At 46.7% G+C, this 72,089-nt stretch overlaps 1 protein-coding gene across 1 annotated transcript; it reads left to right on the forward strand.

Moving 5' to 3' along the window:
- The first annotated feature begins 3,946 nt into the window (after window positions 1-3,946).
- Window positions 3,947-45,643, forward strand: LOC149355793 (uncharacterized). The gene is made up of 4 exons (XM_089576190.1): window positions 3,947-4,570; window positions 42,362-42,658; window positions 43,140-43,468; window positions 45,346-45,643. Exons 1-3 carry the CDS (start codon window positions 3,947-3,949, stop codon window positions 43,446-43,448), a joined length of 1,230 nt encoding a protein of 409 aa, XP_089432316.1. The 3' UTR covers window positions 43,449-43,468; window positions 45,346-45,643.
- Window positions 45,644-72,089: the final 26,446 nt, after the last annotated feature.

The following is a 72,089-nucleotide window of genomic DNA, read 5'->3' on the forward strand; positions in this document are numbered from 1 at the left end:
GCCGCCACAGTATCCCCTCAAACTTCTTAATCTCATCCGACCACCTAACTTTCTGCCGTCCCCTGCTGCATTTGCTTTCTCTTGGAATCCACTCCGTTACCCTTAAGGACCAGCGGTTATCTTGCCTTCGCATTACATGCCCTGCCCAAGCGCATTTCTTCTTCTTGATTTCAACTAAGATGTCATTAACCCGCGTTTGTTCCCTCACCCACTCCGCCCTCTTCCGATCTCTTAACGTTACACCTATCATTTTCCTTTCCATAGCTCGCTGCGTTGTTCTTAACTTAAGCTGAACCCTCTTTGTTAGCCTTCACGTTTCTGCCCCATAGGTGAGTACCGGTAGGATACAGCTGTTGTATACTTTTCTCTTCAGGGATATTGGTAAGCTACCAATCATGATCTGAGAGAATCTGCTATATGCGCTCCACCCCATTCTTATTCTTCTAGTTATTTCCCTCTCATGATCCGGATCTGCGGTCACTACCTGCCCTAAGTAGACATATTCTCTTACTACTTCCAGCACCTCGCTACCAATTGCGAACTGCTGTTCCCTTGCTAGGCTGTTGAACATTACTTTGGTTTTCTGCATGTTAATTCTTAGCCCCACCGTTCTGCTCTGCCTGTCTAACTGGTTGATCATGCTTTGGAGTTCTTGTCCTGAGTGGCTTAGCAAGGCAATGTCATCAGCGAATCGCAAATTACTCAGGTATTCTCCATTAACTCTTATCCCTAACTGTTCCCATTCCAGTCCCCGGAATACCTCCTGTAAGCAGGCATTGAAGAGCATTGGCGAGATCATGTCTCCCTGCCTGACACCTTTCCGTATTGGAATTTTATTGCTGACTTTATGGAGAACTATAGTAGCTGTGCAATCGTTATAAATATCTTCCAATATTTTCACATAACACTCTTCCACACCCTGATTCCGCAATGCCTGCATGACAGCTGAGGTTTCCACTGAGTCAAATGCTTTCTCGTAATCAATGAAGGCTATATATAGGGGTTGGTTATATTCCGCGCATTTTTCTATCACCTGATTGGTAGTGTGAATGTGGTCTATTGTCGAGTATCCTTTACGAAAGCCTGCCTGATCATTTGGTTGACTAAAGTCCAAGGTTTTCCTGACTCTATTAGCGATTACCTTAGTAAATACCTTGTAGGCAACGGACAATAAGCTGATTGGTCTGTAATTCTTCAAGTCCTTGACGTCTCCTTCCTTATGAATTAAGATAATGTTAGCGTTCTTCCAAGCTTCTGGTACTCTCGAGGTCACAAGGCACTGCGTATACAGGGTGGCTAGTTTTTGTAGCACAATCTCTCCTCCATACTTCAACAAATCTGCTGTTACCTGATCCTCACCAGCTGCTTTCCCTCTTTGCATTGCTCCTAAGGCTTTCTTTACTTCCTCCTTCGTTACTGGCAGGATGTCCCATTGCTGTGCTCGACTGCCTCCCTCAGTAACTTGATGATTACATTCGCTACTGTATAGATTTGTGTAGAATTCTTTGGCTAATTCAACTATCTTATCCATATTGCTGATGACATTGCCCTGTTTGTCTTTTAGCGCATACATCTGGTTTTTACCTATGCCCAGTTTTCTCCTCACTGATTTTAGGCTACCTCCGTTCCTTAGAGCATGCTCGATTTTCTCCACGTTAAACTTTCTTATGTCGGCTACCTTGCGCTTATTTATTAACTTCGATAGATCTGCTAGTTCTATCCTGTCTGTGGAGTTAGAAGTCCTCATGCTTTGGCGTTTCTTAATCAGATCTTTAGTCTCCTGAGATAGCTTGCTGGTATCCTGTCGAGCCATCCTACCACCTACTTCTGCGGCGCACTCTGTAACGATAGCTGTAAGATTATCATTCATTGTTTCAACACTGCTGTCGTCTTCTTCAGTTAAAGTGGAAAATCTGTTTTGCAGCGACAGTCTGAATTCCTCTACCTTCCCTCTTAATGCTAACTCGTTAATAGCCTTTCGCTTCACCAGTTTCCTCCGTTCCCTCTTCAAATCTAAGCTAACACGAGACCTTACCATTCTGTGGTCGCTACAACGGACCTTACCGAGGACCTCCACATCCTCTACGATGCCAGGGTGTGCACACAGTATGAAGTCTATTTCATGTTTAGTCTCACCATTGGGGCTCTTCCACGTCCACTTCCTGTTTGCTCGTTTGCGGAAGAAGGTATTCATAATCCGTAAACTATTTCTATCTGCGAACTCTACTAATAACTCTCCCCTACTGTTCCTAGAACCTATAGTCACCTACCGCCTTGTCTCGAGCCTGCCTAATTAGGTGTAACATGTTAATGTCAGTTCCTGTGAATATCATTGTCTTCGAATGTGGGGGCAGAATTGAACACAACAGCATGTTATAGCTTTTTCTTGTTCAAGGACGCATTACATTTAGTTCTAGTCTTGTGACTGCTGCTTATGCTATTACTCAGCAGCCTTATCAAACTCACTCGGAGTGCTGCATTTTAGTGCACATTTAACTGATTGTTGCTGCTCCGTGTTTGATTCTATTAGAAGTTACTATAACTGTATACTTTGAATGTTTTCTTGTGCAGTTCTCTTGCTGCTGCATTCTGCCATGGAGAAGGCTACCTGTTCGTGCACACGTCTCATCACTAGGACGCTACCTCTTCCACTGGTGACGCAGACAAGTAACGACAGGGTTAATTGGAGAGGCATGGGAGAGGCCTTTGCCCTGCAGTGGGCATAGTCAGGCTGATGATGATGAACAACAAGCAGGCTGCCTGATATTGAGGACAAGTGTCAGGATAGTGCACCAACAAAGTCTCTTAAGCATTTCTGTGCTGATGCATTTTTATTAAAATCAGCTCATAGCTTAATATCTACAGCCATGGGGACATTTAGCATATGTTTGGCATTTGTTTGACTTTTAATTCGCTAGTGTTTGCAGCCTTTAATGTTGGTCTTAAGACAGTGTAGGCATTGTTTCACTGTGTGGGATTTTTTAGCTGTTTTGGAGAGATGTGTGTGTATGCATGCAGTTTTTTTCCACGGGTTTGTTATGTGGCTCATGGAACTTTCATGTTACAGAAGAAATTATTTCGTTTCTGTGTTGTACAGGAAAGTGAGCAGTATTTATATGCACCAGGTGTTTCAGGGAAGAATAAGTAGTTTTCAAAAATATGGCTTTTGCTGCATAATTTTACCAGTGTTAGCAGACACCAGAAAGCCGGTGAGGTGTATTTAGTAAGCTGGTTAACTAATTTCTGATAATTAACTTTTTAACTAACACAGGTTTGCAACTGGTTGCAGTTAGAGACTTTTAGCCAGTTGTTCGTAGTAGCCATATCAGTTTCTAGAATGTACAAAACATGATTACTTTCGCCGCTGTGGCTCGACAAAATTTGGCTGCATCGTGCGAAAATACATGCGCTTTTGAAAATACACAGGGAAAGAAACCCCTCCAGTGCATGTAACTGCTACAAATCTCTAATGGCAACTAGACGCCTAACTCTGATAGTGAAGGAATCATATTCTTAGCAGTAAGAAACACACACAACACCAAGACACACACACACACACAGGACACCAGCTAGACTTCAACTATCTTTACTGGACACTTGTACGACAAATATATGTATCACTGAGCACACGCAGGTGCCTCGTCATCCGCAACAGGTCTAACTACGCCCTGCCCTCTCCTGCAAGGCATACGGTTGCGCCGATAAACAATCTCTTTTTCTGCCAACACCAGGGAGGGAGTGCTTACACATGTCACCCGCCTCTTGAATACGAAAGACTTCGATAATTTTTCTTTCTTTTTTCTCGGCTCCCAGGCCTTTCGTATTCAAGAGGCGGGTGACATGTGTGTAAGCACTCCCTCCCTGGCATTGGCAGAAAAAGGGATTGTTTATCGGCGCAACCGTATGCCTTGGAGGAGAGGGGAGGGCGTAGTTAGACCTGATGCCGATGACGAGGCACCTGCGTGTGCTGAACCCTGGCCAATCCCCCGTCGTGGGTATGTGCCATGCCACCAAGGCAACAGCAAAAACAACAACGAAAATATCTGTCCGGTATGCTGAGGTTCAAGCGACACTACAGGGAAATGTCCTGCGTGGGGTCCTCCGTGGGGTCCTGCGTGGGGCCGCCTTGCCGGCTGCTGTCTTGGCGTACTGGGGCCTCCGTGCTGGCGCGGTCGCCGCCGCGCCGTGGTCCTGCGTGGAGCCTCCGTGCCGGCTGCTGCCCTGCTGCACTGGGGCCTCCATTTTGCCGCGGTCGCGGCCGTGGTCCTGCGTTGGGCCGCCGTGTCGGCTGCTGCTCTGCTGCACTGGTGCCTCCGTACTGCCGCGGTCGCGGCCGTGGTCCTGCGTGGGGCCGTCGTGCAAGCTGCTGCCCTGCTGCACTGGGGCCTCCGTGCTGGCGCGGTCGCGGCCGTGGTGCTCCGGGGGTCCGCGGCGCCGGCTGGTTCTCTCGTCTCCTTGGCCACTGCCTGCGATCCCTTTGCCGCCGGTGGTTGACCGGGCCGTCTCGCACGGGTCCCCTTGCTGGCTCTGTCGGTGTAGATGGGGATGCTTTCATGGTTGCGTGGGAGCTGTAAGTGAGCGCCGTAATCATTACGGGCTGACGTCTGGCCTCCCGCAGTGTCCTATGGGAAACGCATTCACGCTCCCCACTGATTCTTCCCTTCGCTCGTACACCAATCATAACTTCCCATTTGGTCAAGTTGCGGTTCGTATGAGGAGGAGGGGTTGGCGAGGTCGTTACGTGGTCCCAGAATTTTCTGGGAAGCTTCATGTCCGTTCACTTCCTTGCGTCTTCGGTCGACCCTTGCGCCAGTGGGTGTAACCTTCCGGGCCACATCGTCCTTCGTCCGCGAATTCGCGTCCGGTTCGGCTCGGGGCAACTTTCGCCCAGTGCGTCCCCTTAGCAGCGCTTTCGCTTGCTGCGGGTATTGTAGGAGTGCGTTGGGGTCAGTGCCCTTTCCCCGCTATTCCGCGTGGTAGGAGTTTCCCCCGGCACTTCGGCCTCCCTTTGGAAGTACCTTTTTAGCTCCCCGACGTGGATGGGCCCGCTGAGTCGAGCTGTATTCGGATTCCTTAGCTTGTAATTCAGCTGCGAGAGCTGGTCAGCAACAATGAATGGGTCGATCCATTTGGGCGCGAGGCCTGCCGCAAATCCCGTGATCGCATCACTGAGCGCGTGGTTGCGCTTGGGAACCAAATCTCCCTCTTGGAATTCCAAGTCCGGATGCGCTCGACCATAGGCCACCTTTTGGCTCGTCCTGGCTCTCGCGCGATTCCGGCTAACCTCCTTCACTGCGTTTGCTAGGTGTTCTCGCACACACCGCGCGTAGTCGGCAACTGCTGTTTCGGCTGGAGCAGCATCCCACCTTTTGTCAAGAATAGTGTCCGTTGGCGTCTTCAACTGCTTTCCGAACATCAGCAAAGCCGGCGTTAAGCCCGTAGAGCGGTTTTTGCTCGTTCGCAGTGCTAAGGGGATGGTGTCGAGGTGCTCGTCCCAGTCGCTGCGCCTCCGGGCGTATGCCCCGAGCAATGGTTTCACATCGCGATTGCGACGCTCCGTTACATTGGACTGCGGATGATAGCACGCCGTTTCCTGCTGCCGTACTCCCATTGCTGCGCACGTGTCATGAAAAACCTTTGACGTGAAGTACGATGCACATTTCCTTAGCTCTGATTCTAGACCCAGTTTCCGGTCCAACAACGAGACTTACGATGCAGCTGGCCATGTGCCGGTGAAGCTATTGCTTCCGATTGCCTCTGCTACGTTTCGTGCGCTTGCCCTTTCTCTGGTTTTTGGCTGCACCACTCTTTCTTATGCCTGCCTTTCATCCTTCGGCGACAGCTCTCTTTCTGGCGTTTGTCTGTTAACCGGTGGTGATAGTCTCCTGAAATGACAGCTCCTTTCCTTCCGGTTGCAGCTTTCTTTCTTGTGCGTGCCTTTCATTTTTTGGTGACAATACTGTTTCGCTATTTGGTTCTTTGAAAGCATATGCTGCTACCGTAGCCTAGGTTGCTGTTCTCTGACAATATCACAATGATTGTCAGCCGATTCAGGTGCTCTATACCCAGATCAGGTCTGTCTATGACGTGTTTACTAGCCACCTCCAAACTGCGTTCTTCCTCGTCAGCCTTTATGAGTGCACATTCGTCCTCATCATTCGCGGATGGAATGAAGTCTACAGCCCCATGTCGTCTGGAAGGTTCTGTACTCCACTGTCGTCCAGTGCCTTAACTTCTTGAGGCGCTGACGAACCAGTGTTTTCTCCTGACAAGAGTGCTGGCACGTAGCTCTCGTCATACTCCTGACGCGTTTCAGCCCATTGCGGATGACGGTCGGCCCCGAACTCAGCCACGATGTTCCCGCTACTGCAGCTGCTTTCTGGAATGTGACAATGCTCAGAGCAGTGCGAAAGCACGGGACTCGTTTCGCATCGCTCACCGCCAACACCAACGTCCAACTCAGCGTCCACAACCTCTATATGCGTCCGCATCGGGTCGGGTTTCTGCATTCCTGCCGAACGTGACGCACAACATGGTGTGCCGTCCTCATTTCCTTCGCTTGCGTCCGCACAGGCGTTTTCATTAATGTCCACACGGACGTCCTCTCTGCCCTGTTCTGCAACTTCCCCTGCTTTTGACACGCTAGGAGATCCGCTTTCCGGTATCTCCGCGACGATCTCAATGGGCGAGACCTCTGTAAGTGGATCGTCCGATGCTGTGACTACCTTTTCGGAAGGTAGAGAGGTTTCCTCAGGTGACGAATGCGGGGTAACTTCTACTGTTACAGCAACAGTCACATCTCCCATGTACGGACTACCTTCCTCTGCGCCGCATTGGCAGTGTTGCTCGACAGCTGCGCACTCTACCTCTGTGTCCCAATCTTCCGACCCTTCAGCATTTTCGAGCCACTCTAAAACTTTGGCTTTAAATTGATAAGGGAGATCCAAAACGATTTGGATCAACTTTGCTCGCGCTGGTACCTTTGGCGAAGGTCCGCCGGTGACAAGTCATATCTCATCAGTAAAAAGCCTTTCAGCTCATCGTAGTCCGCCAAGCTGTCGTCCAACAGGCGCTTTAGAACATCATACGTTTCGCTGGAAAGAAGGGCTACCAACTTCTGTGCCCAACCATTCCGCTCAACACGCTTTCTCTCGCAGACGCGCTCGAACTCCGCCAAATACTTCGTCATATCCTCGATGATCACGAACGCCCGCGGCCTGTCTCTCGGCTGCCGACTGTTAGTCTCATTCAGAACGGATAATATTTAATTTCTCTCGAAACTCGTCCGATGCGCTCCAAGCTCCAGGTCCGTCAGTTTCCTAACGGAGCACGCCGTTTCTTCTCAAGCTGCTTCCATTTTTCTGCCCCTTCGCTCCAACAGCTTTCTTTGGCCTCGCGCTCAAAGCGTTCTTTGGCCTCCTCGTGCTCACAGCGTTCTTTTCTCTCAGCCCAGGCCTCATTGGCTAACTCAGCCGTTACCTTCTCTGCCCGCATGATCTAAAGAATCGCATGCTTTCGTTTTGCCGGGCCCAAATTAATGCCCAACTCTTCACAAATTTCGATGAGTTCCTTCACTTTGAAGTTCTCCATCGCGCACAATACCCTCTTGCAGTTTGTCCTTTTCTTTGGATTTCCTTCCCGATCACTACTACAGCGCTACTAGTATGACACGCACAAGTAATTGTTTCCAACAACGCCTTGTTTACTCCCTTTGCACCAGCTTTCGTTTCAAAGCACTGCTACTTTTACTCGAAACAGCTAAGCGCTCTCCAGTGCTACACACAGCCCTACTCTAGACAACAATCATGTGTGCTAGAGCAGTCTGGCGAATTCAGGGGAAAACATCAGGCACTCACCGCGCCGAGGTAGCTGACGCCGGTCGATCCCGCAGCTGCCATCCACTGTTGGGACTTTGGGGCATCCGAGCCTGGTCACCACTGCTGGGACTGGAGTAGCCCACCCTGCTGCCTCTGTTGCGCAGAGCTGAGCCAAGAAACGGTCGAGGGGACGGTGAGTCAAAGGACATTTATGTACAGTATGTAGAAGGGCTTTGCATGATAGGTACAAGGGCCGAGAGCACAACGGGCTAGCACAAAGAAGTACGGCGGCCCCGGGCAAGCCTAGCTCCGGCGTGATGGCTCGTCTGCTGCCCGTCTGCTGCTAGGGTTGTTGTTGTTGTTGTTAGAAGCTGTAGAGAATAGAAAGGAGGAAAGGGCACGGGCCTGTGACTGGTATGGATACCACCACCACTGCCAGCATGCTAACAGAAGAGAGGAGGAGTAAGAAAAGATATAAAGAAGTAGGGGAGAGAAATAGTGAAGGCGCGCAGAGAAGAGCCGCCACGCCCTCTGCAGCTCGGGCTCAGCGCAGCTCCGTTTTTATAGCCGCCGGTGACCGTTGCGGCAGCCAGCCGTCCAAGCCCTCCAATCAGGTCACGGCACTGGCCACTGTTCAAATTAGACGAATGGTAAAGAGGGCTCGGCCGTTTGCAGACTGGAAAGGGCGGCCGGCGAAGAGTCGTAGGAGTCTTGAGCCGGCAGTGAGGAGGAGGAGGAAGGGTCTGCGCAGGCGATCCAGGATGATTCTTGCTGCAAGCCGCGACATGCTAGATGAGAGTGTGGGCTTGCTTTGCGCTACGGCGGGCGCACGGTGCTCGTTTCCCGAGAGGCCAGCGGAGTGTGGGTTCGAGCAAAACACCGTGTACTCGGCGACGCCAAATGGCATCATGCCTTCGCCTACCTTGACGACATCGTCATCTGCTCCCGTACCTTCCAGGATCACCTCGGTCATCTCGCCAGACATCTTGAAGAAGCTCAGAGTGGCAGGCCGCACACTCAACAACGCCAAGGCGCAACTACTCAGTGACGAAGAAAGAATGCTTGGAAATCATCAGCGCGCTACAATAATTCGAGATGTACGTAGAAAGCATCCGGTTCACGATCGAAACCGGCCACATGGCCTTGACATGCCTAACCCGTCTTCGTCAGCCGAGCGGAAGGCTCGCGCGTTGGGTCCTGAGGCTACAGCGCTTTGAGTTCGAGGTACGCTACCGAAATGGGCCACATACGTGGTTGCTGACGCGTTATCACGCGCGCCGGTGAATGACCCCTCCCCAAACGGCGGAGAGGAGGAGCCGGCCAGCAACTTCCCCACGCGTCGGGAGAGCGGAGACGAACGAAAATCTCGCTTGATTGCACGCGCACCTCGTTGGTGGGAAGGTTCCCATCGAGAGAGCATTCAGCAGGGAAGAACTTATCAAGGCTCAGCAGGAAGACGTACTGACAGAGGCTGGTCGCCGGTCTTAGTGAAGAAACGGACTGCCCGGCGAATCTACTCAAAAGGCGCCTGTAAACGGAAGGGAACGCGGTAGGCAAGAGCTCTAGTGCAGCTTGCAGTACTGCGAGTGAGCTGGAGACTTTCCTGCTTGACGCCGACGTAGCTTTGCTGAAATACGCGCCAGGCAAAGAGGACTCCAACGAATGCTTCAAAGCCATCATCCCTCATCGCCTCCGGCAAGCTGCGATGCAGCATTACCACGACGCGGACGGCCATAAGAGTGCGCCAAAGACATGGAAGAAATTATGTCGGTTCGCCACCTGGCCCGGAATGAAGGTTGAATTACGTAAATGTGTACTTACCTTCCACGTCTGCCAAGAGAGAAAGCGGAGAGGGGGATCGTGAGCACAAAGCTATGGGAATCGTAGCGTGTGACAGGATCGGACCGCTTCCGCGCAGCAAAAATAGGGCACAGATTTGTGCTAGCTGTCACTTCTTACTTCAGCGGAATGGCTGAACTCTATCCGCTGCGAAGAGCCACTACGAATGAGATCCTAGCGAAAATCTCAAGATTATTCTGCCGTTTTGGATTCCCCGACCGGTTGATCCAGAGTAGAAAAATACCTCGCTCCGTCCAGGTTTGAGACAATATCGTCAATGCTTGGGAAGGGGTACGCATCCTTCTGTGCGACTGAATTCAACCGCCTGTAGTCCACGCACAAGCGCGAGATACCGCACTTTTTGGGGACGAGTAAGACTGAAAATTCCCAAGGACTCTTTGAGCGGCGAACAATGCCCGCATCGAGCAGTTCCGGCAGTGTTGCGTCAATCGCCTGCCGTTTGGCGGGGCTGACCGATCTGGGATTGGATTTCCAAGGCTGTATGTCCCCTGTTTTAATGGGATGCTTCACCCGTTTTGTGCAGCCGGGGCGGCATATAAATGTCTCCTCGAAGTCGCTTAACAAGGAGAAAATGAGGCTGCGCTCACGCTCCGTCAAGTCACCCGCGTTTGCGAGGAGACCGTGTAATTTCGCGTCCTTGTCCGCACAAAACACGCGAGGACGGGGACAGGCCGCAGCTACTGACTCTGGGGGGGAGCTACTGACTCTGAACGGGCTTTCCCGGTAGCCGCCGTTACCGATATCAACCACGATTCCCGATTTCGCCAAGAAATCTCGTCTGAGAATAATGGGGACCGTGAGTCCACGCAGGAGATTGAAGCGGTGTCGTTGTCTACGCTGATTCCAGCGCACGACAAGGCGCGTCTCACCGCCGGAGCATGCCTCTCCGCGCGCGAGTTGGAGGGGCATCTTGTGCTTTCGCAGCCGAATGCCTTTCAGTCCCAGATGAGAGACGACATCCCCTCCGATGAGCGACGTGCTCTCGCCAGTGTCCAGTAGTGCACTGAACGTAAATACTGCGATTGCAAGCTCTATGAACGGAACACTCACACTGCTCGGCGTTCCGACACTGAACATCGAAGGGGCCGCGACTGTGGCTGCATCGCCCAGTTCTACATCGGCCGCCGGCGCCGCTACCGGCGGCTACTCTCATTTCCCTGCCCGTTAGGACACACATATGCAATTTGACCCGCCTGCCCACAGTTGAAGCAGCGCACAGAGTTCCGTCCATTGGGGAGCGATGGGCGTGGCTGCTGTCGTTGACGGCCATCCGTGAGCGCGTTCCGAACCGGTATTTCCACCCGGTGACGCTGTCCGTCTGGAGGTATAACCCCTTCGCGATCGTTTGACCGAGTTTGGGAATCTCTCTCGGACGGGTGGCGCGAGATTGACCAGATCCCCGGCCGTGTTACCTTTGTGGCCCTCAACCCGTATGAGTACGGATCCAAGCAGCGATTCGGGATTTCTAAGAACGCGCCTTCGCCCAAGAACCGAGCCGGTGCGCGAGCCGATTCGCTTTTTGGGCACGTGCTGCCGATCCAGGCGCAGCAGGGCCCCAAAGATTCCGATGGAGGTGGTGGGGGCCGGTACCCGCGGGCTGCCGATATTTTGGCTTGTACGCGACGCGCTTCCACAGCTAGCTCGTCCAAGTCTCTGCGGCGACTTCCACGCAGAAAGAGAGCAAAGGCGGCGTGGCTCTGTCGGCTCACCCTTTCCATTCGCTCTGCATTCGAACCCGGGAATGGGCGTACTCGTATAGCTCTTGCATCGCCCTAACGTACTCGACCAAGGATTCGTCAGGGGCTTGTGTGCGCAGTTCCAACTCCCTCCGCATCCGCAACTGGTAGTCGTAAGGCAGGAACTCCTCCCTGAACATCCTGCGGAAACCGGCCATCGTGCTCGCGGTGTGGCCGACCAACCGGTGCCACCAATCGGCCTTATCGAGGAGCGCGACGGGGATCACTCTCCGTAGCATATCCCGCTCACTCGTGCCGGTTGTCTGACCATACTGGTCGAGAGCCAGCTGAAAGTGGTTGGCGCTCTTTTGATCGCTCTAGACATTGTATTTGTGCTCGGAGTTCCGATTCGCGGGCTGGGCTGTGCGGATTGCAGCGCTTGCTGTAACGCGCTGGCCAGAACGTCGGCGAGATTTCTCGCGTTTGCGGGTGTCTCGCTGTCGGGAGCCGTGATAACCGGTGACCTCGTCGGTTCTGGCGCGTTCACAGTTAAGCCGTTTGGCAGTGGTGAGACAAAGGGCGTTGTGCCCGCCTGTGCCCAGGTGGCACGCGCGATGGTGAATGGACGCCAACGCTGGCGTCTGGCGGAGTTCTCCGGCGTCCACGGTGGTGCATACGTCGCGCCTGGGGAAATGTGTCGTCCTGTCCGTTGAGCTGCGCCGGCTGCTGGTGTGCCAGGGGCAGGGTCTTCCCTAAACCTCTGGCCGAGCACTGCGAGCCACATCAGATCAATCAGCGTACATTGCGGATCCGCCAACTCGAACGTGTCTCCGCGTGAGAACCATGTTGAGGCGCCAGTTGTGGGGGTGCCTACTAGGCCGTTGAGCTTCCTTTGAGGTCTAGGCCACGAAATCCAGACTACCGGCATCACACGCCCCGCGCGGCCGTTCTCACGGCGGCGCAGTGGAAATGCGAATAAGGGCACAACACATAACAGGGCGATTTGCCCGGACCCGGAAGTTTCTTTAGTTCTCACAAATCGCTGGATGCTGGATTCTTGATCTTCGACCCTTGCCGTCTGGCTTGGTCGTGCGGCTGTCTAGGCAAGATGACGACAAAAAGAAGGGAAAAATGGAAGGTATTCACCTGACGCCCTCTCGCTGTTGCGACTCGCTGTTCTCTCTCTCCGGCCGCATCTGGTCCGCGCCTATCTCGGCGCATTTGCCTGTTGTCACTTTCCGCCAATCAGCAACCGCTTCGGCGGTGCCTGGTGGTGCGCTCTTGCGACCAGTTTGGGGAACAGGGCAGCGCAGCGCTCTCGAGCGGACCATCTGTTTGCTCACCCGTGAGGAGGGGGGAAAGCGTCCGTTTCCCCCGTCTCCACGGTGTGCCTAGCTGCCCAGGGAAGAATACGGCATTTCGAAATTCCCACATAATTGACAAGGAACTCTCGTTTCTGCTACACATAAGTATCATCAAAAAGAATGCCTCCCAGTCCTTGAATATACTCAAAGTACTGTCACGAAAACGGTAAGGATCTGATAGAACATGTCTTTTACAAATTTACCGGTCTGTAGTACGCTCTACCCTAGAATATGGATGCGTTGTCTATGGCTCTGCGAGGCCACCACATCTTAAGCGACTGGACCCAGTACATAACCTTGGTTTACGTCTCCGAACTGGTGCCTACAGAACTTCCCCCATAAATAATCTCTATGTCGAAACCAATGAACCCTCCCTTGCAGACAGAAGAACTATGCTCACATGCGCATATGTCCTGAAAATCCGTTCCCTGCCGAAAAAGCTCTGTTATTCCATAGTTACAAAGTGTACCTCCAGAACACTGTTCAACAACAAACCCCAGCCAATCAGACCTATACTTCTCCGCTTCGATGATAGTTGCCAAAGTTTAGGAATACTGGATACACTGCCTGAAATGGCTTCAGCGCACGACCCACTGCCGCCGTGGTAGAGCCTCCCCGCTGTAGGTGACTTTACATTAACTCATTCTCTGAAAAAACGAGCACCACGCGAACACATACTACTGGACTACTTGAGATTGCAAGAAAAATATGCGTACCACATAAAATTTTACACTGACGGCTCAAAAACAGCCCATTTTGTCGGCAGCGTGGTAATAGAAGGAGAGTTTAAAAGATAGTGACTGCCAAACTGTACGTCCATTTTTACCGCCGAATGTTATGCTGTTCCTGTAGCTGTTTGTAGAATAATAAGTAACAGTATTGAGAACAGCATCATCTACCCGGATTCACTCAGCGTGCTCACAGCTTTACATCCCAGAAATGCAGCCCTACCATCGATAGGAAGCATGATACACAACATAGAAAAAATCACAACACGGGGGCATACACTAAAATTCTGCTGGGTGCCGAGTTATATTGGAATAGTTGGAAACGAAAGAGTCGACTTGGGTGCTGCAGAAGCTCACAGTTACAAAATCAAAAAAGTCAGTACACCCAATAGAAATTGCATGAAATCAATATATTGTAAATTGCAGGCCAAATGGCAGACAACTTGGGATAATGAAATAAACAAGAATTTGAATTTTGTAAAACCTGTCCTCGGGGAATGGAAGATCCGCACCAGGAACGTTTTATGGAAGTATTTTTATGTCGTCTCCGCATAGGACACACACGCCTGACATAACTTCCTAATGGCGAAACAAGACAAACCTCTTTGTGAAACAATAGCCGCTGTGGCTCAGTGGTTATGGTGCTCGGCTGCTGACCCGAAAGACGCGGGTTCGATCCCGGCCGCGGCGGTTAAATTTCTTTGGAGGAGAAGTTCTAGAGGCCCGTGTACTGTGCAATGTCAGTGCACGTTAAAGAACCCCAGGTGGTCGATATTTCCGGAGCCCTCCACTACGGAGTCTCTCATAGCCTTAGTCGCTTTGGGACGTTAAACCCCATAAACCAACCAACCAACCATCTTTGTGAAATATGTGGAGACGAACTCGCACTAAACCATTATTTAATGCAACGCTCAAAACTCATTTTATAATGAACACACTCCTCTTCATCCAATGCTACTCTTGGGTGATTATGCAAATGTTGAGATAAATTTTCTTTTCAGCATTTTTATGAGAAGCTGGTTTTCTCCGTAAACTATAAATTTTAGCCAATTGCCTCAATTGTTTTTGAAACACCTCAACCACTTTCTCACTCCTGAGAAGACGGCTGGGGTCCCTATTCCATCGATTGGGAACCTTGAGATCCTTGGCCAAGGATGGCTGCTGAGGTTGCCTGACCATTTTCAAAGCTTTTACCATAAGTAACCTCTAACATTTTGTCTTATCCCCAGTAGCACAAACGGGGCTCGGAATTGCGGGCCCTCGTGGGCCCCACATGGGCAGCCCATGTGGGCCCGATGTGGGGTATGTGCGGGATTTGCAACTCGGCATCGCGCGGGACCCACAGGGGCAGCCCAGTGGGCTTGCTACATAGGACCAGCAGGGGACCCCTATAGTCTGCATGCATAAAAACGATACAGGGGGCTTTCCTCGGTCCCTTGTGGGACCCATAGGGGCAGTAATGGGCTTCTTAGAGGGGACCTCCAGAGGGGCTTGGGCGGAAGTGCAGCGGGGACCCGCACGGGCTAGCCCAAGTCCGGCCCACATGGGCAAGCCCAAGTCCGGCCCACATGGGCTAGCCCAAGTCCGGCCCACGTGGGCTAGCCCAAGTTCGGCCCACAGGCAAACACACATAGACCAAGAAAGAAACAGGACACACACCAGCGCTGAATTCAGCGCTGGTGTGTGTGTCCTCTCTCTTTCTTGGACTTGGTGTGTTCGCGCTGTTGAACCATCATTATGAATATACACTATTTAGCCCAATCTGGACCTCATCCGCAGGCAAAACAGTCTACTTTTGCTTCTCAACCGGTTTTCCTTGGGTGATGGCTCCCTCTCCCAATTTCTTCTCCTTGTTAGAGACACCTCGGTGCGCGCTATCTTTTTCCCATTGAACATGAAACGCGAGCTGTGATGCATTCCGGGAAAGGTCTAGTATTGGACAGTCGCAGCTATTAAGCGACAGCGTAAGGAGCTCGTTCAGGTGAAATCCCGGCTCCGCCCGTCGGAAAAAACCCCAAATGCCTGTAAATAGAAAAAGAAAATAGCCCCACTGCGCCAGGTGGGCAAGTAACGCGTATGCCACGAAGGTTTTTGTTTCTTCTTTATTCCCGTAGGCCACGAAGGGTAATTGCTTCAGGCGTGTTTGAGCGACACCCATTGAACTCGTGGTCGGGTGTATGGCTTAGTAACCTGTGTTTGGGATGTGTTCTGGTCTGACAGTAGTGAAAAAAATATTGGTGTCGTGTATGGTGGCTTAACGTCCCAAAGCGACTCAGGCTATGAGGGACGATGTAGTGAAGGGCTTCGGAAATTTCGACCACCTGGGGTTCTTTAACATGCAAAGACATCGCACCGTACACGGGCCTCTAGAATTTCGCCTTCATCGAAATTCGGCCGCCGCGGCCGGGATCGAACCCGCGTCTTTCGGGTCAGCAGCCGAGAGCCGTAGCCATTGAGCCACCGCGGAGCCAGACAAATATTAATATGCAAATTACCCGTCAGAAATTGGACGGAATGAAAAGGGGTGTTATGGTGCTTCAGTGTACTGGAACAAATGGTGTGTATGTGTAAAAGTGGCGTAGTATGCCGTGCTCTGTAAGCTAGATAAGGATTGATCATAGGTAATCAATAATTGGGATTCTAATCGACGATCGTTATCGGTAAAGTGATTGTGGATTGGTAATCGCTAAGAAATAAGAAAAGAAAAAAAGACGAAAAGAAGCTACCGAGAATCTCACGCAGCGGAAGGTGTACGTCAAATTACTTAAAAAGAGATAATGCGTGCAAAAGAAGACAGGATGAAAGAGAAGGCACGGACAAGCCAGGCGTCTCATGACGCCTGGCACTGACGATTGGCACTGCTCAGTATCGTGAATGCCCCTCACGCCTTTCGTATTTGAATTAATATTGTGTTTGAAATGTGTGTCGTAACATTGTTGGTGTGTAAACAGGTTGCTCGGACGATTCCAATGCTTGCTTGGTCATTCTTCTTTATTTACGGCACATTCCGCAGCATCGATGCGATGCGTGATGTTTGTTCAGGGCCTTGAGCCGCTCCCCCTCGGGACGCTCGTCGATGATTGCGCTCGCACGTATGCACCATATGCCTGTGTAAAGAAAGAATACACACCAGAAAACTAATTTTAGTCTTGTTACCATGAAGGACAAGAAATTTCGGTATGTAACAGAGAAAATTTTTCGGTATTTTGTCTCTCTACGCTGTGCAATCTAGAACTGGCTGGTTCAAAAAAAGACACTGAACAACTAGAAAGTTTCTGTTTACGATGAGCATATCACTGAGACGGCGGCAGTACTCAGACAACAGAGCGATTTCAAATGCGTACTTACGTCCTAGCAGCACGACGTCGCCGTCATAAAATCCGCCTTCTCCGCCGTGGCCTCCACCGCTCATATGTCAGTAAATGTCACTGTTCACCAGTCACGTCTTTCGGAGCGAAGTTATTCAACACTGAGACAAGGACGACAGGGTTCCACCATACTTGCACTAGACGTACGCATAGAAGGCGATGCCATCTTCGATCGTGGATTGATCAAGCAACACGAGGAAAGGCACAAAAAACTGTATAACACAAATTCAACGAGGACTAGCAAGTGCCAGCGTGTTTTCGCAGCTACCTTCATCCCTTGACACTCAACCCAACCACAGGAGAAAAAAAAACCTGTTCCAAACAAACGCAGGAAAGGGGGGGGGGGTGCACTTCGGCGGAGCCCCCTCTCCACTTTATTGTGCGTCGCGGGGAGTGTGGTCGGGAGGGCGGCTTAAAATGTTCGGTAGTGGGCTGTAGAGTGAGTGCCTCCGCGCCATTTTGGGGAAGGGGGCTGGGAGGGACAGGACAGACACAAAGGAGCCCGCGGGGAAGCAACAAAGGCAGACAGAAAAACCAGGGTTGAGCAGGTTTTTTTTTTGAGAGTGGACTCCGGAAAAGCAGGGAAGGCGGTGGGGAGAGGAAAGAAAAAAAATTGAAAAAAAAGTGCGCAAAGACAGGTTACTCATGTGACGTTTCTACAGGAGTTTGTTTTTATTTTGTTCTCTCTAGCACTGTACCTTTTCGCTAGCTAACCTTTCTTGTTCGTCGATAGAAATGTTCTCGGCGATTTGTGATTGGTATCTCTTCCTGATAGGGTGAAGGGTGCGGCAGCTCGCGGTGGCGCTTGGCCAAGTTGCGTTATTAATGTGCGATCACTAGACGAAGTAGACGCGCAAAGAATGTTTGCACAAAAACCAAGAATTTTGTGTCTTGATCAATGCGTCGCTACAGACTACTGCTAGCGGACATTAAGAAAGCTGCTGCAATTAACGCGACAGTAACAAACATTTTGCAGCCTCTGGCGCAGTCGCCGTAGGCTCGCTATGTTCATCAACTAGTCATGAATTCCATGCGCCACATGTTGCATGGAGACGACGAAAGCGCTTGAAGTGCTGGCGTAATTGAAGTGCGTTGAAACAAGCAAGAAACCTTATCCTGGCAGCTTTCTGCGCGGCGACCGCAGCACACCAGAAAAAAATACAATGCGATAAACGCAAAATAAGCACCAACAAATCTCAGAAGCTGGTTCTTTTGTTATTACGACGTTCAAAGAGCAGCTCTTCGTCAGAGTGAAACGTGCAAGGTCTTGCTATTTGGTCACGCTTAACCCTTTTACCTCTGATGTAGGATATGCAGGCAGACTAAATGCAAGAATGTCAACTCTTCCCGTGTACAACTAGTGTACGTGTGGCTGTCGATATGTTTTGCTCGGCAGCTCGCTAATGGCGCATGATGTTTCTGCACTGTGAAGCCCAGAGTAGTCTGCGCAGGATTTACGAAGGCTGCTGGCGGATATAATACTAGCCGTTTGCCCGCACACACTGTATGTCTTGCTACTGCGCAGCTCACGTTTAGGCCTTTTCTACCAGATATGTACGATACAGGCGGGGAAGATGTTGGAATCGCAATTGTGCCCATGCCTAGCCCATATATTTTCCATGCAGGACCAATTTAGGCTACAGGCGGGAATACTGGTGTTAGCCCACCTACAGCCCAATTGGTTCCGTTATGGCGCTGCACGGGCAGCCCCTGTTGGTTGTGCCCGCACTTCACCGTCATGTAGCCCCATCTTTTATGCACACGAACTGCACGCAGCCCATGCTTACCCCTTTCATACCCGATTTAGAATACAGGCGGTGAAGACGTCGGAATGGCAAATGTGCCCATGCCCAGCCCACGCGGGACCTTCGCCGGTGTTGCTAAGACAGCCAAACTTCATGCCTGAAACGCTTCGCCACTGTGAAGCCCATAGTTTAGCCCCTGTATTTCCTACGCGGGACCCATGTCGGCTGAAGGCGGGAATACTAGCTCTTTGCCCACACAAAAACACTGCGGCTCCCTCATGGTGGTGTACGGGCAGCCCCTTTTGGGTTGCCCGAGCTTCGCCATAATCGAGCCCGCATTCTAGCCCGCATGTATCTGCGGTGGGACCAAGGTGGGCTGCCCAGTCTGTTTAAGCCAATGCCTAACCGAGGAGGGTCCCAGTCGGGCACGAAGTGGGCAGCCCCAGTGTTTTGTGCCAGCACTGCACCCATGGGGGACCCCTGTGGGTTTACTGCGCGCAGCCACCAGCCCTCATTGCCCATGTCGGACCCGCATGGGCCCGCCACCTTGTGCTACTGGGGATATTTTTACAAGGATGCACGAATTAACTTTTCAGGCGCTTTGCACCACCCTTGATTTACACTTTTGTATAACATCCTATATATAACAGTTTTCTATACACTGAACTTGGCGAATGATACCGCATATGCGCCATAAAACCCAACACACACAAACATGTTTCTTACATACCCAAAAATTCTAGACAAGCGCATTTTTTCAACGAGCAGTTTTTTAGGGATGCCATTTTTTCGCATATCGTGAGATAGCACATGATAATTAATATCCACCGATCTCTTCTCGTGACGCTTGTTGTTTTCTGCATGCTAATTATTCTCAAAACCACAATCCATTGGTTTTATTTGCAGTGTTAACCAATCAATGAGAGGGCAGGTCAAGCTTTAACGGCAAGATTTTGCGACGCTTTGGAAGATAAGACCATTGTCATCGGTTCCTTCTTAATGGCACTTTGCGGTATTCCGCAGTTGCCTCAAAATTAAAAGCAATGTCCAGGAATTCCGGACTTGTCCACCTGCTTCTTCTGCTCATCCAGCATGTTTGCAGCGTCTAATGCACCGAGAAGTGTTCACATCGACAAAAAGATAATAGATGCATACCTAAGGTGCAGCTATGACAATTTTTTAACAAGCCTTTCCGAGCTTTAGTTGGTGACACGCTATCCACCTAGCTCTGGCGTCCGCATATGAGGAGGTGTAAATAAGTCTGCACTATGTTTATTATTAATTTACGGAAAAAAGGGTTCGGTCATAATACTGCTTCCATTAAAGTTGAAAAAGAGTACAAAATTATCAGCGTGGCCAAGCCAGTGCGTATAGAGTAAAAATCGTGAGAAATTGCAGCTTCTATTACAGCGCTCGATCGTATCATTCGCTAACATTCTCGTCATTTTCACGCAATAAAAAAAAACGTGATTCTGAAAAGTGAAATATTATTAAGGGAGCCCTTTTACGCCGATTTGCTTTCGATAACAGACACTTTTTTATGTGTGCCTTTAAAAAATTCATTCTTTGTTTGTCCTCAGGAGAGGAGACCAGGGCCGAAAGCATTGTTAATGGCGGCCTAAATACCTTCAGAGGAGAGTAGATTTTAACTCTCTCAATCACCACATTGTGCTGTCCTGAGCGCCTGAACCAAATAATACACTACGACACGCAACCCAGAACTAAAAAGTGGCGAGCCCATTCGGGCGACTTTTTCAAGCTCGCATCCGCCTTTGTTTCAAGCTCTTGCGTGTGCCGGTTAAGAAATGGTTATTAATTTAATTGTTTCACACGCCACGCGGACAGTCGTCACTCCCCGGTAGGTCAAGAAGCGGCGCCTCATGGGGAAATTCCCGCGCTCGTCTTGGCAGCATGCGGTTGGGTCGTGTGGGTAGGGCCTGCGGAGGAGCGCCGATCTTTGAGCGTGGAAAAAAATGACGAGGAGAGCGGAAAAAGCGCGAAGACGCTGAAATTCAAACTTTAGCTACACAATACTCTGTTTCTGAAAAGCGCGTTAAAGCAATTCTAGCTGGAGTATATTCGTGAAGCGGCGTCCTTTTGCATCACTGGAATACCGTACCTTTATTGAGAGGCGTCTCTCATAGCCTTAGTCGCTTTGGGACGTTAAAACCCCATAAACCATAAACCAAATTTTCTAGACTCCTTTACAGTCAATGGAACGGGATGATGAAAAAGAAAACGCACTTAAGTAATGTGTCTAGAAGAACTAAATCTGTACACAATTTAAACCTGAAAAATATCTCCCGGGAAAGACCGCACAGTTATCCGCTATAAAAAAGGACAAATTCGGATGAAAATCACTTGCGTCGTTGACCTTTCCGTTTCCTCTCGCACACTGCCGTCGAAGAGGAAGAAGAAGCGAAAGCGTCTCGAGTTTCGTATTCACGCGCCGGAGAGAAACACTGCTTCTCTGAGCGTTCGAGTCAGACGTCGGGGCATTTTCTGTGGTGGTTTCTGCTGGTTACTGGTGCTTCCAGTGTTCTACTCACCGTTGCTGCCCACAAGAAGTGCCACTTCGCTGAGCTCACGAAAGGTTCTCTTCGAAAAGGTGAGCTTCTGTGCAAGCGTTCACTCACGCAGGCAGTCTCACGTAATAACGAATCTCCAACTGTGCACTGCAGCTTTTCTACAGTAGCTCGCACCTACGCTCGCGGGGCGCGCATAACTTACCCACCTATCTGCACGTGTCGAGGGTGTGACCGGCATTAATCATTAACCATCTGCAGTGCCGCGAACGTCGCAGTGCGGCTTAACCGCTTGGGTCTAGTGCGTCATACCCTCTTCACTGCCGGGAAACTGCGTAGTATCTATTTCCACTCGAGTGCGAAACGCGGAGCGCGTACTTATTTCCAAACGCACGCTGTTGGGAGGTGCGGGCTTTGGACTCGGTGAAAGTTAGGAAATGGGTCCTTATTCAGGAAATCTGACCCAAAATAAACAGGGCCCCAGGCCCTTGGAAGGTAGTACAGACTGGCTCCCCGAGCAGCTGCTCTCTTCCGTTGCTGTAGTAATACTCCCCTGCGTTCACTGCCGCCTCTTCGAACGCCGTGCCCATGTGACCAAGCGGCGCGTTCTAGGACGGAAGCGTCCCTGGGCGCTGACGATCGCGCTCTCGAACGCTGTATCCACGCCACCAAGCCGCGCGTTCTCGGAAGGAAACGTGTTTGGGCATTGACGGCCGCGTTTTCCAACGCCGAACAGGAGCCTCGCGTCCGCGACAAGGCCGCACACTGCGGCGCCGAGTATAGGTCGGAACACTCGGGGCAAAAACAGTTTCCGGAGCTCGCGGGCCCGCAGGCCAGCAGTGTCTTGCAACGCAGCAACGCGTTCCTGCAACGAGCCGCACATGAATTCGTACCGTGTTTCACAGGCAGTAAGCGATGCTGTAGTGTTCACGCCGCCGCAGTCTACCCGCAGGCGATTTTTAGAGCGAAGCTCTTCGGGGCCCGTTTCTGCGTTGCGCGCCGTCGCCGTCGCCGTTGCAATCGCCGTTCTAAGAAGCAGTGGGCACCTTAGTCGTGCTTTAAGCTGCGAAACCAATGGAATGGGAGCTTGGAAAAAAAGGAAAGGCGAATAACTGCCCTCTTGGAACAGTGGGCACCTCAATCGCGCTTTATGCTTCGTGGTGGTAGTGAGAAATGTGCGCTGCATGCGTTTTTATTGACAACGTCGTGCCATTGTAAGGAAAGGAAGCGCGCATAACTGGCTCCCTGGGTCAGTGGACACCTGAATCGCGCTTACAGGTACGTGGGGTGATGAGATAGAGATGCGGGCTGCAGCCATTGACAACCTACGCCTGAATCGCGCCTATAGGTACTATCGCGCTCAATATGAGTTGCAACGCGAGGTCATCGACCGGAGCTGGTTCCGTAGTGTGCGCTCTCCAAACTGTCGCTCGGAATTCTGGGAGAAACTGCCGTTCCAGGAAACGACAGCACCCCCTCTAAAGAAAAAGCTTGCAGTAATTGAAATTCATTCTTTTGGCTTTGACATTCTACCGCATCGCAACAGCTCGCGAGAAGTTCCCTATAAGTTTTCTGTTAGTGTCTCAATTAATTAAAGAGAAATTATTTGATATTGATTTCAAATAAGCTGCAACTGATTTAATTACGTTATCACGCTTTATTGTAGTGAAACCTTTTTCAATCCGGTCTTGATGCATATCAAACGAAATGATTTTTGTAGCCCCCTCCTGCCATGACTGTCATGAGTTTGCATGAGGTATTTACTCATGTTTTTCGTCACGTGACCATGCTGTTTGTATAGCGAATTATTTTTTACACCTGGGAATGACTGATATTAAACAAAATGGTTTCTGTAGGGATGCTGGACTATCGCCATAGCGAGGTGTCGCACCATGGCCTAGTCATTAGTGGCAATGGCAACCTGACCACGTTCGAGAACAGTGCATTATTGTTCTAGCCAGGCATGTTGCATATCGAACGGAACCGGTCTTAAAACTTATTGAACTATCGGGCGCACGAGCTCGCACGATGAAATCATGAGAAATTCGGGTGACGTGACTTCGTGACCCGACTAGAACCTGAAGTGTATGAGACACACTTCAAATAAATACTTTTCAAACTTCAAACATTTCAAACGTTCGAGTGCAGTCAACTCTTTTTCTACCAAGGCATGATGCCTATCAAACGAAATATTTTTCCAAGCCCTGCTCGGCTGTCACAATAAGAAAGCCACATGGCCGTCACTAGTGACTAAAGTCACGAGACCACGTTTGAGCCCTGGAAATTATTTTTCTCCCCAGTCCTGTTGCATATCAAATGGATCAGGTCTTGAAGCTCTCTTCGGCCATCAGTATGACGAGCTCCCATGATAAATCACTAGTGATTCCGGTCACGTGACTACGTTCGAGTGTAGCGAACTCTTTTTGTACCCAGCGATGATACACTTCAAACGAAATGTTTTTCCAAGCCCTGCTCGGCTGGCCGTATAGCAAGGCCACACGACGAATTCACTACTGACTATAGCCACGTGAATGCATTCCAGCACGAGGAATTATTTTTCTGCCCAGGCATGTTGCATATCAAACGACTCAGGTCTTAAAGGTCTTTTCGGCTGTTAGCATGACTAGCTTGCATGATCGAATCACTAGTGATTCGGGTCACGTGATCACGTTAATGTGTAGTGAATTCTTTTTGTGTCTGGCCATGATGCATATAAAACAAAATGTTTTTCCAAGCCCTGCTCGGCTGTCAGTATAAGAAGGCCACTCGACCATGTTACTAGTGACTATAGCCATGTGACCATTTTAGAGCTCGGAACATTATTTTTCTGCCCAGGCATGTTGCATGTTAAACGACTCGGGTCTTAACGCTCTCTCCGGGTATCGGGACGACGAGCTTGAATGAAGAAGTCACTAGTGATTCCGGTCACGTGACTACGTTCGAGCGTAGCCAATTCTTTTTTTACCCATGCATGATGCACATCAAACGATATGTATTTCAAATCCCCGCTCGGCTGGCCGTATAACAAGGCCACATGACGAATTCACTACTGACTATAGCCACGTGAATGCGTTCCAGCACGAGGAATTATTTTTCTGTCCAGGCATGTTGCATATCAAACGACTCAGGTCTTAAAGGTCTTTTTGGCTGTCAGCATGACGAGCTCCCATGATGAAATCACTCGTGATTCGGGTCACGTGACTGCACTCGAGCGTAGTGAAATCTATTTGTAACTGAGCACGACGCATTTCAAATGAAATGGTTTTCTAAGCCCCGCATGGCTTTCACTATAATGAGGCTACATGACCACATCCCTAGCTTCTCTTGTCACTTTACAAGGGTCGAGCAGAGTCGAATGTTTTTGTACCCAGGCGCCCGCATATCGCAATAAATGGTGTTCGAAGCATTTCTCGGCTGTCACTGTATTGAGCTCACACGGCCTACTTACTAGTGATTAGTGCCTCTTTAGTAGCGCCATCGCGGTGACTCAGTAGTAACGGCGCTCGGCTACTGACCCGGAAAGCGCGGGTTTGAACCCGGCCGTGGCGGCCGAATTTTGATGAAGGCGAAATTCTAGGCCCATGTACAGTGCGATGTCTCAGTGCACGTTAAAGAACTCCAGGTGGTCAACATTTCCGCAGCCCTTCACTACAGCGTCCCTCATAGCCTGAGCTGGTTTTGGGACGTTACACCACTTAGACCAAACCAAACCAAGCATTTATTGGCCAACGATATAACCGAAACATTTGCGCCACCTGATTGGTTTCACGGACTTATGAGGCTTAAAGTCCCAAATAGATTCAAGCTATGGGGGATGCCCTACTGGAGGTCTCCAGATAAATTTTGACCAGCTGTGGTTCTTTATCGTTAATTGGCATCCCACAGTACACGGGCCTTTTGCTCTTCGCCTGCATCGAAATAGAGCCGCCAAGGCCCGGGCCCGAACTCACGTCTTTCTAGTTAGCAGCCGAGTAACATTACCCCTGTGCCACCACGGCGGTATTTGCGACAACTGACTACCAGCAATAGTCAAATCATGCATTTCTGAAATATCTTGTGGACGAATGAATTATTTAATTCCGCAGTAAAGGACGAGGAGTATGTTCATCGATGCATTCATGCTCAAAAGTAAAGCTTTTCTCAAGTTGCGCGACATTGAGCTGTCCGATCGTCGTTTACTGAACTGTCGCATCTTAACTCCAACGTAGTAGTCAAGGACATGCGCTGTCTTATCTACCTTGTGTTCAGTGCATGGAAATGTTATGCGATGCTTATCAAACATTTCGCTGATGGTGAGGTTCCAAGCGTGGCAGTGGCTTATCGCTCAAACCTCGAAAGTATTTCTAATAGAACACTAGGTGAGAAGGACATCCAGATACTCGAGCTAAACAAAAGATAAATATAAGCACAGAATCACAGATTCCACGAGGCAGTTTCAAATAAATATATCTATATATTAGATCGTAACGAAGGCATTCGACGTCGTGATGGCTGGAGCATGAAAAACGAACGTAATTGCAGTGCATCGCATTATTTGTAGGCTCGTGATAGCATGGCATATGCACTGCGCATGTCAGGTGCCTTTTTCTTCTATGCGGCGACCTGTATACAAGTTAATCAATTTTAAAGATAACATGCAGAGTTTTGAGAGCATACTAGAGTTGAAATAAAAAGATTAACACTTTAAACTGAGACCAAAAAGAGAGACAGTTCAATTTAAGAGGTAGCTCGGACCGTTTGGAAAAATTTATAGAACTTTATCCGATGAAAGAGCAAATAGAACGACGTGTGCGGGATAACACGACATCAACCCGCACTGCAGACATCGTCTTGCTGACTTAACTTCTGCAGAAAAGCTTTCGCACACATCCTTCGCAACTAGGACAGTAGCGACACTAACACTCTACCCAGTAACTTTAGATAGGGAATGTCTGCAGAGCTCGGTGACGCGTAGGCTGCGAAAACGAGCGAGTCCTGTCAGGTAATCATACCATCTCCTGCATACCACACACTTGAGAAACCAACTTTAGGATGAAGTGGATACGCGTGGTTGATTTAACAGAGTGGACAGTGCTGTACAGTCTTAGAAAAAAAGGTGTCAGAAAGGGGCAAAAAGGGCATAGCATGGACTTTTACACCCCTTTGAGGGCCCTAGGAATAACTTTGCACCCGTTAAAAGCACGCTCGTGATCACTTACCCTCTTTCAGAAAACTTACACCCTACTTACGCTCTCTACCGGTGTTGAAAACTGCATATCCATTCCGGCCCCTAAAACGGCGAGAAGAATATAGTTTGCTCGTGTGTCACGACGGGGCGCTCGCGGATGATTTCGCATGGAGTGCCTTGATGCACGCCGTCTTCACAGCGGTGCGGCGAAGAACCTATATAATGGTCGATTTCTATTGTGTTGCAAACACATCAAGAAAAAAGGCTAAACGCAGCAGTCTATGCTGAAAAGGGAATGAAAGTCCTTAGAGCTCTTTTTCTTACAGAAAATTTCTAGTAGGACGAAAATATTCGATGCTTTCATTTGACATGACGTGACAATAAGCTACAACGCTCCCGTTGTATGCCCATTTAAAGTGTGTCCATTATCAAGGAATGTAATATTTCCTCCTCGCGCTCAGCTGCACGTGAGAGCAAGATCGGCGTGCCTAGTTTATTGTGATCATTACACTTCCACCTTAAGCTCGCGTTTGTCTGGAGGACATTCGTGGTTTATTATATTGCGTCAGTCGATGTTGCGAGTGCTTAAATAACCTAAATGCAATTTCCCATTGACAACCTTGCCGTTAGTAGGATGGGGGCAGGGGTGAGACTAAGGTAATCTTTTAGTAAGGAACAGAACACAAACTACTGATTTGTGGGAAGACACGTTGAGTCCTCTGGCACTTTCTCCTGCTCCATGGCACAGCAAATGTTTTGTTTATTTCTCCAATAAATTTGAAAACGACTTTTGAATACTATGCACCAAGTGAAAAACAAAGGGCAGAAATACTGCCTGTCATAAATATTTATTGTGTAATCGGTAAATGAATGCTCAAGCTTTGTTACATCTCATATTTCTCGTGGCACACTAGCAAACTAAGTCCTGTAGAAATGGCTGTGCAGGAAAGGGGAAAATGAAGGCGCCTTTGGCCACGTGTCATTGCAGCAATTATTCCAAGTATTTTTTTGTCGCGAGCCCACTACTCCGCCTTTATAAACGACCAAAGGGGACAAGAACGCTTCGCTCGGAAGCAAGAGAAGCTCGCGCAGGGGCGCGCATTCGTTACTCAGCTGGTTTCCCCGTCTGCTGAATATGCAATGACTCAAGTCAGAGCCTTCTGCGCGGGTGTGGCTCGCTGTCCAGCGCAATAGTTCCCTTGAACTCAATCTTGTGGTCACGAGCACCACAATGTGCTCCAACGCCGTTCGTTCCCTGCTCTTTTGTTTTACATCCACTTTGTGCTGCTTAATTCTTTCAGCGAAGTTCTTGGTTTCGCCATGACTATGGTCTCGCCGATGTACGACGCTGACCGCGCCCGCGCAGATGGCTCTTGCTTGAGCCATGAGTCAGACGCGGGGCAATGTCAACCGCTCCCTAGGAACTCTTCGCCCAACTTATATCCGCGGTTTACGTTCAGTAACCCGTCGGTTGAATAACAGAAGGCTTAAAAATGCAAGCTGCAACTCGCTCGCAGTCGCCCCTGATGAAAGAACTGAGTTGGTTACGAAATTTCCGTGTTTTGTTTTTTCATTTTTGTGCATCGCATTCTCTACAACTTAAATACGAGCCGACAGTCTCGACTACGAGTTTTTTTCAAAATCACATCGTCCATGCCCATTCCCTAAACCACTATGGAGGAGGCTGCTTGCTTCTTTGGTTTTGATCTTTTTTTTTACTCATGGGGTGTCCTGGGGCCTTGAAATTCTGCATCCTGCCCACCCTCGCCTCCTACTCTTCCTCCTCTCTCGAAGCCCCTGTGTATTCCCGTAGGGGCTTTCTGGTGGACGCATAGCATTGCGTTGGACGCAAAGCACTTGCACAAACCATCACAAACCATCAAACCACAGCGGCCTGTCAGTCAGTCAGTCAGGCGGGGCCCGGTGGCGACCGACGCTGCCGGCAGCAGGCGTCCGCCACTATTCCAAAAGAATGTGTCGGAAATGCAAAAAGAAAGGATGAAATGAAGCAGGAAACGAAAAAAAGGCCCCAGCAATGAAGGTTATCTACCCTGAGCTGACGGCGTTACTTTCCGCTTCTCCGGCCAAAAACTGCGACATCGTAGTGACCTGAAATATCAGACTTAGGGCGCGCTCTCCCCAAAACGAAGGAGACGAAGGATTAGCGGCGCCCCTCCAGAGGCTAATGCCCCGATGGACACCCAAATGTGAAGACCGAGCTTCCAATTCTCTGTCTACAATTCTACTGGAATTTTTTTGTATCCCGAATAAAGAACGAACTAATATTCCAAAGCACGCTGTCGCCAGAGAACAGCACGGGAGCGAAAGAAACGCTGACGCGCAGCTTACCAGAGCCTTTTCGTTTCGCAGCCCTGATAACCGCTTCCATGGACACATCTGAGGTTCACGAGCGCAGCGCTTACGCGCCCAGCGCCGCGAAGCGACAAGCGTCGGAAAACATATGCAATTCGGTGGCCTGTCGCCTCCCGTCGCTGGTACTGCGCACAGCTCGGCACGGCGAAGCAAACGGCGCGAAGGACCGTAGTGGATGCCGAGAGAACTGTGTTCACTGATTGGTTACACCGAACGCAAACCAGTGGCCACTTCCGGCGCGGTGCGAGCGAGGCGCGAATATCTTACATGGACAGATATTTGCCAAGCGCCAGCGCTGACCAGAGGTATTAAGAACCACAGTACTTGATGTGGTTGCGAAGTAGAATGGGCAATGCTCCATTTCAAAAAAGAAATCAAGCAGCAGAATCAAAAGAGACACGGCGCTACAAGCACTTTTCGTTCTTATGGTCTCCTTTTCACGCGCTTCTCCTCTTCAGGCGGAATAACGAATCAAGCAGCACCTTAGATTTCTCAGCGTGCAACCTAATTCTCGCACATAACTTCTCCGGTGAGCAGCTGACGCAAAGAGCGCAAGGCGGCGTGGTAAAAGTTTCATAGTTGGCAAGCGAGCGTGTCAGAACACCTTCCCTCTGCAAACGATCGCGTGGTACTCGCATTTTGCACCTCACTCCGAACAAGACGTGATGATCAACACAAATGCATTCGCTGCCCTCATGCATCCCCCCAACACATCGCAGAGGTCATTTTCCAGTGCTGTACTTACATCTGTAAGCAATCACAGCAAGATTTTTCTTCTATCGGGCATCGCGCGCCGGCCGCTCCGGTGTGGTTGGGTGCAGTACGTCAGAGCAGTTTTTCAGCACTGCATGCGCGTAAGAACGTCTTGCGCAGCACAGGAGCCATCTGTCACCTTCCGAGTTTAGTCACACTACCAGAACAATAACGAGGCCGCACATTCAACACAAACAAGCCGAAGAAAGGCACCCACAGCTACTGAATCGTCGGGCCTCGTCAACAAAGAGCCGTTTCAGCGTACTAAAAAAGGTAGTGTAGCGCGCGGCCAATAGTATGCATGACACGCTCAATCCGCCACCAGCGAACGGAAGGGTGGCGCTAAAGTCGGCTAACGTCACAGTGGGCAGTTGAAAGCCGTGCTGTGCGGACGCATATTTAAGTGCTCTTAGGATCACGCGTGGAGACTGGGACCGAACCGACTGACGACTGCTACAGCGACTGTATAAAATAGATAAGTACGTTCTTTTAATATTTTCAAAGCAGGGTGTGTTTAGTTTTTAGGCTGTTAGGGAAAGTCTATGATAATAAATAGAATTTAGGTCAATGACCTATAATCGGCCTCGTCTTTCCTGGCCGGCAGCTATAGTTTTTCAGTGTTTATTGTGCGTTAACTTTTTTTAGAAACGTAATTATTCGTTTTCTAAGTGACCGATCGGCATTTGTGGTAGGCAGAATTTTATTTTATTCGTGCACGTGTTTTCAACTGTTTTTTTTTATTTTGTTCCTGTAGATATCCTAGCATTTTGTGGTAGCAAGAATGGAGTGCTGCTAATATTGCTCAGCTACTGAAGGTTAAATGCAAGGATTGTGAGGCGTCGGTGAATTTAAACGAAACGCGGTTCGAATCGGTGGAGGAGGCCGAAGGCGCAGATTTTATGTGGAAATGCTGCGTATTAGGTGCACGCCTGGACAGGGCTGAAGAGGCGAACAGCAAACTAGTGCTACGTATGGGTGCTCTAGAGAGAGAGTTACAGGTAGAGAGGGCATAGATGCGCAAACTTCTAGAACAGGTTGGTCAGTTGGAGTCAAAACTGGCTTACACCACCATTGGAAGCCATATTGGCGGCCATTCCAGCGCCAGCCACGTTGATGGGGCTTGCACTGGCATGAAGAGCGATAAGCAAGTAAATCAGACAGGTTCAGAGAGGAACAGCTACGCACAGGTGGCAGCCAGGAAGTCTAGATGCGATAGAGGGAAGGGGAACAAGATAAGCTCAAGGAATGAGGTCGCAGTCACAGATAAGAGGCAGGAAAATCCGGAAGTTAGGATTGAGGAGGAGAGTACCCTAGTGCTTATGGCTAATGGCTCAAACATGGGGAGCTGCAAAAGAGGGAGCGTGCAAAGGGTGATAGGCGGGTGGGAGTCGGGGTATTCCCAGAAGGACAATGGACGAGGAACTTAGAGAGGCAAAAAGTGAGCTTTTCGAGAACGTTGCAAGGCGTAACTTGCTAGTGGTAGCGGCGGGGCTAAATGATGTCCTGAATGGCGACGCCCCAAAAGGAGTGAATAGATTAGCTAAGGGAGTTGACGGTATAAGGGCGATAGCACGGCAAGCGCAGATCGTGGTGTGCACACTGCCCGAGGTGCAAGGAATGAATGGAGAGGTTGCTAACGACGTTGTGAATCGTAATCGAGAGAAAAGGACCTTAAGCCTCGAGAAAGGCTTTGAGGTGGTAGACATAAAGAGGGGAGTGCAGAGAGCAGGTTTCGGCCGAGGCTTTAGACGAAATGGCATCCATTTCAGTGGAAGGGTAGGAGCAGAGATAGGCTGGCGCCTGGCAGCCCGAGTGGTAGCTTTTTTAGGGTGTCCACGGTGGCTCAGAGGGTAGAGGTAGGGAAACGCGAAGTAGTAAATGTAACAATGGCTGCTGAGCCCAACAAAATAGCTACTAGGAGGCCCACAAAAGAAAACTACGAAAAAGAAATTAAACGCCAGGATCGCTTACATAAACATCCAAGGAGGTAGAAAGAGAGCGAAAGGGCTAGAAACAGAGCAGCACTTAATGGATGAAGAAGTAGGTGTGTACGCGCTATGCGAGACACATCTGAGGGATCCAGAAGATTCAACTTTAATTGATGGCTATGAATGGGAAGCGTGCAACCGAACAACAACAGAGAAAGTAGGATAAGTAGGTATGGTGATACATCACGGAACAAATTGGCAAAGAATAAAATCAACTTGCAAAAACATGTCTGGGTATCGGGTACAAATGCTGGCAAAAGGCCATGGCTAGATGTAGTTTATTTAGGGACCGGGGACAAATGCAGGCAAGAAAACAAGGATCTAGTTTAGTGCCTCAGTGACGGTATAAAGCAGTTTCGAGACGGTGCCTATATTCTTCTCCTTGGAGACATGAATGGTGACATGGAGGATCTGGATGGATACACAGATTGTAACCGGAAGTTAACGCTATACTTCTGTGAGCGGCACAACGTAGTTGTTGTCAATATAGAAATTAAATGTGAGGGACAAACCACGTGGGAATCCAGTAACAGGCAGACAACCACTGTCTACTTTCTAATGTCGCCGGGTATCTATAGCAAGCTCGCAATATTGGAAATAGACGAAGAGAGGAATTATAGCCTAGGAATTGATCCTAAACGTATTAGTCTACAGTTGTGAGCCCTGGTCAGAAGAGAAATGCCGCGAAGTCAAAAAGACAACGCAAAATTAAACGACGAACAAATCGAGCTAATTGCAGCCGACATGGAGGAAGCAATCGAGAAACACCCCATGGAAAAGTGGGATTATAATCCGTTAAAGCTACTCATCAGTGCAAAAATGAAACAAGCGAAGAGAGAGAGAGAACAACTTTTATTTAGAAAGCCTGCAGAGTCGGTTAGGCTCCCTCCAAGCAGGGAGGACAAGCTTTTACCGCGACGCGGCCACTACGTCAGTCTCGTGCGTTGTGCTCCTTGATGTCTTGTTACGTCCCTCGCTACTTCCGCGGGTTCGAGAGGGCCGCCGCCCCCTTCCTGGGGGTGCCGCCCCCCTCTCCTCGGTTTCGCTCGGTCGCTGCCTCTCGAGAGCTGCCGAGACCTGCTGGACGGCCTTGAGTTGTGTCTTATGATCACAGCTCCTCGTTGCAGCCTCTAGCTGCGGCGGGATCGTCGTCTTCTCGCTGGCTTCGCGCGGATTTACGCTACAGTCCCAAAGGATGTGAGCCGCGGTGGCTCTCTCCTTCGCGCACAGTCTGGTATATGTCACTCGCGTACACACTCGGACACACGTGCTTAGCTAGCACCGGGGTGAGCAGGGACCCCGTCTGTAACTGTCTATATAACACTGTCTCCTTCCGGGTAAGCCCCGGGTGAGGTGGCGGCATAGTCTGTCTGTTCAGTCTGTACCATTTCACTATTTCGTTGAAGGTGGTCATCTTGTCCTTGGCACTGCGTCGCGACCAGGACTCCGAGTCGGCCGTACTTTCAGCCGCGCGGTTGGTTAGTCCTCGCGCGGCCGAGTTGGCCGTCTCGTTGTGGTTCACGTTTCCGCGTACCGACAAGTCACTGCCCATGTGGGCCGGAAACCACTTGATCACCAGAGGACTGTTGCGTCCGATGTCTTCGGCCTTGCGCAGTATGCGCGCGGCCTCACTACATACCCTACCCTTGGCGTAGTTCTTCACTGCCGTTCTAGAGTCACACAACACTGTAGTACATCCGGGGTCGGAAACGGCCAAGGCGATGGCCACCTCCTCCGCCCGGTGCGCTTCTCGAGTCCGGACGCTCACCGCGGTCTTCGTTGCACCCGTCGATGCCCCGACAACCACCGCCGCGTATGCGTCGGTGCTCCCTTGATACTCTGCCGCGTCCACGTAGGCGGCGCCTTCTTCTCTGGCGTGGAGGTCCACGAGAGCCCTGGCCCTCGCCAACCTCCGCTCCCTGTTGTGCTCGGGGTTCACGTTCTTCGGGATCGGGAAGACCCTGAGCTTTCTGTTGATGCTATCTGGTATAGGTACGTCTTTCTGCTGCTTGCCTTCCCTCGGTTCGAGGCCAAGGTCCCGCAGTATCTGTCTTCCGGTTCTCGTTTCGGAGAGACGCTCGAGTTGCGCCGTTCTCTGTGCTTCGGCTATTTCGTCCAGCGTGTTGTGGACTCCCAGTGCCATGAATTTTTCGGTGCTCGTACTCCCGAGGAGACCGAGTGCCGCCTTATACGCCTTGCGTATGGTGGCGTCTATCTTGTTACGTTCACTCGGCCTCCAGTTGTGGAAACAAGCGAAAGGAGTAAACTGCTGGAGAGGAAAGTGGAAGCCACGAATATGGAAACTAAGCCACGTGGAATATGGAAACTGAGGCCATCGAACAACGACGGGCGGCTTCAAGGGAACATAGAGAAGCAAAGAGGGCGCAGTTATCTGGAGAGGAAATATGCCAAAAATGGGAATTTATCGACAAAGGAAAAGCAAGTTCAGGTCCTCGTCCAGGCTAAAATAAAGCAGTCTTCTGATCAATGGCTGGCTGAAGTTCGCGATGCCAATAAAGGTTGGCCAAGAAAATTCTGGAACCATATAAGCTGGTTGGGAAAAGAAATCAAAGAAAGCAGGAACAGATTAAAGATGTTGAGGGAAATTGTTTGCAGGGCAACGATGCAGTGAACTACATTACGTCAGTTATTACAGCGTCATTTAGCAGCGCAATATGGTAATCTCCCCAAACGAGGGAGCAAAACAGGATAGCACAATAGAGAACAGCTTACAACTGACTAGTCTTAACTGGAAAAAGGCGGAAGCAAATATTCCTAAAACCACATCCGCAGGGATAGACGAAATTCCAATTAACCTGATCAATTAACCTGACTTGAGTTGACTGGTCAGATGTTTTCAACATCTCGGATGTAAATTCTGCTTATGATTGTTTAATTCAAAAGTTCACTGACATTTATATATCTTGTTTTCTTTTTGTTACTATAAATTTATCCAGAAAAATAAGAAAGCCATGGATTAATGGCGATCTTATGGCAAGAATAAAAATAAAGAGCGACATGTTCCACAGGTTCATTCAGGCCAAAGATATCATCCTCCTGAGAGAATTCAAGAAGTATCAGAATAAGCTAAATAAAAATATTAAGAAAGCTAAAGCACACTACCTACAAAAGTCTTTTAGTGCAGGTAAAAATAATAGTAAATCAACATGGACGAAACTAAATGAAGTTCTGTGCCGCTCACAAAGAACAAGCCCAGTGGAAGAACTTTTGATAAATGGAAAAATAGTTATTGGGGCTTCCCTAGCAGACGCATTTAATGATCACTTCGCTAGCCTGCCTACCCCTCAGCTATCTTGACATACAAATCTTTCTAATAACCCTCCTTGCCCACACAGCTTATTTCTTACACCTACTTCAGACGAAGAAATTTCTTCTACATTCTTGAATCTCAAGAATTAACGCAGCTGTGGCACTCAAGGTATGCAAATTGAGCCATTAAAATACGTTATTGATTGTATAGCACCTGTACTAACGCACATTTTCAATTTGAGTTTACTACAGGTACCTTCCCGAAACAGCTTCAAGTAGCGAAAGTGAAACCTATTTATAAAAAACGAGATCACAATGACCTCGGCAATTACCGTCCCATATCAATTCTGCCAGAGATCTCTAAAGGATTAGAAAAACTTCTTCAGGTTCGCCTTGTTTCCTTTTTAGATACATTAAACGCATTGTCGAGCGCACAGTACGAGTTGCGGAAACATCGGTCTACCCAATTAGCTCTACTTGATCAAAAGGAGTATATTTTACATAATATAGAAGCAAAAAAAACTTGTGTTAAGTGTGTTCATTGATTTCACCAAAGCTTTTGATTACCTGAACAGAACCTTACTCCTCGAAAAGTTGGAATCTTATGGCATTTGCGGAAATGCATGGGAATTAATTAAGTCATACCTCTCTCATCGTTATCAATTTGTTGAGGTCAATGGTCACCCTTCACATTTAATACAAACGCACACTGGAGTTCCTCAAGGGAGTATTCTTGGCCCCCTTTTGTTTAATTTATACTTAAATGATATCGCCAGTCTTGATGATCGAGCTAAGTTCGTAATTTACGCCGATGATACTAGCATATTGTTTGCTTCTGATGACAGCACTGAATTGTTTATGATAGCCAACTCTGTACTCGCTAAGGTAGCTGCTTGGGCACAGGAAAATGGCTTGGTAATCTGTATTATTAAAACAAAAATGATTGTTTTCCGTCCTAAGACACGACATATTCCACCTAATTTAAAGCATAGTTTAAATAATACGGAGATAGAAATAGTGAGTGAATTTAAAACGTTGGGAGTGATCTTCACGGAACATATATCCTGGGACAGACACATCGACTACATCTCAAGTAAGCTCGCCTCGATTAACGGCATTTTGTACAGACATAGAGATTTCCTCCCTAAAAATATTTTGTTACTCCTATACAATTCCTTGTTTGTCTCTCATTTACAATATTGTAGTCTGGTCTGGGGTACTACTACCCTAACTAACATAAACAAGTTGAGTATATTACAGCGAAGGGTTATTAGAATTATTACACGCTCTCAATACGACTGTGATATATAGTCTGTAATGCAAAACCTTGGCATAATACGTTTTGAAAACGTGTACAATTATCACCTGTGCCTTGAGCTTATCAGAGAAAAGAAAGCAAAATGAAATAGTTAAATAAGGTTCGCCTAATTAGCCAGGAAAGCTTCATCACGCTACCACACATGCAATCTCGAGTTTTGGAAAGTGCATTCCTTCCCGACTAATTATGGATTTCAGAAACTATAATATCGAATTCCTATTATACTAAACACATACCTAAAGGATAACATTGATATTTCTGACCTTAAGCCACATGAACTGAAATCTGTATTCTTGTAATGCGCCATTCTTTTTTCTCGTTTTTGCTACCTTTGTGTGTTATGAATATTTTTTACTCATACTTAAGCTTTGCCTAATTCAGTTGTCATGAATGCATACATTTGTGAATGATTTCTTTATTATGAACTGTCAACCAATGTCGCCTTTATGTTGCTGTATTACATTTGTGCGCTCCTTTTTACCATTACATTTTTCTTTACAGTGTACTTAGTGTTCAATGCTTCCTTGTTTGATATTAGTATCTAATCTTCCTCTTACTTAGAAACTTGTAGTCACTTTTTTTTTCTTCGCATAAAAGAACTGCGTTCAGTGTACATAACCTTCTTATCAATTTGTCAAAAAGTGTATGCTTTTCGTGTGTGCAAGTGGTACATTTTTTTTATTGTACGAGCAGTACCTTTTATACTTTATCATATATATCTGTTTTCGTTTCTCTTATTTTTTTTCTGTTTTGATTCTTTGATGTAAGATGCGTCGGGTTGTCGCCGTGTACTGCTGTAGCTTTGTAGGGGACGAGGACTTAGATGATACCCTGTTCGTGTTTACCTGATGCATACAAATAGCTAAGGCGGAAAACAGACCTCTATATTTAGCCTTTCTGTACATAATCGGGGCATATGACAACGTGAACAGGGAACCCTGTGGAACATATTAAAATATACTGGGTGTTTTTTTTTAGAAGGTCCAAAATTCTCACAAAAAGGTAAATTGTTTTAGATTTATTTTAGCACAGGGGCTATAATGGAGGCTACGGCGGGTGCCAGGCAAGAGGAAAACTGCTTTAATTAGTTCGCTGATTAACTAAATATGTTAATAAACTTCTAATTTTTATTTTAGGGGGTATGTTGTATTCGCATAATTGGCGATCGTCGTCCAAACAGTCCAACCGAGAAAAAAAAATTTGATTAAAAATTTTCCACGCACGTTACGAGGCGCGAAAAAGTCACCCTGGTAGGCATCTTCTCACCATAATTCAGCGGCGGTGAGCGCCTCTGACGTAGTTCGTTCCGCCCTGCGCTTTGCGTCACACGGCTGACGTCACCTGAATCCCGGACGGGCGGAATGCGCTATCGCTGCTTGTTTCGCTTCACTCCGCGGCCACACGGAATGCCGCGTTGGAACAAAAACGCACTGACACAAAGCTCAGGGCGTAGCGAACTACGTCACAGGCGCTCACAGAGGGTGTGTTAGCGTGTGAAGCTGCCTACCAGGGTGACTTTTTCTTGCTTCGTAACGCGAGCAAAACATTTTTTCATGAAATATTTTTTCTTCGCTGGACTGTTTGGAAGACGATCTCCAATTCTGCTAATACAACATATCCCCTAAAATAAAAATTATAAAAGTTTATTAACGTATTCAGTTAATCAGTGTACTAATTAAAGTAGTTTGCCTCTTACCCGGCGTCCGCCGTAGTCCTCAGTATAGCCCCAGGGTTGAAATAAATATAAAGGAATTTACCTTTCTTTCAAAATTTTGTAGCTTCTAAAAAACACCCGATATAGGTAACAGCCATGAGGTAATAGATTTTCTACAGCAAATCTACCGAGATAATAAAGTTCAAATAACATGGCAAGGAATAAAATGTGCCACAACTGTGGCAGTACACAAAGGATAAAGGCAAGATTGTCCTACATCACTGCTGCTGCTCTTGCTTTATGTGATAAATATGGAAAGAAGGCTACAAGGAAGCGATCTAGGTTATAATCTGTCGTACAGATTAGGCGGAAATGCAGTTGAGCAGCGGCTCCGGATGAAAAGCATGCGGACCATGTTGTACTGTTCGCAGATAACGAGGAAGATTTGAAAACCTTGGTTAATTGTTGTGGAGACGAAGGAAATGCTCTTGGTTTCAAGTTCAGCGCAAGTAAGTCAATTGTGATGATTTTGAACGATACAACTGATGAGGTGCTTACGATATAAGGCCCCGTCATACCCAGAGTGGCCGAATACAATACCTCGGGATATGCCTAAACCAAGGGCAGATATACAGAGAAAAGCATGAACAGTTTCTTAGGGCAAACGGGCGAAGAGACGCCGGGTATAATGAAGCATAGGGCACTATGGAGGTACAAAAAATGTGAAGTACTGAGACGTATTTGGAAAGGAATAAAGGTGCCAGGGCTTACTTTCGGGAATGCACTTCTGTGCTTAAGTGCAAAACCACAAACGAGGCAGTACAAGGGCATATGACCTGAGCATCGTTCCAAGCACGGGAAGCTAGGAGTAAAATACTACATGGATATAGCCTGAAGAAATTGGACGGTAACAAGTGGGCAGCTAAGTTATTTAAATACTTATGTAGAAAGGGCGCTGACTCAGAGTGGTGGAAAAGAACTAAGAAACTAACCAGTAAGTATGCCGGAGACGCGGTCGGAGAAACAAAGAGCATTAAACGACAGTTTAAAAACGCGGAAGTTAAAAATTGGAGTAATTCAATGGAAAAGAAGCGTAGTGTAGAACTACACCAATACCGGAAGAGGCAGATCAGGAAAGAAACGAATTTTTCCATGGTAACTCAAGAGGCAGTGCCCTACACTTTGAAGCTAGGTCAGAGTGTCTTAGGACGCGCAGCTACAGAAAAAAAATTCAACGAATAATTTGACACATGTACTGTGTGTGGTAGATCTGGTGAAACAATTGAACACCTCATACTCAAATGTGATGGAATCCATCCCGATGTCGATACAGGCACAGTCACCCTTTCTGAGGCCCTAGGGTTTAAAGATAACAATTTTCATGTAAAAAAATGTGCAGTGGAAGTTAGCAAAAAGCGATTGGAGGATTGGTGGCTGAAAACCGGAGAGGTGACATAATGTTAGAAGTGTAGGAAACAGTAGTGAAAGAAGATGGCGAATCTTAATGTGAATTAACAACACAGTTGACCAAAAATAAAAGAAAAAAAGCTGAGCATGGTGGCAATTGCCACCACCCCGTTTCAAAGGGGGCGCTATCCATCCATCCATCCATCCATCCATCCATCCATCCATCCATCCATCCATCCATCCATCCATCCATCCATCCATCCATCCATCCATCCATCCATCCATCCATCCATCCATCCATCCATCCATCCATCCATCCATCCATCCATCCGTCCGTCCGTCCGTCCGTCCGTCCGTCCGTCCGTCCGTCCGTCCGTCCGTCCGTCCGTCCGTCCGTCCGTCCGTCCGTCCGTCCGTCCGTCCGTCCGTCCGTCCGTCCGTCCGTCCGTCCGTCCGTCCGTCCGTCCGTCCGTCCGTCCGTCCGTCCGTCCGTCCGTCCGTCCGTCCGTCCGTCCGTCCGTCCGTCCGTCCGTCCGTCCGTCCGTCCGTCCGTCCGTCCGTCCGTCCGTCCGTCCGTCCGTCCGTCCGTCCGTCCGTCCGTCCGTCCGTCCGTCCGTCCGTCCGTCCGTCCGTCCGTCCGTCCGTCCGTCCGTCCGTCCGTCCGTCCGTCCGTCCGTCCGTCCGTCCGTCCGTCCGTCCGTCCGTCCGTCCGTCCGTCCGTCCGTCCGTCCGTCCGTCCGTCCGTCCGTCCGTCCGTCCGTCCGTCCGTCCGTCCGTCCGTCCGTCCGTCCGTCCGTCCGTCCGTCCGTCCGTCCGTCTGTCCATCCGTCCAACGACGACATATTTTGTTTCAATAACGAAGTCCGCAAATCGATAACTACTTAGGTGAAAAAATGCGACTACCCACAACCATCTGTTTCCGGCGGCGCTGCAAACGAAAGCTTGGAAAAGCGGACAGCTGCTGGCGACGCATATGGGGTCATGCGAAAAGCCGCAGCCGCTGCACGGCTGCACTGTCTACCTAGTTCTAAGGCTATAACCTAGTTCCCCGTAACTACGTCGCCGAATAAGGCATGATGGTGATGTTGGCGAACGCTACTGCTTTTGGTTTTTATTTTCGCATATTGTGTGGCTTAGTGTACTCTACACAGCTTGGCTCATGCCATTTAGTGTACGTGCGTATACCTCGGGAACGCGAGCGGTCGCAGGCCCCTCTAGCCTGACATGCTGCAGCATCGCCTCTGTTTTGTGTGTGTTTATATCACGCCATGGGACACCTTGCACGCTCTTTGCTGGAGCGAGCACCGCTGGCAGTCTCGCTACCATAGTCTTCTGTGTGCTACCTTGATTGATTTTTGCTTCTACATTTCGCGGTCGTCGGCTCTGCCTCACGTCCGCTGATACCGGTTAGAACAGGCGAAGAATGAACACATGCTTTGGCACGTCTACTCGGTTCGACTACGTTAAAACCCAACACTTTTTTCCCGGGTTCCTAAGTCATTGCAATACGGGAAGATAGAAAATACAGCTACCATCACGTTTTCCCTCGCCACAGCTTCGTACCGTGTTTGCGTTGATGGAGATACAAGTGAAGATGCAGAAGAGGAACGGGGCCGGTGCTTTAGCGGTGCTCAAAGCGGGGGCTGCTCTCATCCTAGCTTTTTCTATACTGGAAGCTCCTCTGTCGCTCAGTGCTAGTGAAACGCGTTACAAGTACAGCATGAGGGCTTAAAGTGCTCCAATTGCCGTGCACTTTCCTCATGCAAAGCCATTGTTAGCAACGTTGAGTACAGCGGGCTGCTGTTACCTGTTTTGTCTTATATAATCAGCCTCACAACATGAACTTCACCCAGCCGTAGGTTATTAGAAAACACTTTAAATAAGTTCGATTTTATTACGCGCATCCCTGCTTCACTTCTGAGCTTCATTTCCGATGTATATTCGTTATATGCTGGCAGCCCCCTCAATTAAAAAAAAATAAAGTTAATATTGCCTTGCCCGAAATTTCGCGTGTACATTCGCTCAGGAACGAAGCAACTTGAGTTATCGAAGCTGTAAGCCTGCACCATGTAACCCCATGTATATTTCCCCTCTCTTTTTTGTTCTCTGCCACTATAGCCTCCAACCTATATGTACGCCCCCCTTATGCAATGCCTCCGAGCCTTTAAGGGACAAATAAATGAAATGAAATGAAATGCAGTTTCTTCATTTGTTTCTCTCGATGTGTCAAACTGCGCCCAGATTTTCTGGTAACTTTCTGCTGACAGGAGTATATACAAAGAAGGAACAGTCCACCAGTCTTGTATTAACAAAGAAGCATAGAATGTAAAAGTTACTACAAGATTATTAGAGTAAATAGAATGTTAATAAAAATTCGAAACAAATTTGTTAGCCATTTTTTTAAGGGTCAGATAAGCGAGCACTTCAGTGTGATTGATTTGTGCTCCAGCAGTGATCGAACCTAGTGCAGTTAACAGCAGGTACTAAGGAGATGTGTGCTGGCCACGAGTCAAGGCTATTGGCGTTACATTCTGTGCTTATATAACGTACCAGTGATAATCCAAGTTTTGACTTTCATCGTGAGACCAGTCATTTGTCAATCAAGCTTGAGTGAGTATGGATGCAGTCAAGGAGGTAAGGGACCGGGCCGTGGTGCGTCTGCTGCAATGTGCTTGCCTCGAACGACTACTATGCAAGGCTGTATTATTGTTTTTTGGATACCACCAAGTTTTGTCCATATGACATTACCTCCACCTCCCGAAGTGTCATTATGCTGATGAACGTGTTTTTGAATGACAAGCATGAGGAAGAACGTTAAACGGAAAGCTTAAATGCACGTAGGCGGTATTTTAGCCTTTGGAAATACCGTTGTGTAAAGCTTACCACAGGCAGGAAGGAAGGCAGACAGAACTTTTCTAAGCTGTTTACGCCAACAGTGAACGAAAAAAAAACTTTGAGGTGGCAAGAGTGATATGAGCGCTTTGCAGCCATGGATAATTGGCAAGGCCATAACGCGTTTGCCGCTCTTTGCTCGTACATTGCGCACAGCTTTCTACATAGAAACAGAGTCGCGATTTTCTGCCTCGCCTGAATGCAATACGATAGATAACTGAGCCCGTGAAACAAACCTGAAAACGATAAGTGTGCGCTCCTACAGCGATAAAGGAAGAAAAGTTCTTCTAAAACGATAAGACTTCGCGGCAGTATCCTATCAGGCTTGCGCGTTCGCTACTTAAAGGTTCGGGGGAAATACTTTAAATTTGTGGCTTTTCGCAGGGCGACTCCTTCCTGCAAGTGAAGTGTTATTGAACACAGAGCCATCGAACATAGTCGCACAATATTTTGCAGATGGCGTCGACGCGTTTCTCCTGCGAGCCCTGCTGCATGCTTTTCAACGGCCCCGTGCCCTACCACGACCACCTGAAGAGCGTCAAACACCTAAAGAATATGGAAAGCCAGATGCACTACGAAAGACGGGCCGAAGGCGGAAGACCCGCCGCTGAGGCCGCCACCCTGGATACCCACGCATCCGCGGCGTCTGCTGCCGCTGTTACTACTCTGGCGCAGAACACTGGGCTGCCGTTCCAGTGCAATGTCTGCAACGTGTCCATGACGTGTAAAGAGGCCCTGATTGCCCATACAAGCGTGAGTTGAATTCCGGGAACAAATTGCTGTCAGTTAACCTTTGCTCAGACGGAAATATTCTTCGAAACTTATTTGCAGTTGGACACCACCACCACGGACCTGAAAGCGCGTTTCAGGTGTCCTTCTGGAGCAGGGAGCCAGTTATGCACGTTTTGTAGCGCAACAGAACTTTTTGTACCGCAACAGACCTTTTTGTAGCGCAACAGAACAGCAGAATTTTGTGCATTTACCAGAGAAAAGTACTACAGATCTGCAGACTACAGAAAACTACTATACAGTACAATAGACAAATGCTATGAAAGAACAGAAAAATTGGTCGTGATGACAAAAGTACTTTTGATTGTGGTGTGTAATGCAAAGCTGTTACTATGGAACTACAGGACACACCCTGCACATTCCCCCTCTGGCAGCCTCAACTATTGACTGAATCTTTTCTTGCCAAATTGAGAGCGGACACACATTTTGTTTCTTTCCATTACAGGGCAAGAAGCACCGAAAGGCGTTGAAGAGAGAAGAGGTTCTGCGTGAGATCTCGCTTGACGAAGGCGTACGCGCACTGTCCTTATCCGAGTCAGCACCCAGCCAGACAGTGATCTCGCCCGTAACACCCGCATCCGTACCGCAGCATCAGCCGATGGAAGATCTGGAACATGTGAACCTCTCATGTGAATACTGTGGCATTGTTCTCTTCTGGAACATTGAGTACAAATTGGAGCACTTGGAGACTGACGAGCACTACAACAAAAAACTCCAGGAAATCGGGCGACAAGGTGCCACGCCGCAACCGTAGCCGAAAATGGCGACAGTCAGGCAAGTCATTGAGAACCCGTAAATTTAGCTCCTTTTTAATGAGCAGAGTAACAACTACTTCGGTGATCCCTAAGAACATTTGCCTGTGTGCCTGATGAGAAGCTGCTGCTATTTCACAACGAAGCCACCAGAATGCCTTGAGAGTTTCTAATGAGTTTTCTTCTGAGTTTTTACTGTGTTTCTAAAGAAGGTTCGCCGCCGTGTTTCTTCGGCACTTGATGTGCAAGTTTTTTCTGAGTTCTCAATGGGTACCTGCCAATGAGTCTGTTGCTTTTCAGCAGAAAATCAGCTATGTGTATTTGGTTTCTGGATGCTGACACTACAAGCAGTTGGTGACGATCTTTTTATGCAGATGCAAAGCAGAAACAGACGTTGCATATTTGGGAAAGTGTACTTTTATTTACAATAACCTGCAGCCAGTCTTCAATGTCGTGCATGCAGTAGCCTGTCTTGTACGGTGTGCAAGGAAATAAACTCACTTTATTTCCCTGCACATCATAGAAGGCAGGCTGTTCCTCAAATGAAGTGGTGTTGTTTCAATGTGGGCACAGGTGTACCTGAAAGAGACCAAAAGAAATCGGTTTTTATTACAGCATGTAGTACTGCAGTAAACAGAACTTATAAATTTCATGCTCGTGAAAACCAGCCCATCATCCTTCGAAAATGGCAAATAAACCTGCCTTTTCTGCTCATTCCTAGTAGGCATGCATGCATGCAGAGGACATTAAATATATGGTCCCACAGTATATCCATACTACAACAATGGATGGCTAAAGCAATGAAGATGACAAAAAGTTTGCAAAGAGTTAACAACCAAAGTATACGTTGTACAAGAATTTGGACTTTCCTGTAACCCAGCTTTACAACCCAACACCCAACATGGGTAAAATTTCAGAACTGTACATTTAGCTTCACTAAAGAATATTTCCACTATTCCAGTTTCTATTTTTTACGGCAAGTTAGCAGTGCTATTCCTCTAACAACTGATACATTCAGTGAGCCAAAACCTATTACATTATGAGCAGTGAACCCTTTGCAGCGATGGCGTAGAGGTGTAGTAGCTGCCTCATGTGCGAGAGTATTGCGGTTCGAATCCTTGTCTCTCCCAAATTCACAAACGGGTTAAAAAATCCTCGGGTTGAAGGAATTCAGTTAATTGGTCTGGGGCGCGCCGTCATCAACACGTGCACTCTCTCATAAGAACAGGTTCTGACCACCCTGATTCAGTGTGTGGCCCCAACCTCTCATAAATACAGAACTTAACCCACAACTCTCAGTGCTCAGCGCCAGCGAAAGCAACTGATCAAGAATGCGCTCTGTCCGGTGACACAGCAGAAGGTGCGAATAACGATCAGGGGAACGTGCATTGTCTGTCATAAAGCAAGAAAAGCTGCTAACCAGTGGCGTACTTACCAATAACTGCATCGACACGGACAGGGTCCACGGCCCCCTTTACTGGTCGGTACTTCCTTGAATTTGTTCCTTTCCTGTAGAGCGATTTTCCTTTTAGCTCGTCGAGCGTGAAAGCGGCTCTTAGCAAATGGCGCGCAAATTTTGCTGGCGCTGTTTTGCAGTGCGCATGCAACCGGCTTAGCAGTGTTTTGCACCATAACGCCGCCTCCAATGTTCGTCTGCAATTTTAAAAACAAAGCAAGCATGAATGCGTCATTTACTCGAAATCACATTGACCATTCCAAGGGACACTGCATTCCATACTTGCAGTACATCCTATTGTTCTGCATCACACTCCTTGGCAAATGCACTGAAGCAGTGCACAAATGAAATACAGTCGAGCTCACTTATAATGAACCGGGCGGTCATGGGGATTGCGTTGACTATAACCGAGGTTCGTAGTAAGTGGACTTTTCTTCTTACAGGCATTCGGCACTTGGCGGTAGGTCGGCCTCTGCGTCTCCGGCTCTCATCAAAATTGTACGGATGCAGCGACGAAGCTAGTGACACATATCTGCACGTGGAATGTTGTATTGCACTGTCCTTTTATGTGCGCTGCTTCCGCATGCCAGCAGCAAATAAATTGGAGAAGCATTTGGAAAACACACATCACGTCGCCAGTTGGGCAGCAAGGCATGCCATGTGACTGGTTGACAGCCAGTCACACGTTATACCTCGCTGGCCAGCTGTTGATTTGAGTTCTCAAATGCTGGCATTGGTTAATCACCGAGTCTCTGTACCATTTTCACCACTGCCCCTCTTTTGCGTGCACCAGGCTTCTGCTACTACTTTAGACCAACTCGCACACATGCATGCACTTGCTGACAGTGCATTCAGTCAGTGTGCGCTTGACCGCTGGTTTCAATGCTGAATTGCATTGCTTTAACGTGGGTACGACGCGTTCTCACTTGCTCCAGTTGAGCTCTCTTGGTCGTTTATGCTATTACACGCAGAGCCATTGCTCTAACACATATTTTGACAGTCGCACCACCCTCATTCATAATAACTGAGCGTTCATCATAACTGCAGTTTTTAAAGGTAGGCTAAACTGCATATCAAATATTGCCACAGAGACTGCCAACCTTTGCCAAGCTCCAAACAAAAGGAACTAGCTTATCACAAGTGCATTAATGATTCAAATTTACGCTGAACGACGGAAGAATAGACTGAATAGGTTTTGCAATAGCTCACTTATACACACCTTCTGTAGATCATAATTAAGTATCGAGTTTTTAGTTCACACTGAAAAACACCGAAATAAAAGTGGGCCGAATTCAACTTCCAAAATTGGTTAATATCGGACATACTGTCACAGTTGCCTACCTTATTTGCAAAAGTTGCACTGAGTTAGTGCATAAAAGAAACAAAACACGAAAGCTAGGGGTATGCACGCGTGCCATCATGTCGAGTCGCTGCTGTGCTGCATGACACACATCTGCATGCGGCCGCCGCGGTGGCTCAGTGGCTACGGCGCTCGGCTGCTGTCCCGGAAGACGAAGGTTAGATCCTGGTCGCGACGGTCGAATTTCGATGGAGGCGAAATTCTTGAGGTCCGTGCACTGTGCGATGTCAGTGCGCGTTAAAGAACCCGAGGTGTTGGAAATTTCCGGAGCCCTTCACTGCGGCGTGTCTTATAGCCTTAGTCGCTTTGGGACGTTAAACCCGAAGAAGCAAACAATCTTTTGCATGCATTCAGAAAGTGCCACCACTCTCCTCCCTGCTAGCAAAGCGATAACATAATAAAGAGATTTTTAAAAGGCAACTTTAACTTGCGTCTTAATCTGATGGCTCCATCACTTAGATTTTTCATTTTTAAGATGTCTGGTGCACTTGTCTTAAAGGCATAGCTCGAAGTATGGCCACATGTATATTATTTGCTGTTGAATCGATGGCTAGAGCTCACAAAAAAGCGAAGACATGGAGCAGAGCATGTAGCTGCTATTTTGAGTGTGCAGCAAGAGATGATGTCGCAACCACTGCAGCACAATGGCTCTGGACTACCAGGCACGGCAAGCGTAGAGCTCGCTCTGACATTGGTTTAAAGTTTCTGCGGCAGCCTTATTCTGTGACCATGTGCACTATTTTATCCTTTAAGAAACACCGTTATGGACATCGCAGATGGCTCTGGCAAGCATGTACAAGCCGTACAGTTAACGGCTAGAATAGGGTGAGCGTAAATTAGTGAACGGTACATTCCCATGCGAAAATACGGGTGCCGGGGCCATTCGCATTTGCGTTTCACATAAAACACACTAGTACATTTACAGTGAGTATCATCTTTTACTTCTTCGTATGAAGAAGCGAGAACTAGGAATCAGCATTAGACTAGCCCCACAAGAGCTACAGTGCAGTGCCATTCCTTTAGAGAACTGTGCCACCCTGGCACCAATTCCTTTTGAGACAGTGAAAGTGCAGGGCGTTATACATTTCTGTTAGCGTTAAGGAACACAGCCTGCCGCAGAGACATCTGAAACAAAGAACTTATTAAATTTTCTACAAAACTAGCACTCGCTATATGTCCTGCTATATTATTCCCAGGGCGCTGGTGTCTTTGCACACAGAGTTGTGCAGAAAGTGCGCAAACTGAACGATTTCAGCGGGAAATGCTGGTTCCAAATCATTTTTGTAGGTTTTCACCAACCTCTCGGCCTGCTGCGCCAGAGAGGCCTCGCTCCCAACCTCTGTCAACAATTTTATGGATCCGAACCTTTCGCAGAGCTCAGCGTAGGCAGCCTTTCGCAAGCACAAAGCAGAGCCTAGGCTATCCAGCACGACACTGAAGGCCTCCACAGAAAATTTTTCTCTACCTCGTAGCGCACTATCGCTTTTTCAGTCCGGGTGCTTACTCAAAATGACACGCTTGCCCTTATCCTGATAACATTTATTTATACTTAGCGTGGGTGCTCTTTCCTCGAAGGTATCTAAAAGAGGTCGCAACGAATTAACAAAGCCTTCTATGGCGCTCAGAAGATCTACAGCAGTTGAAATGTCTAATCCTGGTTTCTGAACTGCTACACTCGTTATCCCAAAGCGCTCCAAGATTTCACTCCAGAAATTGCCATGAATGCGGTGTCCAGGTTTGTCATCTTCTTAAAGAGGAAGTGCGCTTCGTTCCGAGTGTCACCGTTTTATTCTTTGTTCTTTGAGATCGCTTCAAGACAGCACAAAAGTGCTTTGAAATTTTTCAAAATTATTTCGTTTATTTCACGGCACAGCTTATCTCTGTTCCTATCCACAACTCCGCAAAATTCAAACTGTTTCAAAATTCAAAATTCGAGGCTTCGAACATCAAGACGTATGCTGACACATGTGTAAGCGCTCCATCAGTGTCTTTATCTCAAAAAGAACTTCGCTTCCTGAATTGCACATCTTAGCTTGTGTAGGCGTGCAGAATCCCAATGCATGAATGAGCTCTTTGCTTTGTTTTCTATTTTGGTGCCTGAATGTATTTATACGTGCAGCGTGCCAAATCAATGCCAGTTGTTAGTTCAGCGCTGTGTTGTCCGTTTCTTTCTCTGCTCTCTTCTTTGGCTTTCGGCCTTGCGCTGTTTCAAATCAAACAATGAATAACCAGCTCGACCATCAGCTTGTGCTTTCAAGCAATGAAACGTTTCCTAGACGTGAGATTGCGTCCATCAGCGCTGCATGCAGATCAAATCTTACTGTGGAAAACAGGTAAAGCGACAACCAACGCAAACGGTAAAAGAATTTTCCATATAAGGAGAGTTGAGCTTGCGATTTACGCTATGCTGCTATACTGCTGGCATCATGTCGACAAAGTGCGCGGCTGCGGAAAGGAATACGAGGAATGCGGAAAGCACCATGTATACCTCTCGGCCACTGCCCTTCACCCCCGATCTCGAAAGCTGGTGTCAACTGTCTGGAGCTCAGGTTTTAACGTGCGTTCCCCTCTCTTCAAAAAAGAGAATGGGTGACTGGCGCTTCTGCCTCGCGCTAACCCCTTTTGTGGGTTGGGCTTTGTCAACATACCTCTCCCGGTCTACATCATGCATCAGAGCACGTGCGTAATTCTGGCCCGATAGGCAAAGCACGCCACGAACCGAGAGGGTTATAATTGGGAGAAGAAATGCTTCGAGGCGTCCCTAATCGGGAGAATAAAGAGGAGGGGGACCGCTCGTCACAAGCTAGCTTAGCCGGTTCAGAAGCTAAAGTGGACGGCTTTGCTCATCGAGGAACGCCCTTTTGATGTCGCGTTGTTTACACCAGGCAGAAGTCTAAGGAGAGGTCTGCTTCGTCTGAGAAAGAATCAACATATGCAACACGTTTATTGCAGGTACAGCTTTGTCCAATGCGCAAAAATGCCGTCGTGCGCCGAGTGTATCTGCAGCCTCGAAGATTCGCAGGCCGGGCTGAGACTCCTGGAAGGCCACATGAGCGTTACTGAAAACGTCCAATTTCTTACTGCCTCACGCCGTTCATACTTGAGGTCGATTACAGGAAACTTCAGCATTACCATCCGAGGCACGTCTCCAAGACCTCAAAGACCCGAGCGCAGTTATTTTAGTGATAATATTTTGAAACGAAGGCAAGACTTGATTTTGATTATATTTTCTGCATTATTGCTCAGTCGATACAGATGCACTGCATGCCTACCGGCAATCTGCGTAGTAGGCGTATACGGTCGACTGAGGTCCGGCAACCACGTAGGTCTGTCAAGATGTGCGGTTTTAAAAGATTAGAAAAACTTTTCCGTCTCTACAGTACACGGGCTTTAAGTGATTCTAGGTAAATACAGTAATGGACGCAGCGCATAAGTCTGTTCATTTGAACCGGCATGTATTTTGCAACGCGCAGTGGCTTGCCCGACCGAGGCGCGCAAAGATGAACGAGCCCACCATTGGCACCGCACTGATGCCGCAGTCCTCGAAGAGAAAAATATAAATTTACTTTTGAACACAAATTTTGCTTCTGGCATATTCTTTCGCTTAACTCAGCGCTTTATTCTCTTCAGCTCCCTCTTTAGATATCCAGCTGTATTTATTGATTTACATCGCGTTCACAGCACCTATTCCAAATTCCTATGCACAGGCAGGAATACCTTTCGACGGGGGAGAAAAGTGAGAAGGAAAAGAAAAAGGGAGGTCATTTTTTTACCAAGACAATGACCATATTGCACTCACAGAAGAGAGCACATGTGCTGTTGGCACGCGCGTGTCAGCTCAAAAAAGTCGACTTGATCTTATAAGCACTTCTACTTGGCCTCCATTTGAATGTTTCCTTCCTCCACTATGTCCCAACTTTGCACAACGCTCACTAGCATAGCGGCGCGATCATCTTAGCGGCTGTTGAGCGAGGAGTTCTCGAGTCTACTACAGCAAATAAAACGCGTTTAAAACTTTTTCTAGGGCGTTTCACACAATTTAAGATGTGTGTTTTCACATACAACCAGTATTTATTGCGGAAAAGTGGTGCACGCGCTACCGGTACCACGCTTTGCACTAGCCGCAACAAGCAGACGCTCCGAACCTGTCCGGAATCCAGTCTCAAACATGCGTCACTTCCGGCGGGCGGCAATGGCGCCCGTTTTTCCAGTTTCGGTATTGAAACCTATGATTTTTGCGTGCCGTTGGCACCGTAAGTGCTTGAAACTGGAGCGTAATGTTTTGTGGGTAGCATAATACGGTGCTGTACTATGAAAAAACAACCTTTTTACGGTTTGAAAAATTTCGGTCCAGTAGGCCTTTAACAGTAACGTTACGGTGCACTCGTCGACACGACACGTTCCTGGGGGAATATCGCGCACACTGCGTAAATGCTGAAAGATGTGTTAATATTCCCAAGCGCTCATTTAGCGGATGAATGAGATATTTACTAACCAAGCAACAGAGAAAAACACGCAGCAGATATCGAAATCAACGCCACGGGAGCTTGAGCAGTCGCGGAGTGCAGCCGTCCCTTATAAAAATGGTCTATAGACTTTCTATAGACTTTTATAGACTCTATAGACATCCTATAGACTTTTACTTTTGTCTATAGACAGTCTATAGAAAATCTAGACTAAAGTCTATAGCTGACTAAATTTCCTTTTGTCTATAGACTGTCTATAGACTCTCTATAGACTAAAGTCTATAGCAGCCTCAATTTCCTTTAGTCTATCGACGGTCTATAGATTCTTCATAGACTTAAGTCCATAACTACCTCAATTTCCTTTCGTCTATAGACGGTCTATAGACACTCTGTAGACTAAAGTCTACAGCTGGCTCAATTTCCTTTTGTCTATAGACGGTCTATAGATTGCCTATAGACTAACGTCTATAGCTGTCTCAATTTCCTTTCGTCTATAGACGGTCTATAGACTGCCTATAGACTAAGGTCTATAGCTGTCTCAATTTCCTTTCGTCTATAGACGGTCTATAGACTCCCTATAGACTTAGGTCTATAACTACCTCAATTTCCTTTCGTCTATAGACAGTCTATAGACTTGCTATAGCCTAAGGTCTATAGCTACCTCAATTTCCTTTCGTCTATAGACGGTCTATAGACTCGATATAGACTAAGGTCTATAGCTGCCACAATTTTCTTTTGTCTATAGATGGTCTATAGACTCTCTATAGACTAAGGTCTATAGTTGCCTCAATTTCTTTTTGTCTATAGACGTCCTATAGACTAAAGTCTATAGCTGGCTCAATTTTCTTTCGTCTATAGATGGTCTATAGACTGTCTGTTGACTAAGGTCTATAGCCTCAATTTGCTTTCGTCTGTAGACGTTCTATAGACTCTCTATAGGCTACAGTCTACAACTACCTCAATTTCCTTTCGTCTATTCAGTGTACACTATAGATAGTCTGCTGTCTATAGACCAGTCTATAACAATCATAATTTTATCTAAAAATGTTCGATACACTGACTTTCGACTAAGTATAGAACAATGTCAATTTCTTTTTGCAGTGCATGCTGCGGGGACCTGCATCTGGTGACCGCAACTATGTCGGGAGTCCTCCGCCTCCTTCGCTATTACGGAAATTTAAAAAGTATTGCGTGGGGACATTACAACACCCTCCTGTATATTTTCAGGAGCCTTGACAAGCTCCTTTTCGTTATATCGTGACGTATATTGTCAATACAATTAAATATTTAATGCTAACAAGTAAGTGGCGGAAAGGCAGCCGTTCTTGAAGTAAGGGTGCCGCAAACTGTACTACATCGAATGAATACGCTGTCCCTTAAAGGAATCGCTCGACACAATTCCATTCCATCTTCCGATCGTTACTGTCCAACGCGCTGAAATCAGAAACATTTCATCAACGCTTCTACATTCCTCTTTAAAACGTCCTGAAAATAAAAGGGGAAAGACGGGTGTGAGAATTCAAGGAAGCGCCCATCCCTTAGAAACACCTCAGAATAGTCTCAAAGAGCCTGGTCCTCTGTGCGATTAACATCTCCCATTTATATCTTTGCAGTTTGTATTCACGTGCACCGACGCAACAATCACAAAACCAGAATTTTTTCGTTCCTACCCTTGCACCTGTTGCTTCGGAGCCAATGACACGCTGATGTAGAGCATATCAGTTTTCTAAACACGAACACATGCAAAAAAGACGTTATGCTATGCAACATTATAATTTGAGAATTGTACCACATACTATTCGGTGGGAGATGCGGCGCGTATACGGTCAAGCAGTTAGATTTCGGTTCTGTTTTCACGAAAACAATAAGGTTTTTAGAGGGTATGCGAAGAATTTACGCTTAGAAACCAGTTGCCTTCTGTGGTTTTGGATATCAGATCAAGCTGCACGCGGCAAGAGTGCGAGCGATAAAGGTACGACCGTGAAATGGGTTTCTGTTTCACGTTTTACCGTTTTACCGCGAGACGGCGGAAAATCATTCGGGCTGCAAACAACCCTGTGCGTGGCTGCATCTGCATCGGCGGCGTCGGAATTTTTTTCGCGGATTACGTTTTCTTCAAAATCCAGCTTCATCGTCCGCTTACGGTAAGTCTATACGGTTATATTTTACTCATTTGGTCTCCTAAACCACTCTAAGCAGAGCTGTGTGTGCAGAACAGATTATGTGCGCAGTGACAAACGTCCTATCTTCGTTTCTAAGGCGGAAGCCATCGGATTCTCGACTAATGCCGCTGTCTTTACTAACGCGCGGGAAGGCAGTCTGTGCGATGCCCTTGATGATAAGCCGCTCCTCGCGAGCTGTCTACTAGAGTTTTCGTGTTTCAAGGTAGATGCGCGGCCAGAAATGTAGTTTAGCCTGTGAATGACGGCCGAAATGGAACTGTGCGTTAGTTATTGCCGTGTGAGCTAATTTACTTTGCACCTCCGAAAACGTACTTACATACACTCTCGTTCTGGGATGGATTACATTTATTTTCTAATCTTTGTGTTATCGCCTGTCTGGACCTTGGAGTCCTGTTCTTTTTGAGGTGTGCATTTCCTTGCTACGTATGGACGCTCGCTCGGTGCGCGTCGTGGACGCCGACGTTTCAGCAAAGGTGTCTTCGCTACAGATTGGAGCGCGAGACGTTTGTCAAAGTTGTAGTCAAGCGGCGCTGGAGGAATGCTTATAGTGTGATGGTATAAAATTCATTGCCGGCGCGAATGGCCGGCGTGCTCAAACACCGCGAAGAACCCACGAGCTCCATCCCGTCTCCCCTTCGTTGCACACGTACGGATTTCCCCATGTCTGTCATCAGAGCCGTTGGCCGCCCCCGCTGGCCTGCGGGCACTTCATTTTGAAAGCGGGGTAAAGGTCGGCTCGACAAGAGGTGGCTTACATTTCGTTCCGAGTGGTTCGTTCATGAATCCCGCTCACGCGTGCACAGATTTCTCTAATACCATTTGCGCGAGAGGCAAAGTATGTGTTTCTGTTTTCAGACTGCTAAGTTACGAAAGCGCCGATGTAATTCGCCGCTTATTTGCGCTTAAAATTAAATTATGCTCTCGTGTTATTATAGCTGCGCCTGTTGAAGGCGTTAATTGTTTCATTTAAATGCTTCCTATTTTGAGCGCGTTCAATTCTTTCTTTGACAGTAATTTGTTGTCCCAAACTCGCGACTGCTTTTGAAACGGCGCAGCTGCAGCCTCTGTGTGCTGTATGAGTTTTCTGAATAATGAGCGCGGCATGGAAGCGCTGCAACCCGCTTGTTTCTAAGAGCGCGCGCAGATGTATGAGTATGCTGTTCCATCTTTGTGCTTCAAGCCAAATCTTTAACTGGCTCTGGTGTTGCAACGATAAATGAACCTTATAAAAAAGGTGCCTTTTGGCTACACTGCTGGCATATTCATGTTGTAATTTGACACATGAGATGGCATTTCATAGTTTCTTTTTGTTAATATAACGTTTGAGTGGAGTACTTGCGTGTTTCGATCAAAGTTATCAGAAATATTCATCGTCTGCTGCTACGAACAGCCTAAACAAGCGGAATACGCAGCAATGGTTCTGGTGGCGCATTTCCACTTACTCTGGGTGAACGACTTGTCCGCCATGAAAGGAGTGGTACTTTACCCAGAGGATAAGGCCATTTGGACCAGATTCATTGCTGCGTCTGCCGCTTGTTTCAGCTGTTCGTAGTGGCAGACGAATATTTCTGATAACGTTGATCTAAACACGCAAGTGCTGCACTCAATCATTATGTGAACAAAAAGGAACCACGAAATGACATTTCACTCGTAAAATTACAGCATGAATATGCCAGCAGTGTAGCTAAAAGGCACCTTTTTTACAAGGTACATTTAGCGATGCAACACCACAGCCAGTTAAAAATTTGGCCGGGTATACCAGGCTTCACGCAGGGTATTTTGAAGCGCTTCTTCTATAGCGGTTGTAAGAATAAATGCTGCAATATTCTCCTTTTTGGATCCCTGTGTAAGGTGCACTGAATCTGTATTTTATGGAGGTGGCATTCTTAGCAGCTCCTTGCGAGTCAATGCAGATATGTGGCACAATTGTTCGAAGTCTTCTGTTACAAATAATGTAAAAGGATTGCCATACAGAAATCAGTATCAGTACTGGATTCAGAGTAGAGTGCTCCAGGGATTATGGGTCTTTGTTACAATGTTTTATGAAGACACTTATAATCCGTCGTGTATTTACTGAAATGACTGCGGCGGCGTGATAGCTCAGTGGCTACCTTATTCGTCTGGCGACCTGAAAGATGCAGTTTCGATTCCGGCCTAGGCGGTCGCATTTTAATAGAGGCAAAATGCTAAAGGCCTGTGTACTCTGCACAGTTGGCCGAAATTATTCCGCAGCCTTTCACTTCAGCGTTTTGTAGCCTGTGTCGCCTTGGGTCTTTGAACCCCATAAAACCAAACCAAAAGATCGAGATTGCCTTTCGAGAATGGCATAGCCAGGATATGCCTTGCATTGTAAAGCACATGTGTAGAGATGGAATGGGAATTTTTTTTTCAGTTCCTCTGTTATATTTTTCTTTTGCGTTGTACAGGTGAACATGCCCGGATGATTGACTGCAGACAACAGGCCGCAAGAATGCTTCTGAGGAAACTAGCCGGACTGTTACTTTCAACATTTATGTTATTGTGGTGCATTCTTACGGTCCATGTATTGCATATTCCCAGCCTGGATACCTTGGAAATAAAACTAAATTTGTAAGTATATTGATTGTGTCATTTGTGAACTCAGTCTGGTGACTTTTTTCAACGGTTGTAGACTGTCTATAGGCAGTTTATAGATAATGGTCTACTAATAGTTTATTAGACAGAGGTCTATAGACTGTCTATAGACAATGGTCCATAGCACTGCCAGGCCACACACCTATGGAATGTCTGTAGACAGTCTATACACATATGTCTACTGGACCAGTAGACTTTTGTCTGTAGACTTTCTATAGACAGTAATCTACAGGAAGTCTATGGTCATAAGTGTATAGGTCGTCTATAGTCCGTCTATAGACAAATGGCTATAGACGGTCTATAGACAACTCTATACGAAATGTATGACCATAAGTCTATAGATCGTCTATAGACTGTCTATAGACATGTGTCTATAGCCTTGCTATAGACCTATAGACTCTCAGTAGACATTTGTCTATAGACTGTCCATAGACAAAAGTCTACTAAAAGTGTATGGCCATAAATCTATAGACTGTCTATAGACCAGTCTAAAGGAATTGTCTATAGACAGTCTATAGACTTCATAGACTAAAGTCTATAGACAGTCTATGGACCTTCTATAGAAATTTTTATAAGGGGTGGGCGAGGCGAAGTGAAAACGGCGAGGACTGTTGGTTGGCGCGGACGGCGAGCCATTGTGTCGACAGCCACCCGACTGCTCGAGTCTCGACGATCGCCACCACCCTCGCCGTACAACTACCATACACTGTAAAAAAAATACTCCACAGTACAGAGAAACCCGCTGGTAATGCGTTGCCGGAGGGTTTTCGTTGCCGGAGGGTAATGCGTTGCCGGCAAAGCATTACCAGCGGGTTTTCAGCTACCAGAACTACAGCGACTCCGTCTGACGGTGATCACATTCTTGGTGACGGAAAGCTACGCTATGCTATGCACGAGAACGAAATCGTTTTTTGGCAACGAATGCTTCTGTTGTAATCTTATTAAAGGTCCCGTAATGTGTATGCATACTTCCTCCGTTCACTTGGAAGTCATTTGACCTAGAACGGAAATAATCTGCATTGCAATTATGCACTATGGAGAGCAAAAATAACAGACCCCTGCCAGCGCGTGCCGATCCGCGCCAAACTGCATGCGAGCACCACCTGACGAAGCGCTCCTAGTGCCGAGACCAGCGCAGTGGCGTGCGCCTATCTCGAGGAGCGCTACGCATTGCGTACCACTGCGCTCGTCTCAGCATCTGGAGTGCTTCGTCAAGCGGCGCTTGCATGCAGTTTGGCACAGATTGGCACGCGCTGGCAGGGGTCTGTTATTTTTGCTCTCGATAGTACTCTCAGTAGTACATGAACATGCGTCTGTGTAGCTTCTGTCCAGAATGTTCATTGCAAATATAGCAGTCCAGAGGCGGAGAAAATAAGTATTATGTACAAGACTTTCATGCATATTGTGTATTGCATAAGTACAAAGAATGCAGCTTAGAATGAAAGAGTGGTAAGTGTTTGGGTGAGTACAAGTACATACGTTTTATTTTCATGACAAACTGCACACATTGTACCTCTAAACGTTGCTGTCGCATTCATCTGAAAAGGAAAAAAAATCCTGATTTAGTAGCCACACAACACCAATTATAAATTTCACAAATACATTTGAACCATCCGCTAATTAACAATCGGATTTCGTAGAAGCTTGTTGAAGCCATTTACTGAGAACCCAACCAATATGATTCATTGCCTAAAATTCATTTCTCGTAACAGTAAACAGTAAAAACCACAGGGTCAGGAAGAAGCAGACAAAACGCGCTTACTCGGACACCACTGTATGCATGAAAGTCTTTACGGTTGTCTAACATTTTGTGCAAATAGAACGCAGCTAAAGATGGGGGGTAAATACAATTCGATGCAGATGCCTTTCATTACATAGTACTCAACGCACAAATTAGCAAGCAAAGAACGTTGCTAACATCTGAAAAAGGCCAGAAATTTGCCCACAAGCATGATGATGATTGTGATTTTTTATGGCGGGAGTGCATCTGAGGCCAAAGAGCACCATGGCACAAGGTATTTTCTTCATCTCAACGTGGGGCCAACGAACCATTTGGCAGGCATTTTACCGTAAAGAAGACGAGCAGAAGGCGAGGAGAAAGCTTGTACCCATTCGATTGGTGGTTACCCAGCACTTTCCCACAAGCAATCAGGAAGCATACTTCCCCCAAACCTTATGCTTTCATTCAGTTTCCATTATCTCAGCATGTCCAAGAATATGTACTAATCTCTGATGTCAGTGAAAATGCAGTCACAGGTGCCGGTTGCAGCTCACTAAGGCATTCAAATATTTCTGCAGTGTGCCTCACAAGGAACAGATGCTCAAGTTTCCAGAAAGGGCTCTTGCAGAAATTTGACCGAAGGCCGCTGCGATGTTAACCATTTCAAAATGATGGCCCAAAAAGACGAAGTGTCCTCATTTGTCTGATGTAGAAAAAGGATGAAGGCATGAATCTTTCAGCTTCTTCAACAGCTGTGATGTGTTTGCTACTGGTAATGCTTGGCTTGGTTTGGTTATTGCGGTTTAAGGTCCCAAAGCAATTCAGGCTATGAGGGAATCCTTAGTGAAAGACTCCGGAAATTTCGACCACCTGGGGTTCTTTAACGTGCACTGACATCACACAGCACACGGGCATCTAGAATTTCGCCTCCATCGAAATTCGGCCGCCGCAGCCGGGATCTAATCCGCGTCTTTCTGGTCAGCAGCCGAGCGCCATAACCATTGAGCCACCGCGGCGGGGCTGTTACTGGTATTGCTTCACACAGCTTCAGTCTTCTCTGTGACATTTCGTGAAATCATTCCATATCTGCGCAAGATCTCACTCGCAAACATTTGATTACTAATAGAGGAGCGAAAAAGACCCCTGTCCTAGGCCTTTTTTTGTGACACTAAAGGAAGGCTTGCATTGTAGGGTCATTATTACGAAGAGGTCCATGTGGCAACAAACTTCGAAACAATTTCTACAAGAGCTGAGTGTTCTGAAGCTTAAGAATTTTTCATGAGGTGCCCTGTAGATTGAGTGCTCTGAAGCCTAAAAATCTCTCATGAGGTGCCCTGTAGATGTATCAGAACACCTCAGTGAGCTGTTACTGGGCCCTGTGAGTGCACTGTCACTTGACATCAAAGGTATATACTTTTCTTCGAGACATGCAGTGATGGTTTTTATGTCGAGCGAAAGCATAAAATATTTCTAAGAAGTGCGCTTCCAGATTGCTTGGGGAGGAAAGCACAAGAGTCTGGCCATGCTCAGCTGTTACCTTTGCTTCTTGCTTGTTTAGTTGTGTAGTAAGTACTACGTAATCACAGAAGGTATCTGCATCGACTCATGTTTAACCTCTGTCTGTGCGACCTCCATCTTGCACGACATGACAGGAAACTCCGTAATGCCCCTCATGCACCGAGTGTCAGTTTGTTCTGTCGGCTTCCTGGTCCTGTGTTTTCTAAAGTAATTACTGCCTTTATTTTCCACTCCGTGAAGCCTGAATGTGCTACACTGGGTTGCGCCACGCGTCATGCAGTAACCTGGTCATTTTTTTCATACATCGGAGGCGCTCAGGTCGCAAGCCATGCTTACTATATTCAGCAGATAAGTGTACATGTGAGACACATCATTAATAACCAATTTTAACAGTGGTATTTCGTGAAAGAATATCTAAATGCTACTCAATTTTCGGTCAAATTTTCGGATACACACTCTTATTCAGATTAAAAACATAATTTGGCTACTGTGAGGCCACGTGTCGAGTTTGCATCAGTAGCTTGGAATAGTGCCTCTGTTACCTCTGGCAATGAAATCTAAAATGTTCAGCAGAAGATTGTACGCATCCTTTGTGATAGATATATCGAGCTCTGTCGTTTCTAAGAGTACGACTTTCTTCTAGCAGACCTTGGTATGTCTACTCTTAACGACAGGTGACTCACGCGTGACATGCATTTTCTACATAAAGTTGTGCTCGGCTCTATTGGCTGTGAGCAGTTATTGATGTCACTGCGATTTCGTGTGCCTCAGTGAAAAACCACCTAATAACTGTGATGTATTTCAGCCTGATATGTATGCCATTTCTTCAATGACTAGTTTGCAAATAACATATAATTCAACTGTTTATGACACAGATATATTTGCCTAATTTGCTATTTTTATTGTTAATTTCATTATGCTTGTTTTTCTTTATTAATATTATTATCATCATATTTGTGATAATTTTTCTGTATTATGTCTGTTCACGTCATGGTGTTTGTATTGACTTAGTGCGCACTCGTTTAGGCCAATTGGCTGTCGAGACACACTTAACATAAAATATCTATCTATTTATATATCTATCTACCTATCTAAGCAGAAGCACAGCACCAAGGTACTCACCAATTATCTGAAGCACTCTGCGCAAGCCTTGGTGCCAACATGAATACAGGTATTTTTCTGTCCAAGTCTTCATCATGCCATGTTATTCCAGCCCTCTGGTAGCAAAATTTTCCTCTAAAAACCATAATTTTGTTTATGTTAGACTAGTAATATTAAATTTTACTATATACTAGGTACTTCTCATCATAGTAGCCCAGACTAAAAAATACCAATGATAATCACATTTTGAATTTTCCCGTATATGATCATAAAATTTGCTGTAATTAGCAGGAAGATAGCCAGATTTCCAGGACAAATGTTTTCAGTTGCATGCAAGCCTCAGTACCCTTGCACACAAAATGTACAATTTAGCGGGTTTCACCTTTCCGAACGGAATTTCATGCTGCAAACATCTAACTATGGGGAAAAAAATTTTAACCTTCCATTCCACACAAAGGAAAGAAAATTTGTCTGGTTTTTCTTCACAAGCCTCTGTAAGTACACAAATCAGTGAATCTACTCTGCAAGTACGTGAACCTACCAGCACGAGACAGCGACGAGAAAGGAGACAAAACAGGCACTGACTTGCAACTTAAGTTTATTTGAAGTGAACAGGGAATATATAGGAAAGCCAAGCAACACCACAAACCACACAATTACAGATAAGCTATATCACAACATGAGTAAAGGATCGCCCTTAACATTCCTCTCATCTAGATAGTCCAACTTGCTGCGTGTGAACGCGATGGACCGCACACTCACAGATTCGTCACCGAATCATAAGATGTGTCTAGATTTTCTGGTTAATCTGCTACGAATGTATTGCCAAAATTAGTGTTGCCAAAAGGAATGGCTAGCAGCCTTCACATTCCTTGCAATGTACAGATAAGTTAGAACCCCTACCAATATCCAAATACCTCTCTTGCTCCTGTACTCTTACATTCCTACACCTTCCACTTTGACGAACATGAACCCAACCACAAGATAACGATGTCTGGCACACCGCGTACATTTTACGAGGCACATATATGTCGTCATGTTTCATTTGACGCATATGCTTTTCGTTGTAGGTACGAATTGCGCACAAATGACACACACAGGAGCATCAGCGTTCAATTAGGAATAGAGAAGGAGCAAATTTGCCTGCTCATTGCATTGCATGCACCGGTTGTGAGCCACTGCTGAATAATATCAGAATTATGGGCAGGAGTAATGACAAAGTTTCCTGTGAACTTCTAGAGGCATACCACATCAAGGCAAGAGGTGATAAATGTGTGAGTGACACCTCCGTTTCATTGTACAACGCGGAAAAGAATTAATGTTTTTCCTGTGTGTGTCTTTTGTGCGCAATTCGTACCTACAACAGTATGCACCAACTCGCCCAACAAGAAGTTCTTCTTAACTACCAGCATATGCTTTTCCCTAACCAAATTCAAAAAATTATTCTTAACAATTGTACTGATTGTGGACAACTAATTAGGGGCCAAGAACACCATTCCTACATCGTACCTTCTGGCCCGATTTTTCAAATTGTGCGACAACCTATGTAAGTAAAGTAACACAATTGGTCTTTTGGCATCTCGCTGGTTGGCCCCGGTCTGATCCTGCCAGTCCCTGTGAAGGGGTTTCAGCTTTAACATGCTAAAGGGAAGAATGGCGCAGCATCAAGGAATACGGACACCGGGACAGCACGCACACGCAGAAGTGTCAACCTTGGAGCGGATACAGAATCCCAGAGCGCGTGCTTGACAATCAGCACTGACAGCCAAGGAAACTCGAAAACACTGATTTGAACATTCAAGATTGAATGAGCCTGATCCTTGACAGCCAGTGCTGAATGTCAAGCACGCGCTCTTCGATTCTGTATCTTTTCCAGGGTTGGCGCTTGTGCGTGTGTGTGCTCTTCTTCTGTCCTCGTTACTTGATGCTGCGCCATTCTTACCTTTAGCATGTCTGACCAACTTGATCAATCTTATACACTCAGCTTTAACAATTTATCACATGCTCCTTCAACAGCATGTTTGGGAAATCGTGCTTTATTAAGCCTTAAAATCTGCTCTAGCAAAACAAGTTGTCATGCTGTGAAAACATGACTTCATCAATACCGAGCCTAGTCTAGAATGCAGTGCTATCTTTCACTAGCTTAGAATGGTTCGACCAATACTCATGTAGCTGCTAAACAATTCAATCCTGGGTGAATATCGCCAGCACATATGGCATGTGCAGAACATCAAAGTAAAGCCCAGAAACTGCAGCTCTTTTTCTGGGACATTTCCTCTAAGGTAAATCTAAGGCAACTTGAAAATATCTACAGGTGTCACACCATCGCAACCTTTTGTAAAAGGCCAGAAAATCATAGCCGTGGTGAAATATTTTCCCCCAGCCCATGCAAGTTCTTGGCAATCATTCCGTCCACCCTGCTTAAGAGAATATTGCTTTGCACAGGGGCAACCTTCGAATCGATACATATACCAGACTTTTGAACATATGCCGCAACAGCCATACTGCATAAACATGCTCTTCAAATAAAAGAAGGCAAGTCCAAAAAAAGACTATTACACACCTGTTCCTAAACACAAGCTCATCATTGTGCTCCGATATACACATTCACCAGCTTTTCATTGGGTCCTCATACGGAATGGAATAAAATAGTCGTACATCGACACTAACCGCCAGACAATCCGCTGGATTGTCATTCTTCAGACACTCAACCACACTGCGAATAGAGCGCAAGAAACGGATCTTCAAGACGCGAAGTAGAGAGATGCTTTTGCAAATAGCCAGACAAAATTTTGCATGAACCCTTTAATGAAATTTGTCTGAAGAGCATGTTACTGAATAGCATTTATTTGAAGAGCATGTTTGTAGAGTATCGCAGTGCGGTATGTGTTCAAAAATCTGGTATATATAGTGGTTCGAAGAATGGCCCTGTGCTAAGCGATATTTAGTTACGCAGGGTAGACAGAATTATTGTCAAGAACTTGCATGGGCTGAGGGAAAAAATCTCTTGCTATGGCGATGATTTTCAGGTCTTTTACAAAGTTTGCGGCTTGTACATACTCTCAAGTTGTTTAAGGAGCAAGGCCTTTGTCTTAGGTTTACCTTGGAGCAAATGTCGCAACAAAAACAGCTGTGATTTCGGGACTTTACCTTGATGTTCTGCATACGCCATGCGTGCTGGCGATATTCAGCCATGAGTGCTAAGCTGCTACTTGGCTACAGGTCGGCTATTCCAAGCTAGTGAAAGATAGCATTGCACTGTCTAGCCTGGGCTCAGAATTGATGAAGTCATGCTTTCACAGCATGACGACTAGTTTCCAAGCACAGATTTTAAAGTTAATGAACGCACTATTTTCCAACCGTGTTATTGGAAGAGCATACAATAAATTGTTAAAGAAGCCGAAACCGTTTCGCGGCAACCGGCACAATCAGGCCGGGGCGAGCCAGTGAGACGCCAAAATACCAGTTTTGTTACCGCACGTAAGTAGACTGTCGCACAATCTGAAAAATGTGGCTAGAAGGTATAAGGAAAAGTGGTTTTCTCGGCCCCTATTAAGTTGTCGAAAATATGCAAAATTGTTATGAATAATTCTGTGAATGTGCCTCGAGAAACGTACACGTGTAGAGTGAAATGCATACGTACCTTGTACAATGAATGTGGTATCAGATACTATCATCTTGGTCGGGTTTAGATAGGTCAAACTGGAGGGTGTACCAATGTTAGATTACAGGAGAACAAGAGGGTAGGGGTTCTGATTTGGCTGGACATTGCAAGGGATGTGAAGGCTGCCACCCTTTCCTTTTGGCGACACGCCCTTTGGCAGTAAATTCAGAGAAGATTTAATCGGAGATTATCGAGGCTAGACACATATTACGACTCGGTGACGAATGTGGGAGTGTGTTATCTATCGCTTTACCCTTACAAAAATGGATCTCGAGTTTCTTTTGAACTTGTATGGGGAGCCTAATGATTCTAAAGGATCTCTATAGAAACACGCTGTCTATCGAGTCAGCTCATTAAGTAGTCTATTTACTCTTTAACGAGACCTAACTATAAAATTTTGCTCTGTACGCAGTCAACAGAGATTCTTTAGAATTGGTTCAATAAGAGTTCATAATGAGTCAAATTTTATAGAATTTCTTTCGTGCCTTCACTATATGAACTCGCCCCGTTTGCAGTCAAAACAAATTCAATAGAATTTCCTCCGTAAGACTTTATAATGAGTCGAATTTTATAGATCGTGTTTTGTGCCTTCGCTATATGAACTCGCTCCATTCACAGTCAAAACAAATTCAACAAAATTTCCTCCGTAAGACTTCATAATGAGCCAAATTTTATAGAACTTCTTTCGTGCCTTCACTATATGAAGTCGCACCGTTCGCGTTCAAAACAAATTCATTATTTATTCACAAAGGAAAATTGGGTCACTGACCAAGTCAAAAGATGAAAAAATGACGTTTCGGGTCCCATACGGGGCCCTTGTTCACAATAAGGCTGTCACAGAAGAAGAGATGATTATATACGCTTCAGAATCTTCTGCAAACTTTTCACGTAGATATGATGTAGCGTGCCCTGATTCTTGTTTAGCGTGTTGGCCGTTGTCTGGATGATTAGAGATTCTAGGTGCAGTCTTGCAGATAGGTTTCTTTCCGTCGCCAGGATTTTCACCTCATCCCAGCCTATCTCGTGGCCAGTGGATAGCACGTGCTCTGCAACTGCATTTTTTGCAGCGCGCTTGTTTCTGACGTCGGCCTGGTGCTCCTTAATGCGCCGCTGGAAGTTCCCGGTTTCCCCGATGTAGACGGAGGGGCAGTCGCTGCAAGGTATCCGATAAACAACGCCAGGGAACTTGGGACGTGGTAGCGGGTCCTTCACGTTGACCACATCGGCTCGAAGCTTGCTGGTTGGCACGTGTGCAATGTGCACTCCGTGTTTACGGAAAATCCTTGAAAGGGCCTCGCTGATCTGACGCACGTAGGGAATCGCAGCACGTTTTATCTTTCTTGTCAGCTCTTTTGCGCCTCGTGTGTAGGTGACTTTATTTGTCACTTTGCTGATAAAATTTCTGGGGTAGCCGTTTCGCTCAAGTTCCTTCTGAATAAGCGCCATCTCGTTACCAAGGCTGACCGGGTCGGAACAGATGTTTTTAGCACGGTTGACGAGGGACGCAACCACTGAACGCTTGTGAGCCGTAGGATGAGCGGAGTCAAAATCCAGGTATCTTCCCGTGTGCGTTGCTTTTCGGAAGACGCTGAAGGCTAAGCGATGCGCATCACGTTTGACGAGCACATCCAAGAACGGGATCGTGCCGTTCGCTTCCTCTTCCAAAGTGAAATTTATGGATGGCTCTACGGCATTCAGGTGTTCAAGAAAGCTGTGAATATGCTGCTTGTTTAAAATGCAAAAGCAGTCATCAACATACCTCAGAAACACCTTTGGACGATGAGTGAACGAGTTCAGGGCTTTCTGTTCGATAGACTCCATTGTCAGGTTGGCAGCCGTGACTGAAATTGACGCTCCCATTGCGGTTCCGAAGATCTGCTTGTACACTGTTCCGTTGTAAGTAAAGTACGTGTTGGCTAAGCAGAAATGAAGCAATTCGCTGATCTCGCTGACGTTCAACGGCGTGCGATCGGGAAATGAGGGGTCGTTTTTTAGGAGCTCTTTGCAGGTTTCCACAGCAAGATCGACTGGGACACTTGTGAACAGGGAACAAACACCAAAGGACACGAGCACATCGCTTTCTTCGAGGAGGATATCCTTTACTTTTTCAATAAAGTCTTGCGAATTCTTGATGTGGGTCGCTGTTTGTCGCACCAACGGAGCCAACACTTTATGCAGATAACCGGACAGACGGAAAAGAGAGGACCTGGTGAAATCCACGATTGGCCTTAGCGGAGTTCCACTTTTGTGAATTTTCGGCAAGCCATATATTGCGGGAGCGGATCCATTAGTGCAAAGAAGCCTGTAGTACAGCTTTCTTTGAGAAGGCGGAAGACCACTGAATATGTCAGACAAATTCAATAGAATTTCCTCCGTAAGACTTTATAATGAGTCGAATTTTATAGATCTTGTTTTTTGCCTTCGCTATATGAACTCGCTCCTTCCGCAGTCAAAACAAATTAAACAAAAATTTCCTCCGTAAGACTTTATAATGAGTCGAATTTTATAGATCTTGTTTTGTGCCTTCGTTATATGAACTCGCTCCTTTCGCAGTCAAAACAAATTAAATAGAATTTCCTCCGTAAGACTTTATAATGAGTCGAATTTTATAGATCTTGTTTTGTGCCTTCGCTATATGAACTCGCTCCTTTCGCAGTCAAAACAAATTAAATAGAATTTCCTCCGTAAGACTTTATAATGAGTCGAATTTTGCAGAGCTTGTTTTGTGCCTTCGCTATATGAACTCGCTTCGTTGGCAGTCAAAATAACGTCTATAGAAATGGCTCGGTATCGCTTCAAAATGAGTCAAATTTTTTAGAGCTTGTTTCGTGCCTTCGCTAAATGAATTCGTTGCTTTCGCAGTCAAAACAGAATCTGTTGAAATCTCTCCGTAAGACTTCTTGAGCCAAATTTTATAGATATTGTTCGCAGTTTTCATTATATCAATTCGCTCTAAAAGGCGGCAAAATTTTAAATCAAACTGCACATCAGCAAGATAGAAATAATTCAACGCAAACATATAACATTAAATTTTCGAAAGGCACCTCTGAATCAACGACCGATCTCAAGAAAAATTTGGCAGAGCACAGCGGCAATGTATTCGTTTGCTTTCTTGAGTAAAAAAACAACCTCACCGCCGTTACGATCACTTGAAATCTCCAGAAACTGGGTCAACAAAGCGTACAAATACCTGTAACGAATATTTTTTTCCTCACTGAAAGACAAAATATGATCAGCTCTCACTACTGACTAATGAGCATGAATAGGAGTAGCCTTGTACATCGTTGTCATTGCATTCGCCTTTTTTCGAGTTCTTGTTGATTTGTGTCTGCACCAGTTGTTTCCTATTTTTTTTCTTTGGCGAAAAAATGGGCCTTCTTCCCGTAGCGTCCTGTCTATAGCATAAAAGCTGCGCACGTGCTCTACCACGAGCAATGTTTGCCGACCAAACACACGACGCACTGTGCGACAGTAATTCGGTTTAGTATTAGCAGAACCTTTCTAAAACTTCGTAAGTCACCTTTCCAGCATCGCAAAAACACTTTTACCATGGCGTTGCGGCTCGCGAGGGTAGGGAGTTGGGTGCAGCACTGAGGCCTGGCAAAGCTGCGTTTCACCGTTCCATCGCGACTGCAGCCTGGTGACGGTTCATTTCACCAGCGAAGAAATGGCTTGACAGAGTTGCGCCTAATTCCTTTATCGCCGCAACAACACAAGGCAGAAGCGTGCACAAGAGGCGCGCGACATTTTTCGGACAATATATTTCTCCAGCGCTGCACCCGATTTCTGCCGCCCCCCCCCCCCCCTAAAAACAATGACCTCAATGGTAAAGACCCCTTCCGCTGTAAAGAGAAGCTGACTTCGTGAGTTTTGCAAAAGAGTAAACCTGTAGTTGAGACGGCAGCCGCTACAGTAAACAGGCCCATTATTAAGATTATGTTCCTAACGTGCTTTTTTCTATCTTCGCTAGTATCTGTAGACATAAATTAATAAATATTGTTTGTTTTAAGCGCTTACACACATTTTGCAACAGACCAGCTATAAGGCCTACAATTCAACTTCACTGTGTGCCGAAAATTCCTTTACCATGCTGGCATGGCCCCACCTTGAGTATTTAGTCGTTAGGTGCATATTAACTCTATGTTAGGTGCAATGCTGGCTTTTCTAGTCCAAGCAGATGTGCGCGCGCTTCATGCGGACGCCTACCGCGCAGTCTGATAGTCGATCCTCGACTCAAGGACGCTGAACCAGGCGTTGCCTTCTCAAGGGAGGCAGAAGCGTCTAGAACCACGTTGGTAGAAATGCCAGCACTTCTAATTATGAGTCCTGCCGCACAGAATGAATTTCGCACCCCAGAGTTACCGGCTCTCCCAAGGAAACCGAAACTCCCTCCAGGAGCAGCGGCAAAAAAAAAAGTCACACCGAAGCCAATCCAGTCCAATCGCAAAGTCGTCAGCAGCGGCGCCATGTTCTTTTTGTTGCCGGCCGGCCGGGTGGCGTTTCGGGCGTAGTTTTTTTTTTGTTGCAGTTGCGCCTTGTGTGGTGTTTTCGTGCTGTGGTTTTCGAATGTGCTACAAAATTGGTGCGTGACCTGCGCGCTTCGAAAGACCTTCTGAAGCACCTGAAGTTCTTCTCAAGATATTGGACGTCGTATTGCGCCGTGCACCACGCCGTGACAATGCCGGCATCAACGTGGAAGAACGAACGACCTTGTGTGATTGCTTACGAATGTGAGTACAGTTCTTGAAATTATCTTCCAAAATGTTGTACTGGGGTGCGTGAAGTGCTGTAAATGCTGCTGGGTGTTGTCTGACAACTTCTTCGGAGTGCAGTAGAAGTTTGAGTTCGATGCAACGGCTTCCGCAAGTGCGCTGTTTGCACGTGACCGCGAACCTGTCACACAGCCACGGAAACCGTCGCTAAGCGCCTATAACTTCCTCTCCGCAGCGACGAAGTTGTGACATGGAGTACAGTTGCATGTTTTTACTCTCATGATACCGTTGTGCTCATTATTGCGATGATTGGGACCAACGAGCGGAAAGCACTGTGTTGGAACGACGTATGCTTCTCAGTGGCAGTAGTTCCCGGCGTTTAGTTTTTCGTGTTGTATGTGTGCGTGTGTACAGTTCATAATTCCAAGCTGAACAAAACACGGTCTGCCGAGTCCACGTTAGAAATGCTCACAGTACTCAGGCCGTTCAGTGCCTAGACGTGGAATGACGATGTAGCTACAACCCACTAGAGTTGCGCACGTCAAATGCAAGAGGAATGTTGCCGATGAGTTTCGTCGCGAAAATAACTTTTAGTAATCCCTTTCCGGCGTTATTCGCTCATAGAGAGTGTTTGTGGGCACTGGCTTTGGTTGTTTTTTTTTTGGCATTTCAAGCATACTTCGAACTGGTGCAAAAATGAATTGCACACTTACGGCTGTACCATCGCAAACTGCGCATAATGTTTTTGACTATGCTTTGAAATAATTTTATTTCGAAGGAAATTATGGTGACGCATGCGGTTTCTCCTTAGTTTATCAAAGAGAGAAGTACTGAGATTTGGATTTCGCCGAGATGTTCCTACTTGCACTGTAGTGTCATGCCGTAAAAAGCTTATTATTTTATATTGTGTTTTGTTATGTCTGTGGTATTGGTGCTGATTCATTTGTCTGGCTGTAATATCACTGCTTTTCTTCAGCAACTGGAATATAGCTTTATTGATCTCGCTACCAGAGTGCTAGAGATATGGAGAGTTTTTAATTTATGTAACTGAATGGGGTAATTTATATGGATGCAATGGATTATACTGGCTAGCAGTTTACAATTGTTATGTGACATTGTAACGCACTTGCTATCTTTCCACAACTATTTCATCAGTGTCAATCCAGCATTAATGGAGCAGGGAAGTGAAAAGTTTTCTAAATGCAGCAGAATCAGAATCCATCCCTTTGCTTAACGAGGGGGTCGTCGGCATCACCATCTTGTCAGATGTTTAGTGAGTGCAATTACTGTGTTCGAGTAGCCATTCCGAGAGACTCAGATGTAGACGCTTTGTGCTGCCTGTGAGCTACTGAGGTTGAGTGACAGCTGTTCTCAGTTTTCACTGCACCTAATTTACTTACTGCAATTAATCAGTCACTTGTAAAACACATGAATTAGTTCTCTAAAAAAAGTGATTGTGATTGTCACTGCATTATAGTGGCAATAAATATTATGTATTAGATGAATACTGTTACAGGCTAATGTAATAGTTATTCATTCTTATGAAATGTTCTAGTCTGGCAGCAGTATCAATGACAGCTGGGTGGTGTTTATGGTTCTTTTCGAAGTGTACATGCCATTTATTTTGAAATCATACTTTCTGTATTGTGCTGTTAGTACTCTTCAAAGCTAGATCACTAGAGTACTACTGCTTGTAGATTCTGATCTGATTGATGCTTTTGTTTGCATTAGTGTGAAAGTAGTTGTGTGCAAGGTCTCACTGACTGATTTTTTTTCTTTGGCCTATACGCAGACATCTGGGTACTTCAGACTGGCAAGCATGGGTGGTGCCTACCTGACAGCTCCTCGTCTCTGCGCAGACAAGAATGATGCACCTAATAATCTACCGGCCATGTCACATCATTGGCTTACTGCAAGTGGTTAGCACAGTTTATGAATGGAAATGCTGGTATCTATTCAATTGAATTATTGTACTGTTTGATATGCACAATGAAGATCACATCCAAAGAATAGATGGAAGTGCCGATATGAACCAACAGGTGCCTCCTTTTGACCAATTTTTATTTTCAGAATAATGCAATCAATTAAAAGATATGAATTCTAAACTAAATATGTCTATACCAGCATAGTTAGGAAGTCAGATCTTGTATCAAGCATTTGCATATTTTAAATGTGTGCTTTGAGTTGGTTATTAATATCCCAGCACATTTATCCTCCTTACTATTTACTACAAAGGAATGAAATAGATTGGTTTTCGAAATATTTGTTTTGTTTCTCCTCTAAACCGAATATAGCTTTTCTTCTCATTTTTCTTTTTGTTCAGTTCACTTGATTACTGCAGCATATCATAGTTTTCTTTAGCAGTGAATTTTGCAGCCTGCTTATGATGGTCTCTTAGATTGTTGGGCAAGCTGTCCGTTGCGAATCCAGGCAACACTTAAACTCAGCTCAGGAAAGCATATCCATAGGTATAGTATTAGTTGCCTGTGGACAGCAGCAGTTGAGTGAAGAAAGGGGGCTGTAACAGATGACATTCACAGCTTATGTTGTCACCTAACAAGGATTATTGAGCAGCCAACTGTCAAGCATCCTATTCTGGCCGCCCTGTATTCCCTATGGTTGGATCAATTTGTACATGTGAAGCAATGTAGGAAAACACAAGTTACATATATGTAATGAAAGAAACCAGTTCTTTTGTTGGCACAGTCAGAGATTTGATGTACAGCTTTTTTGTGGTTAATAGCGAGTAGTGCAAACCAGTCTGAATTAAAATGCCAACAAAGGCGCGCCCTTGTAGCAAACGGTAATATGCAGGATGGCTATATGGTTCATTATTGCTCAGTGTAAGACATAAAGTACTCATTGAAATTTGCATCCTCATGGGACGATTTTTAGTCATGTAGAGTAGAAATGAATAATGTACTCTTTGTTTTGTGATTCTTGTACTTTGCGTCTTGCTTGAATTAAGAATTTATTCCTGCTCAAAGGAGTACTGTCACCTAACTTTTGGGTGCGTGTTTTCTGCTTTGTAATGATTCGTAAAGCATGGATTATTATGTGGTATTCTAGTATGCCCGCTAAATAATTTACAGTTGAATTTCTTTCTCATGCTGTTTCGGTTTCAACAGCCGAACGATGACTGTGACATCATAGTGTACTTACTGGTCTCGCGACACATGAAGAAACTGTGATATAACCACTGCTTTGTCCTTTTAATTTGCTACAATGCTAAAGCCAAGCAGCCCCAACAGCCGGAATGACAACAAATGAAGAAGCAGCAATTTGCTGTTTTTTCATGCCTCATGTGACCTATAAGGGCACGTTAACGTTACATTCGTTGTTAGACTGTTGAAACCGAAACAGCATGAGAGAAAAATTCAATTATAAATTAGTTATAGTTTGCAGCTGAACAGCACCCGGTGATCCATGCGTAGTAGTGTCTTCCACATTACTGTGGAGAGGAAAGCATGCCACCAAAATTAGGTGCGTGTACTGTTTTAACAAGAGGCAGTTTAATTCTGGGCAGTAGATCTCCCGTGTCCTCTTCAAAACAATTGTGACTCCTTCATCATGTTCACTCTGTTGTGCACGCAATCCTTGGGAAAGCTGTAAATGATATCCTTTCAGAATACTACATAAAGATATACAGTGTTTTCTAACTTTTAATTCTCACAGAATGAACATGCAGCTAGCCTTTTGCTGTGGCTCCGACTAGCAATGTGTACCTTATGTAGGGCATAAGTGAATAAAATTAAGGCAGGCATATACTCAGAGCTATTGAAGGCAGAAGGCTAGGCAGTATTTGTTTGAGTCGCTACTCCACTTTTTTTTCGTGAAAACATATTCTCTT

This window comes from Amblyomma mixtum, chromosome 3 (assembly GCF_055824585.1).
Source record: "Amblyomma mixtum isolate Tamu chromosome 3, ASM5582458v1, whole genome shotgun sequence".
Taxonomy (NCBI): Eukaryota; Metazoa; Arthropoda; class Arachnida; order Ixodida; family Ixodidae; genus Amblyomma; species Amblyomma mixtum.

What these genes read in the sequence shown, in the direction of transcription:
- LOC149355793 (XM_089576190.1), top strand. Translation starts at nt 3,947, where the DNA reads ATGACGAGGCACCTGCGTGTGCTGAACCCTGGCCAATCCCCCGTCGTG. An exon ending in TTCATGGTTGCGTGGGAGCT is followed by an intron (nt 4,571 to 42,361) that starts GTAAGTGAGCGC and finishes AATATTTTGCAG; the next exon opens with ATGGCGTCGACGCGTTTCTC. An exon ending in CCCTGATTGCCCATACAAGC is followed by an intron (nt 42,659 to 43,139) that starts GTGAGTTGAATT and finishes TTTCCATTACAG; the next exon opens with GGCAAGAAGCACCGAAAGGC.